At 48.1% G+C, this 66,959-nt stretch overlaps 1 protein-coding gene across 1 annotated transcript; it reads left to right on the top strand.

Annotated features, from left to right (window-relative positions):
• The first annotated feature begins 6,874 nt into the window (after positions 1–6,874).
• Positions 6,875–61,448, top strand: LOC142570936 (uncharacterized). Its single transcript, XM_075679237.1, has 6 exons — positions 6,875–7,083; positions 9,118–9,239; positions 37,186–37,227; positions 37,330–37,546; positions 41,485–41,588; positions 61,246–61,448. The coding sequence occupies exons 4-6, from the start codon at positions 37,350–37,352 to the stop codon at positions 61,359–61,361; spliced, it is 417 nt and encodes a 138-aa protein (XP_075535352.1). The 5' UTR covers positions 6,875–7,083; positions 9,118–9,239; positions 37,186–37,227; positions 37,330–37,349; the 3' UTR covers positions 61,362–61,448.
• Positions 61,449–66,959: the final 5,511 nt, after the last annotated feature.

The raw sequence follows: 66,959 nt of genomic DNA, 5'->3' as shown, positions 1-66,959 counted from the left end.
GGCGGCTCAAGGGGTTCTACCAAATAGTTCACAGGAGATGTTTGACTGACGACACGGTAGGGACCCTGGCACTTGGACACAAGCTTGGGTGAAAGTCCAGGGCTGGTAGCGGGAACCCAAAGCCAGACTAGTGAGTCAGAGGCATAGGGTGCCGGAGAAGTGGGAATATCCCGAAGGTGTCGCTGCTGATCTTCCGAAATTAATGTGCGTGCGAGCTTTCGGCACTCTGCCGCGTGTGCGGCAGCCTCGGACAGGGTAGTAGCCTCCGTTGTGTCAAGACGATACGGAAGGATGGTATCCATTACGCAGGAAGGCTCGCGTCCGTAAAGAAGAGTGAACGGGGAAAATCCTGTAGTGGTTTGTGTGGCGGTATCATAAGCGTTCGTCACGAAGGGTAGAATTCGGTCCCAATTGGTTTAGTCAGATGCGACATACGTGGCTTAAGTGCGGTTAAAGCGCTCAGTCATGCGATTAGTTTGCGGGTGGTATGCAATAGTAATTACGTTGCATTCCTTGAGCAGGGCTTCTATAACATCAGACAGAAAGACGCGGCCTCTGTCGCTCAGCAACTCTCTGGGGGCTCCATGGCGAAGAATGATGTTACGCAGAAGGAACCAGGCAACATCCCGCGCAGATGTTTCGGGCAGAGGCGAAGTTTCGGCGTAGCATGTGAGATGGTCTATCGCCACTATCACTTATTGGTTTCCACCTGAAGTAGTCGGAAGGGGCCCATAAACATAAACTCCGACCCCGTCAAAGGCCCGTCCTGGACAAAGCAATGGTTGCAGTGGAGCAGCTAAGGCATGAGGGATATTCTTGCGGCGTTGGCAAGCGAAGCAGGAGCGGACATATTGGCGGACGAATCGGTACATCCCGCGCCAGTAATAACGAATTCGCAGGCGGGCGCATGTTTTTAGTAATCCTGTATGTGCGTATTGCGGGTCATCGTGAAACGCTGCATATATTCCCGAACGTAGATGCCGAGGTACCACGAGTAACCATTTGCGCGCATCCGAGAGGTAGTTACGGCGGTATAGGAGCCCGTCACGAACAGCAAAGTGGTGTGCTTGGCGACGCGATGTACTGCCAGTAGAAGGCGCTGATGGGTCTGACAGAAAAGCCAGCATAGCAACAATCGATGCATCCTTTTGCTGCTCCGAAATCAAATTCGTGGCTGTGAGTGAGGACTCGCATATTCGTACTTTCTGATGATTGGGCTGGCCTGACACTGGGGAGCGAGACAAGGCATCCGCGTCCGAATGTTTACGGCCAGAGTGGTAGAGCACTCGAATATCACACTCTTGGAGGCGAAGCGCAAATCGAGCGAGGCGACCTGAAGGACGAGATCTTTCAAGGACGGGAGCCAGCAGTGTGCATGGTGGTCCCTGATGACGTCGAACGGTCGGCCGTAGAGTTGAGGAGGAAACTTTGTTATGGCCCGAATTGTAGCCAGGCATCCTTTTTCTGTAGCGGACTAATTTGCTTCCGCTGTCGTGAGTGCGCGGCTAGCGAAGGCAACAACGTATTCGTCGAAGCCAGTTTTTTGTTGCTCAAGAACAGCGCCAATGCCGGTGCCACTGGCATCCGTGTGTATTTCTGTCGGTGCGCTTGGGTCAAAATATCGGAGTATGGGGGTGAGGTTAGAAGACGACGCAGCGTCGTGAAGGCGGCATCGCAAACTGGCCGCCAGGCCAAGTGGTCGTCGTTAGCCGCGAGAAGCTGCGCCAAAGGCGCTATGATGGTGGCGAAGTTGCAGATGAAAGAACGAAAATAGGAGTATAATTCGATGAAGCTGCGGAGTTCTTTGCTGGTCTTTGGTCGTGAGAATTCTGCAACGGCTTGGAGTTTAGTTGGATCTGGGAGCCCACCACCTTTCGAAACAACGTGGCCTAGGACGACTGGCTGCCGTGCGGCGAAGCGATACCTCTTTAAGTTGAGCTGGAGCCCACCATCGGCAAGGCATGAGCACGCGTTTGAGTCGGAACAGGTGAGAAGGAAAGTCTGGGGAAAAGATGACAATGTCACCGAGAAAACAAAGGCATGTCTGCCATTTGAGGCCCTGGAGGATGTTATCCATCATTATTTCAAACGTTGCAGGCGCATTACGGAGGCCAAAGGGCATCACGGTAAATTCATATATGCCGTCAGGCGTAACAAATGCTGTTTTCGGGCGGTCTGCGTCAGCTACCGGGACCTGCCAATAGCCGGATCCTAAGTCTAAGGACGAAAAGAATTCAGCGCCTTGGAGGTAGGCCAGTACGTCGTCGATACGGGGAATATGATAGACATCTTTCCAGGTTATCTTGTTTAGTCGTCGATAGTCCACACAAAAACGGATAGCCCGATCTTTCTTTTTGATCAGCGCTACCGGAGAAGCCCAGGGGCTGTGTGATGGCTGTATCACGCCGCGTCGGAGAATGTCTCCTACGTGCTCATCGATGACACGGCGCTCCGTCGCGGACACACGGTATAGACGTTGGCGTAGAGGCGCGTGGCTGCCGGTGTCGATGTGATGAGCGATTGTGGAGGTACGTCCTAAGGATTGTTTTTAGAGGTCGAAAAAAGTTCGCAATCGGTTAAGGATGTCGACGATCTGCGTGCGCTGACTCGGAGTGAGGTTAGAATCAATAAAGGGAGCAAACGTTCGGTCACAAGCAGGCGCAGGCGCAGAGACAGGGAGAGCAGTGGCGTCAACGTGAAGAGGAGTCGAGTCACAGAGCTCGTGTCGAATTCATCAGCAAAACCGAGGCACTCGCCAGGATGTAAGCTTGATGGACACGAAAACGGATTCGAAACGTAAAGTGCGCTGGAGCCCTGGCGAAAGGGAAGGAGGGCAGAGGGAAGCAAGAAGGGAAGACGGCGTGAAGCAAGTTGAGATGGCGTGAAAAGAACTGTGGAGTCGTAGAAAGCAGCACAGGAAACGGGTACAAGGGCGGAAGAGAAAGGAGGGATATCAGGGTCGGTGGCGACGAAGACTCGAGCAGAAGGTGGAGGCGAACCTTCAGAAGGACTGCCGCAAAATGGAGCCAGCGCAAGTTCTGCACGGGCGCAATCAAAATAGCGTGATGAGATGAGAGGAAGTCCCGTCCTAGAATGATGGCATGAGAGCAGCGGGGAAGAACTACAATGTCAATGTGGCATAAACAGTCTTGTATGGCGACACGGACGGTACATGTTCCTAAGGGCTCAATTGGCTCAGCGCTTGCTCTGCGTAGCGAAATTACAGAAAACGGCGTCGCGCCTTTTCGGAGCGTATGGCGAAGCTGGTCGGCAATCAAGGACACTGCGGCACCCGTGTCGACAAGCGCGTCAACGGCGACACCTTCGGCCAAAACTTCAACGACGTTCGTAGGGAATAAACGAGGGCTTCAGCAGTTAGAAGAGATCGCAGTTCTTGCCTCCGGAACTGCGCCTTTTAGTTTTTTCCACAGCTGGAAGGCGGTGGACGATGGGGGAGAGCGAACGTCGACGGGCAGATGGAGACCGACGAGTCTTGATGCTTCGGGGAAGAAGAGATGAAGGAGCGAAGTGCAGAACTGGTGGCGAATAGCGGGACTGGGAGTCACGAGCTTCCCTTGAAATCTCGCAGTATCGGGAGGATACCAACCCTGCCGGCGGCAGAACCGTGCCACGTGGCCAGCAAAGCCACACGCGAAAGAGATCGGCCGGTTGCCTTGGGTACGCCACGGATTATCAACAGGGGGCCTAGGTAGCGGTGCACAGTTCTGAGTTGGGCGTAGGGGCTGGGGAGGCGCGCAGAAGCCGCTTCTGGGCAAGTATAGTTCGCAGCTGGAGTAGGCGAGGCGTAGAAGCCGCTTGTGGGGGTGTAGTGCGCAACTTGAGGTGGTGGTCTTGGCCTGGAGACAACGGCAGCGTACATGAGCGGAACCGTTGCTGAAGGTGGTGCGTCACTGACTTGTTCATGTATGAGGCGTCGGAGTTCCTGGGACAAAGAGGACTCAGGCGACTGAGTAGCAGGCAGCAGTGACAGTTGGCGCGCGACTTCTTCACGAACGAATTGCTTGATTTGGTCCAGGGTCGAGGAGTGGGCGGAAGCAACACTGGAACTGTCGGTTAAAGCCGAAATGGTGTCGTCGGGCGCGGCAGCTCGGCGCGTAGTAATGCGTTGTTTGCGGAGCTCATTATAGCTCTGGCTCAGTGTAATGACCTCGTCAATCTTTTGAGGATTTTTCGCCAAGAGCATTTGGAAGGCGTCATCCTCTATGCCCTTTATGGCATGCTTGATATTTTCAGAGTCGGGCATGGCGAGATTAATGCGCCGACAAAGGTCAACTACGTCCTCAATTTAGCTGGTGAAATTTTCACCCTTTTGCTGAGCGCAACCACGCAAGCGTTGTTTTGCGCGAAGCTTGCGCACAGCAGGGCGACCGAAGACGTGTTTGAAACAATGGGAAAAGCTTTCCAGATGGAAAGGTTGGATTCATGATTCTGGAACCGGAGATTAGCGACTCCAGAGAGATAGAACATGACGTTAGTCAGTTTAGCTTTGTCATCCCATTTGTTATGCGCGCTCACACAATCGTATGACGAGAGCCAATCCTCCACGTCATGGTCGTCGTTGCCGCTGAAGAACGGAGGATGTCGTGGCGGAGAGCACCGGAGCAGACGACAGGCGATGCCAGGGGAGGACCGGGCTGCGCGGCGTCCTGAGGGATGGCAGATACGGTAGGGAGCGTCTGGCTGCGGAGTTCCAGGTTTGAGAAGGGCCCAGCACGTCCACCAAATGTCAAGCAACGTTATAGTTCAATTGATAAAATGCTTAGATAGCAGAGCAGCGTAGCGAGAGGACAGAGAGCTTCGGAAACACAGGCGCAAGGCTTCCAGCCACTCGTTGCCGTCGTCTTTCTCCAAGCAGTGCCTGCTGCTCGTTCTTCTCCAGTACGAAATAAATAAATAAATAAATAAACAAATAAATAAATAAATAAATAAATGAGCGCGAGATTGCTCGGGGAAAGGTAGTGGCAAAAAGCACAGACAGCAGACTTGTGCTGCTGAAGAATCACAACTCAATGGATAAGCTTGATTCTGGATTTAATCAATGATCTTGAAGAATCAAACTCAAATTCCGTGAAGCTGTTCCTTTTTGAGCAGGTGCAACACTAATTTCAGTTGCTTGTAATGGCACCGCGCACTTTAAGGTGTTGCCCGCATATGACTCGACCGTCTGAAGCCTTTTCCTCATATTATAACGCTTCCGAGCACTCGCTGATATGTTTTTTTTTTACGAAAGCAGCAATTAATCCGCACCCATTTTATTTTCCGGGAACATTGGTCGTTATGTTCTACCATATCCAGTAAAATTTTAGTGTTGGTGGCGCTTATGGCTTCCATCTCATTGGGTTAAATTATGTGCGTATGCCACAGAAAAAGTTTAACACTCACAAGGGCCGGCATACGTAATTAGTTGCTATCACAACATTTTATCTACGCATTCAGAAGTATGCCAACATATTACTCATATCATACTCTTATATTTCACTAAGTATAAACGAAGGACCAAATTTTGTTCACCGAAACCAGTGAGAAAACCTGCTATAAGCCACGTACAATACACAAAAATACAAAAAACAACACGTTTCTGTTATTATTTGATACCCTAGTAATTAGGCCTCAAATGTTAAAGTTCCGCCGCACATTACACCTTATATTCCCGTCATTTCTTCCAAACGTGCGCTTGGTGTCACATAACGTTCTCTCGGCACAGGTGGAAACAACATATAATGTTCCTATAACGTTGTCGAGGAATTGTTCATTTTACTACAAAGACACTATTCTTATATACATTTAATTATTTATCTTCCGGAAAGCTATATTCCTATTTTTGGAGTTTGATTTATGCGACACTTGTACTTTTTCCAGGGCAGTGGGCTACGTTTAGCGTCCTTTGTACAATGCAACCACAAGACGCCAGAGCCCTTGCATTCGTATTTATTACAAAGGCCATAATTAACTACCCAATTTCCAGCTTCTCCTACACATCACCCGCAAGCTGTGAAATATATTAATTAATTATTGACAACATGCCTTGATTTACTTGCTCTATAGCGGCTAGGTAGCGGGCGTTCGCGATGGCCTCCAAAGAAAAGAACGATCGGGAGGCCGCGAGCTATAGGAATGAAGCGCTCCAGGCTTCCGGGCCCGAACCACCCTCTCATGCGCCGCCGGCCAGCTGCCTCGGCTAATGGTGGCTTCACACAACAAAAGTAGACGGCCCGCATCAGCATCCCGCTTGCAGGTTCATCAACGACGTCAAGAAATCGCAATTCGAGCGTTGTATAACACGTGAAAGTAGCAAAAGCAAAACAAGAAAACAGGTTTCAGTAATTATTTGCAAAGCTACGAGATTTCTAGGAACGTTTCTCCACAAATTGCACTTCTAATGTCTTGGCTCATTTGCAATGATGCCCTGCACCGCTGCACGGCTGCATAACATTCTGCAAGGATTGAAAAGAAATAATTTTCTAGAAAAGCTGTACTTACGTTGCAGATGTTTGAAGTTTGTCGTATCTCTCCCACAACAGGCTTCCTAGTTAAACGACATATAAGCGACGTGCGCAGCATAGCTCACTGTACAGACCGGAAACCCAAGCCTAGTATACATGACTCGTTGTAGGCATAAAAACTGTTAAAAGTCCAGTATTCAGTACTTCATGACTTCATGACATAGAATGACATACACCTCATGAGTGATGAATGTATTTCAGCAAACAGTGACACACACGTACGCGCGCACGCGCGCGCGCACGCACGCACGCACGCACGCACGCACGCACGCACTGCTTCGCGCTGTATACTGCTTCGCAATTTGTGGTGAAGTGCACTTCTCCTACTGTGCTTTTCATCCGCAGCTGATGTCCCCTCGAAGGCTACTTTCTGCCTATTGGAGAACGGCACGTTCAACAAAAAAGCTGCATCAGAATTCTGCGCAAATCGCCGTTTGTTATTGCTGACTGCAAAGCTGTTTTATGAGATACATACGATCTACTTTGTTTGGAAAGGACCCTTCGTTGAGGGGTTCTATCCGCGCTTGGTATATTGGGACGCACGCAGCACGAGCAGCCGGTAAGCGTGACTTGTTTCTCTTCGTTTACTGCAGCTACACTGAAGTACGCCGTATAGCTGCAACTTTAATCGGTGCTCGTGCGCGTATTTATCAGAAGAACAGCGTAGTTGAGATACACAGAGTTTAGGCGTTGGGTGTCTCAGGATAGCGTGCCACCTGAGGAGCCGTTACATTATAGTTATGGAGGAACAAGGCAGGATGAGCGTAGTAAGAGCTTTTGGAATGCAATATCATGCAACTACTAATACGTGTAGCTGTACACATATCAGGTATAATTAGAGCACATGCTCTGAACTTTGGTGGAGTGCCAGTGCATTCAAACCACGGCTCCTCCAACAGTTTTTACGTAGCGTTAGCAGGTGCGACGGAAGGACCGGTAAAAATGGTTGATCCAGAAGGCTCCACAGCCTGACACAGCGTCTCAATGTGGTAGCTGCTACGAGGAAAGAATTCTAGCAAGTGAGACGTGATGCGCACGACAAAATCCTCCCGAAGCTAGTTGCACTCCGCGCGAAGAAGACATGATAAAAACATTTATTTAATCGCATCGTCATATTATGTATAATCAGGGACCATGAACTTGCCGTGAGTAAGCTTTGAATGGGGAGGATGCGAGCAACTAGGCGAGGCACGAGAAAACTATGCGTCAAGTGTGGACTAATAGCTAGTGCATTTATGCTGCTTTGTTGGGAGACAGAGGTTGGATCCCATCATCGGACACATGAATTTTTCATTATTAAAGAGGCCGTCGACACAAAAGCCTAACTACCTCACCGCCTACTGTAAAATGCCTCTGACGAGCATGACACTGCTTGGCATTACAAATCCAAGCCAAGGGAATAAAAAAAAAGTATTGTTTCAAATTTAAAGAAGGAGGTGCACACTCTGCATTTTTGAAAAGTTCTCAGACGTGCGGCTAATTCGTGAAATAGAAAAAAGGAAAGTTTTTCAAGAGTCCATTGGCTGACGAGTTTTTCCCGTAACATTTATGTTTCTGAATTTTTTCGCCAACACCAAATCATCGCCATTGGACATTGGGATACACAAGTTGGTTAGTTCAGAAACGCTAGTGGTCCACTTTGTTGCTGAGATTGAGTTTCTGAGGTCTAAAATAAGACGTGGATGTTGTGTATCGGAACAGCACTACTGGAATGTTAGGATGCCGTATGTAGTACACTTCTGGAGTTTTGAAGCACCGCTGCTTGCGTTTCGGTGCAACATTGAAGTCCAACTCCGACCACCGCGAAACCCTTATTCTAGGATTGGTCAGCTACAAAACTCATTCTGATAACTGTGATGGTGACATAATTTAAGAGCCGCAGCAATCAGGGACAACTTTAACCGATGAAGGTGATGAGGAGTGGCGGGAAGAATTGTTCCAGATGCAGGGGTGCGGAATATTATCGTTTTTTTTGTCGCGTAAGCGAGTGATTTTTAAATTAAAAGTGCTGGTAATTGCCGTACGGCTGAAGTCGATATCACCGGTTCTATTCATATTCATGTCGGCAGCTTTCATAGTGTGTTGACAGGCAAACAGTCTTTCTGCATAATATTCATTATTTACTGCAGCCTGCAATTGGCAGTCAGGTGAGCTTTTTCGAAAGCTTACAGGCGGCATGAGAAGCAACAGCTACCGTTTCTTATTGTATATGGCGTGGCCATGCACCTGAAACATTCTCAAGTAGGAAACAGCAACAGCCTTATCTAGCTGACGTAAAAGCAGGTCGGCACCGTCAGGGGTGCCCGCCACTTTCGCTAACAAGGGCACATGCTTAAAAAACACGATATCATCAAGAGAAATCCGGAGCTTCTTATGAATGAATGAATGAATGAATGAATGAATGAATGAATGAATGAATGAATGAATGAATGAATGAATGAATGATCACAAATACATATGGCGGCCTTTGAGCACGAAGTCTGGTCCTATTAAAAGAATATAGTCTTGAAATACAAATAATACTTTTGTGCTTAAAGCTATGAGTAAGTTGTTTGTCTCGGTTCACCAACGCAATATTTTTTTTTTGTTTCAGGCAAGATAGCATCGACGAGTGCCTCGCAGTCGAATTAGAATCTGACACTCCACAGTTCTACTTTCCCTTTCCACAGTACAATAGGATTCCACGTAACTGCTCTGAAGAACTCGGCTACGTATGTAAGTTGGCTCAAGGGCGTGAGTGGCTAAAGCTCCTAGGCCCACAAAGCGAATTTTAAGATTATGCGGCATCCAGTGCTACTCCTGACCGTTTAGCGTTCGTTTTACGTATTTGAACTGCCATGTACCAGCCTGTTACATGTATGTGCTGTAACGGCGACATCCGTTTGACCAAGTTCCATGTGTAGTATCTGGCAGGTGAGCTTTAGCGCTGATAAATCAATCCTGATACGTGTCACCAGAAATCAAGATACATCGAAATTCTCGTACACAGTAAATAACTTTCCACTGACGGCAGTAAATAAACACGGATACCTTATTTGATAGTATGAAATGGCCTCAGATGACACTCTCACGGGAATTACGTGATAACTACTGCACTAAAACGGCTGTTCTATCTCAGAACACGCATTTGAGCAGCTACATTAGACGTAGAATTTTTAGTTTATAATATAGAAATTTTAGCTTATAATATACTCCGAAAGCCTGTCTTTTAATGCCTTAAAGTTGCCTGATTCCCGTATACTAAGACATTAACTACCAGACAGAGGGAATTCAACGGAAAACAATAAGTTTCATCTTTAACAAGTACAGCATTACTGATTCACCACCAGAACTAATTCACTCAGCAGGACTGCTTAAGCTGCAGTACCGCACAAAACTCGCAGGAGAAAAAAACGATCTGCTGACTATCGAATACTATGTTTAACATAGACAGCACCACGTAGTACCTGCGTAAGTCATTAACAAGACGCATTCGTCATAAAGGTCCTCAAACAGTAGGAGTATCACTTTAGCATTGTTTGGCTTGCGTTTAGGATTGGCACTTAGACAATGGAATAAATTACCTGCATACTTAACTAGCACTTTGTCATTAGTAAATTTCTTACGGTTGTATGAGGTGCACTTGTACGCACAGCAATGAATTTTCTTTTTTTCGCTTTGTTAACAGCAATGCAAATAACTTTCACTGTCGTGTAAATTTTTGTAGCCTACCCGTATTTGTCTTCGTGTTCTTTTCTTCCTAATTGTATTTTTTGTGTTTGAAGCTGAATACGTTGTAGTGCGTGTGTTGATCACGTATGTGCCCTTCCTGCAATAGTCCCTATAGGGATCGGCCGTAACTTGCAAATATATATTACCAGATATATTTAAGGCAAGGTAAGTACACTAAAAAAAAAAAGGTGTGGTCCTTGCAAAATCTTTTCTCAGCATTACAATTGCTGGGAATTTTAGCGTAGAGGACAGAATAGAGATGCCGCGACATGTAAACTTGAAGAACGAAGCAAGATCCCTTTTCTTCTTGAGTGCGTTTTGTCTCTTGCACTCATAGTAAAAGTAAGAACGCACTCGTGATCGTCCTTCTCAGAACCTCAGCAGTCGCGTCATTCACCCATCATTGTGTCTGATTCCATCGATGGGTGCGGAATTGCATGGAACGTCGACAGCTACTTGGTCAACTCTTGCCCGGTATTGGCAAAATCTGTTTGGAGTCTCGCGCTGCTGGTCGCACGCTGACCAAGGCTTACGTAACGTGTTTTCCGTCTAGCTTGCCTGCGTGCACTGCACTACTAACCTCTTGGAACTCCAAATGAAGTCTCAGGTTTCCATCTGGCTCCTTGAGATGCCTTTGCCCGGGATGATCACGGCCTGACCTTTCTTTTAAGGCATACTCCCATTCCTCTTGCTTTAACCGAAGTAGATTATCTGCCTGAAAATGTGCGACTGGTATCGTACAAGTGAAATTGATGATGCGTGGTTTGTGTTTTTGTAGAAAATCGCTAATGATTTATGACTGCCATCGTAAAAACACGCGTGTGTTCACTGCGCGGTTCGCGTATAGTCCCGGCAGTTACACTGCAGGTACCGGAATTCATCATATTTTGACTCCATTGTTGTCTTTAGCACACGCCGCTTGGAGATGCTTAATTTGTCCGGTCATGGTTGTTGACAGCTGAGGCGGTAGTTGTGTGACTCAATTTCGCGTCAAGAAATAGCCGGGTAACTTAAGACAGGAACATTCTAATTTCCTAGTGCAAAAGATCGGAGTGTCGACTGTGTTGGTGTAGCTTACTGCTGGCATTGAGTAATTTACGTGTACCTCTATAAGTGATGCTGTTGTGCTTAGATTGTTGTATTTGCTTGCACCTATCCCACAAAATTCTTAAGTTGACAACAGCTGTACTTCCTTGAGGTGTCGTTAGCCGTGCTTCTTGTATGCTGGGCAATGACCGCTCGCACGAATATGAGCGTAGCAACGTTTCTTCAATAACAGCGGGCTCAATGTTGCAGATCACTCCTCAGCAGTGTTAGCTGCATATGGTTTCACATGCCGTGAACGTAATTGCTCCAACGCTCATTGGTATATGTCGATCTTCGAGAGAAGGAGGCACAAACTTAGAAATATGTATATATACGTATATATATATGTATATATATATATATATATATATATATATATATATATATATATATATATATATATATATATATATATATTATTGATTCGGAGGTTTTACGTGCCAGTATGCACCAACTTGGATTTCCAAATGTCTGCTGCGGGGTTTAGCAGCATTTTGAATGGACGCTGGATAATTGGTTTGGAAATATATTGTCTCATTCAGTAACACAGTTGTTTATCATGGAAATATGTTGCCGACCTACACGCATAGGGTGGGGATTAGAACCGCCGTGTGACGAGGCGGTTTCGCAGTCCCTGTTTTTTAAACTAGAGGGCGCGGGAAAGTGTCGCGGCGTAGGCCCATCACCGGGTTAGGTCTCCTATAGCTTGACTGCTCTTTTTTTTTTGCTGACTGATTCCTTTCGTCTAGCATGTCTTCATCGATTAGCTCAAAGGGGGGCCGCGTGTGTAGTTTAATATGTCGTTGCTGGTGGTTGTCTGAATGTTAGTAGGCATAGCAATGGTTGCTGAATGAAAGGAGTCTGTGTCGTCCTTCACTCCTAATATTTTGACTTCTCAGGAAGTATATTTTTGGCACTGGATTTCTACCACTCTTGGTGTGTTCTTTGCAGCACAAGGAAGTGGATGGGATAGAGACGCCGCGATTGGGTGCTGGGTTGAACCAACCGGTCCGGTCTTTGTCATGGCAATAATGGTGCAAGTCGGAGCTTGTCCACGCAGCGTGTGGCTTAACATTCCTCGCTTTCGCTGTGGACGATGTTTTGCTTGTCGTCTGGTTCTTCATGATTTTCAAAACAATGGTTGGGGTACGAATGTTGCTTGGTTTGCTCATGGTGATTTTAAGCACTGAGGCACTGTTGAAAAGACTACATTGAGGTGTTGATGTTTAGTGGCGTCGAAACGCTTGTGAGTGTCTGCGTCAGTGCACAATCGTTGTGCTGATGCTCTTGACTGCATCGGCGCTGGTAAATTTGTAGCCGTTCGCTGTAACAGGTTTGCTGGCGTCTGCATCTGCACAATTGCCTGTACCACGGCCCCGCTCGAACGCAGCCACCTGCTGCGTTGCTGCTTCCTTCGAGCATGGCGTTGCGTGTATGTGCATCGAAACGTTTTTTTAGTGCGGTAGCATAGATACGGATGCGAGAGGCTCGTTTGTCTGTCAGGACGATGGCATTGTAACGACTCGCGTTACTTGCCCGCCTTTTGAGGGCAGGAACGTCACCAGATTCCCCCCCCCCCCACCTCAGTGCGTTTGGCTGCAAAAGCCGCGAAGCCGCGTGGTCGTGTGGCTAGTTTTCGTTCACTGAGTTCTGTCGGGACGCAGGGCTGTGTTCTGGTTTACGCTGCTGGCATGATCGTCATGAGCATGCACTGTAGGGTTTCTGCTGGCCTATCACACCGTGGTCGCACACTGGTGTATGCAGAACGGACAGTAAATCTTTAAATTATCCGCTAATAAACGACGACGACTTTCTATCGGTCTCGTCTCATGCATGGTTGAGATGCGACACCGATAACGCCGCTGCCGTAGTTTGTCATCGTGCCAGTATTGTGATACGTGTTCTTTGGTCTTCGCTCGTATCCAGCTTTTCGGACACGAGCGTTTAGTTCGCGTGTGCGGCACCACGTGGCGTACTGACCTTAAACTTTTCAAACGTCCCGCGGGGACGCGTGATGATGTCAACAAAAAAAAAATGTAAATATTAAAAGCTACCCCTGTGCATTGAACTTCTACACAATGTTTGTCCCGGCGGCGTTATCAGTGTTCCTGACGAAGCGTAACCGCTCATCGCCTGGAAATATGTTACCCTAAGAATGTTTATTCGCGACGAGCGATGGTCGATTCTTCGCTTTTGATAGGTTCTTGCTACGGAGTAAACAAGCTGTTGGAAAAATTGTCGGAAGCACCCCGCGGCAGCCTTTCTACACTCGGCCCGTATTCTTAACGTCCGAACATCGCACAGCTTCTACGAGAGACGCCTTCGTGGAAAGCTTTTGATTTCGACTTATCGATTTCGTTAAGGTGCCCCTAATTTTTCCCTAGCGACTTTGCTATCCGCAATCATGGGCTGCCGGAGCAGCTGCAAATCGAGACGTGCATAACTATTTACATGGATACATGGATAATTTGGTTTTGCACCTTAAGGCAAAAGGTGCACGACACAAGAATTGTACCAACTGTCTCTGTGTGGTCGTCCGTTAACATGCTATGGCCGAAGTTGCTCGCAATATTAGATCCCATTTACTGGCCACCGGGCCAGGTACACCTTTGGGTTCGACATATGCAGTACTTGCAGTTAGTTGTGAAAATACGGTTCTGTCACGGTTATCCACGTGTGTCAAAGGAGACCGTTATTTAAGATGATTGTTCAGGAATATACGCGGGATTTGTCTGGTCTCTATATTGTCTAGCATGTTTCCTTTCCGCCTATATAGTATAGCTGCCATGTAGACTAGCAGATATCGCACACCAAAATGGCTACCCACTTACTCAAAGACCTCGCGCACAACTCCTGACACTTGTATTCAAGACTTGTGCGACTCCCAAAGACATCCTTAAGGAATGGTAAATAATAAATTATGGGGTTTTACGTGCCAAAACCACGATATAATTGGGAGGCACGCGGTAGTGGGGGATTCCGTTATAATTGAGACCAGGTGGGGTTCTTTAATGTGCAGCTAAATTGAAGTAGACGGGTGTTTTCGCATTTCGCCCCCATCGAAATACGGCCGCCGTGGCTAGGTTTCCATCTCGGGAGCTGGTGCTTAGCAGCCCAACTCTATATCCACTAAGCAACTACGGCGGGCAAGGCATGTTGGCAGTTCGAGAAAGGAGACCGGCCGCACGCGAGACAATTTGTTTGCATTCTGATGGCGCTAGATTGGGTACGAGCCGTCGAAGAATGACCGTATAGTGCATTGTATTTAATGTGATGGAGTCCGCGTCTAAACTTTTATACCCAAATTGCCCTGTAACGAATGACGACCAGGCATCTCGCTTATATGTGCAGTCGCCTCACAGCTGCCGGGCGCTGGCGTCGGCCACAGGACCTACTTGGCCTCTGTACAACGCTTGCCGAAATTCTCGCCTTATTTCATACCATCGGCTTTGGGCAGAACTCCTTCAAAACCAATTTATTGGTCCGGAATTTCGGCTACCAACTTTATGTGTTTTTAAAATCTTTAAGTCATCTTTTGTATTTAAGCTAGTAATGTTCTGAGATTTCCAGCGGGTTCACCTTTCCCCAAATGCCTGCAGTTTTGTCGGCCTGTGTTCACATTTTGGGGAATTTTAGCACACTTTGAAAACATAGCGCGGCCCCCTGACCAGGCTGCTCAAAATGTCAGTTCATGTTCATGAGGTCTTGTGCGAGCTGCAAGCTTCTCTCTTCTCGCCATTCATCAACTTCCCGATTTCCCTGTCACTTATATCCCATTTTTACGACGACGATCCCACGGTCGTTGGCAATGATGTAATGGCCATGGGATTGAAGCCGTTTAAATCGATTACACCGTGGACATGACAGCCGCTTTTGCTCACTGCCAATGAATATATTGTAATAATGAGCGCCAATCTTAAGCATATAAGCTGACAGCCTCAAAAATTATGCTTATCCCACGCACTGTGGGAATTAATGTAAGCGAAGCTTTTTTGTTGTTTGCTTTTATGAATCATAATTAGCGGTGATACTGGCTGCGAATGTATAATTTCTTCAGCGTTTAGTGCAATATGAGAGTAGCGAGTTGATGGCAAATGTTACCTTTCGTGCAACACTGCTGCTTGTCTGGGTAGTACCCAACGTACAGCGAGACTTGTTTGCTTGAGGCGTTGTTGTGCGCCATTGTTCATAACCTATGAGAGGGTTGAGCATTGTCATTGCTTCTCATGGCACATCGCATCGCGGCAGAAGTGCTGGCAGAACTACGAGGCTCTGCGTGCTAAAACCATAATAGGATTATGAGGTATGCCTTAGGGGCTGACTGCCGATTAATTTTCACACCATGGTGTTCTTTAACGCGCACTTAAATCTAAGTGCACGACTGCTTTTGTATTTCGCTCCCGTCGAAATCGAGCTCCCACGGTAGGCATCCAAACCGCTACGCCGAGCGTTGCCATTTCTGCAAAGCTTCCGCGGCGGGCACAGAAGCGTTGATTTCACGTGCGGCCGCTTCTTTAGTGTTGCATACACCCTACGGTGATTTAATGCGGCTTTTCATCTGCACAACCTGTGTCAATAGTGCGCTTGACGAATTTGCATGGTGTTTTTGAGAAATAGCAGAAACGAACAGTACCGTACCTTCGATTTGGCCTGCAAACTGTTGTCGTATCTATTGTAGTAGCGTTTACTTATCTTCGTTTCCATAACGTAACTTTTTCCCTGTCATGACCTTCTCTCCTGTACGAGAACTGTGAGCGAAGAGTGGCAAGGCTGTTATTCACTCGTTTCGCGATTGAGCCGGTTGTACCGATTCTTTGCCTCATCTCCTTGCTCCCTCCCTACCATTCAATGTACCTCTCGTCAGGACTTGCACGTTAGTAGAGCGTTAAGTCCTGCAGTTTCTGGAATGTTATCCCTCGGGGTCACAGATAATTACAGCTGTAAAGAGGCTAAGGTAACGACGCCCAGGGAGCTCCAGAGAGCACTGTGCACATGTGACGCGATGGAAAGGTCCAAACGAGTTTCTCGCGTCACCATTCCTCTCTTCCCTGTTCCTTCCAAGTATATGCACCCTCTCTCTCCCCCACACGGCGTGCAAGACAGCAGCAGCAGCAGTGGAAAAGTCGAAGGAAGAGGCAAGGAAAGCTTCGCTTAAAAAAGTCTTTATTTGTTGGCGTAATATCGCGTGTCGTCGTGGCTTCATCGCGTCCTTTGCGGGGTTAAATCACTGCGAGATGCAACTGTCCGTTTTCCACACTAGGATTTCCGCCTTCAGGAGTAACTTTTATCCTGCTGCCAAGACGTGAATGCTCCAGCCAGTTTATTACAGACCTACAAGACCTTTTATTTCAGTATACTAATAATTTGCGTCATACACAGGTATACTGCGGAGGCACTTCCTTTTTTACTGCACTGTATTAATAAATGGACTTGTTTCCTAATGATATTCTCTTATTGTATTCTTGTGTCATTGCGATACGTAGTCTACACAGAGTACTCAGGCACCCTCTAACGCTTTCACTTTTTGCATGATTACGGATGCCATTGTAATGCAAATAAACATACGTTGAACTCCTTCTCAGAGATAAACGCTGAATGAAACGCTGACGTCATCCTGAACATAATAAGGGCCGTAATACTCGATTTTCTGATGCCCCTATTCGCAAGCATTTTTTTTTCAGGATGTGATCTTGTACCGTAGAAATGTCCCTCAAACGTCTCTGCTGTGCTCGTTTTTATCCTCAAGCACCCAACGCAAACTGTCATCACCGTAACTCCATGCATATACTACTGCATATACTACTGAGCTTCAAAAGGCCGTCCATCTAAACTGATTGTCTTCTTCAATCTCTTCATACACCACACGAATTCTCTCACTAATATAATTTTCAACTCACTCAGACCTATTCCTCTCTATCTTTTCGCAAAGTGTATGTCTGTCGCTGTGGTTACCAAATACGCCCAAGTGTATGCTTCCACTCACGCCTTTCTGGCGACCTGAGCAACTGAAGTCGCAGGCTTTCTTCAACACGGCGCTGACGTTCAATGTGGCTATCCTCACCTCAACCACTTTTCGCGGACTTCGAGTCAACGCTTTCTCTTCAGTGTCATCTCTTATACTACTCGCTCGTGCTACACACAACACAAACATGCAACGGCCATAATGAAGCATCAATTACACGCTAGTTGACATGATGTTGATGTACATTTGCTCTAATTACCGGGATAGCAGCGCTACCCTGTTTTGGCTAACATTATCGGTCTACACCCTCGCTCAACAACAGCGCTCGTTATTTATCACTTTTTTTTTGTCTATAGGAGCATATCGTATTTCCTCGAAATATACTTTCGGCTTTTGATGCGATTTCGCCCGTCAGCTTATTCTGTAACGCGGACGGTGACCGTTGTCGCAAGCCGCCGCCTCATTCTGAGCTTCGTCATCACCAGAGGGCGGAGAAAAGTGTTTTTACAAAAAAGCCACGTGATTCGGGCCCCTCTAACTGCAGCGTTCTACGTTTGGGAGCTGGGTACGATAACCACTACGCTACCGCCTTCACCCGCCACCTTCGATCTATCGGCCTTCCCACTTCTCGTTTTCGTCGCTGACGCAGAAAAAAAAAATGAAAAGTGCTTGAGCCGCTAGGCAACACATGACTAACTTTGGCAGGCTACTCTCATCGGAGTGCATGTAGACTTACGGCTGCGTGCAGATCATCGCCTTAGCTTCATTGTCAAGTTGCTTTCTCTGAGCTTTTCCAGTTAAAACTGAAACGCCGGGAAAAAATGAGACATACCGTTGTATTTTTGGTTGTTTTCTAGGTTTAAATCAAGAACGCTCATTCCAACTTTAAAGCAGCAACAGCTTCATCATTAGTGACTTGAACACTCCTTTAAAAATAGCGATTTTTTAAAGAAATGGCATAAGGATTCTATATTTCGAGGTCATGTCTCTGCCAATACGGGCCAGCACCACGTACCGACGAAAAGGCATCACACTGCCGATGCATGCGGCATGTTACTAAATGATGAAAACGGAAAATATGACTGTTTTTCAGTTCTCGCAATTTATTAAATACATGGCACCTGCCACCATGACACACTTATCTAATGCAGCGACGCACAACGTTGGACTGATATTTATTTATCATATACTTCCTAAATACTTCCTAAATACTTCTTAAAGATGTTTAATTTTCGTTTTCATCGCGGAACCGCAAGTGCAGGGAATGCTGCGCGTACAGCGCGGCCGCGTATATGTTGGAGCCGCGCTCCTTTTCCTATAGCAATATGGCCGCCGGCGGCTTGGACTGGCACTCCAGTAGCTTAAGTATATAACCTCCTTGCATAGAAACGACAGCATGGTTGCTAATAGATGGTTGGCTCGGATATGTTTGGCACGAGGCCGAAGACGAGGCCCTGTCTTCAGCATGGTTGCTAATAGATTGTTGGCTCGGATATGTTTGGCACGAGGCCGAAGACGAGGCCCTGTCTTCTAACGCGCTCTTAGAGAGTTATGGCTCAGGAAGCCAGCTGGCACAGCTGGCCAGCATAGACGCCACTGAGCATGTTGTACCGCGCATGCGCACTGGCGTCTACGCTAGGCCACTGGGCACGCTGGCCTGCTGGCTCACTGAGCTGTAACACTCTTTTGTCTTGAAGGGACCCGCACCGTAACATACCACAAAGGTGCTTGCGTTGAGCGTATGTAAGACGAGAAACGCTGTTCTAAACTGTCTGTTTTCTAACTTGTGCAGTAAACCGATGTTTATAGCATTCCCGCAAACGCAAAGGTGACGAGTATGGCAACCGCAACCGCAAGAGTCACGGTGTGGTCGTAAGTTGTCCCGACAGCGCATGCACCTGTAGTTCACAGAGCCTGTCACTAAGGAATACGCGGCGAGGTATGGCCGATGAATAAGCAAATGGCAAGATTGGTATTTGGTAAACGTTAATTACCAAGAACGGCGGGTGCATATACTACCGCGAAGGATGGATGCTGGGCGGTGACTCCAATCATTTGCTCGCTGCGACATACATATACACTTAAGTTACACTGGTTTCAGAAATTCCCGCTTATATTCTCTCAAATCTTAACTGCGACTTCGCCTGCCACCTGGACTCTATTTTTTTCCTCTTTTTTGTACGTCGCTCCTTTCCCAATGTACGGAGACGTGCTTCCATCGACGTTCGGTTGTCCTTTTTCTTATTGAATTCATTCACTCATTTATTTATTCCTAAATTGCCGCAGAAGATAGCGTCTCTTCATCTCCATAATGATCCTCTGTCTGACCTGGAATCTGCCATAGCAAAACAATGCTGCTATGTTGCATATGGCTGGGCGTCGCATACACAGTTTTCTAGAAACGTGCAGCAGCGCGCATGTAATTTTCGGAGGCTTACGAGGCAGTATTGAGCACCTTCTCTGCCACTTCCACACTCAGCACTCTGCTGCCACAAACACTCATCCTAATACATATTACTTTTTATTCTAATTTACATGTCCACGCTTCTCCATCTGTTGCAAAGTACTGAATGATATATCCAATGCTTTCTCCCAGGCAGCTGTTTTACTGCGATAGCGTTAAGGGCCCCGTGTCTAAGAAAGTCTCGTGTCGGCTTCGGCGGCGTAGTCAGTGAAAAAAACTTTCGTACATACTTAGGCATATGTATATGCCATGCCTCGCTAGATGACATGCAGCATATGCGGGTTATGTTGCCACGACATTCTATCACTGAAGATGCCCATGCCTTGTCCTACAGTCTTGATACAGTTATTCCACGGTGTTTTGAAATTGGGAGCCCACAAACAAACGCCATAAAACAAAATACAAACAGCGCATACCTTTTAGCATAAATCTTTGAAAACTGAAATTTTGAAAGTGCGAAAGAAGGTCCGAAACCTGAAAATGATGTTAATTTCGTGGCGCGGCTGCGCACTGACTCTGGGATCGGCCCACGCAAGGGTCCGCGTTTCTACCAGAACGCTGGTCTTCGTGCATAACATTCGCCGCCAGCTTTTCCCGGTAAACATTCCAGTTACATAACCTGCAGTTGCCGGGAAGCGTGAGAAGCAGTCAGGGATTTATAAATGTTATCGCGTTCCACTCTTATAGGCAGAGCTTAAGCGTCCCCCGACTCTTTATTCCTAATGAGGCCAGGAAATCGAGCCTGATGCCAGCAAGGCCCATACATGTAATCGGGAGCGCACGCTATGTTCTCGAACACCTTCTATGATGTACCGTAGCGCTGAAGTGATTCTTGTACAATGTAGAAGACTCCATCGTAAAGGCAGAAGTGCACGGCTTGGAACGTGTGTTTAAGCTCATGAACTTCATTTGCGCCAAGAAAATCTTTGCATGCTTTCACGCTTGTTTCATTGGAAGCCTACTGCCCTAACAATATGCCGGCTGTTTTTAACTGCACAAAAGAAAGATATTTACCAACATAAGTCTTGGTCAGATAATTTTACCATTCCAGTGTTCATATAGGTAATCTATAGATACGAAGTAAATTGAGACGTTCTGTGCGTAATTAACTAAGCCACGTTAATTATATTTTCAAACATTGATTTTAAATGTGTAAAGAAATGTGCAGTTGCATTGTTGGCAGATGTACCTGCCGTGGTTGCTCAGTGGCTATCGTGTCGCGGGGTCGAATCCCGGCCACCGCGGCCGCATTTCGATGGGGGCGAAATGCGAAAACTCCCGTGTACTTAGATTTAGGTGCGCGTTAAAGAACCCCAGGTGGTCGAAATTTCTGGGGTCCTCCATTTCGGCGTGCCTCATAATCAAAGTGGTTTTGGCTCGTAAAACCGCATAATTTAATTTTTTTAAATGGCAGATGCGTTGATGATAGGGTTAGAAGGCACTTCAATAAAGTTAACAAGGCTTCGCCGGATGGCTTCATTGCAATTCACTGTCATAAGAGCATAGCATTCCGGGATTCGAAGATGCAGTTATTGTAGGGAAAAGCAAATGCGAATTCACTGGTTTCATCATTGAAAGTGCTCATATTCAAGAGTTTGGCAATGCTTGTGTTAGCCAGTAGTCATTGTCACTAATCAAAAAAAAAAAAGAGTTGGAATTCCTGCGCATGTGTTAAAAGTAATAGTTTGTTCATAGTCTCCGAGTTTGTTGTACTATCATATGGTATCCTTGTAGCAAGCATGTGACGCCCCCTGAGGCATAATGTTCGTTCGCCGCCAGGCTCGGTGGCCTGCTAAGCTTACCAGGCAACATTGGTCACCGCACTGCAATCAACACCGACGAGCACAGCTGCTTGGCGGTCGTTCATTGTTCAGCACCACCACGCTGCGGAGCTTCCAAGGTCGATCCAAATAGGTCGCGAAGCTTCGGGCGAAAAGCGGTTCAGTACAGATTGTCACCGACGTCAGCAAGGTGGGTTATGGGAGCAGCGATTGAAGCGCGACTGTTTGGAGGGAACAAACATTGGGAGAGAAGAAAGCGTTTTTTTTTTAATTCAAGTGTGACACAGTTAGATTCATTTAACGAAAATAAAATGCCTGGTCAATTTTATATGTTCGTGACGAGTTAAGAAAATAAAAGTTTATTCCATTTTATTATTATTATTATTAAATGCATTTATTTTCCGCGCCCATCGTTAGAGGGGGCGTTGACGCCACTATCACTCGTAATGAAATGCACGTCAGGAAATGGGCAGAAAGGCGCACTCGTAAAGTTCACCTGTTGAAATACGCACCCCTCACAGTTTGTGCTTTCTTGCTTGTCGAAGTTTGTCTGAATTTGGTGACGCGGGTAACTTCATCGCTTCTTAATCTGTTCCGTCAAAAGTAGTGAGTTACGACTTCCCGATGATTGTTCAGTTGTTTTCGTTCGACTGCGCTGGCCGACAAGCTTGGCGTCCGACGATAGGATCAGCACTCGACACCTAAAGCTTCTTTGATTCTGTCGAAACCTCAGCAGTCATGGAGGCATTACGGAATCAGGGTGTAGACGAGCCGTATGTAAAAATACTGAAAGATATCTATAGCGGCTCCACAGCCACCGTAGTCCTCCATAAAGAAAGCTACAAAATCCCAATAAAGAAAGGCGTCAGGCAGGGAGATGCGATCTCTCCCATGCTATTCACAGCGTGTTTACATGAGCTATTCAGAGACCTGGATTGGGAAGAATTGAGGATAAAAGTTAATGGAGAATACCTTAGTAACTTGCGATTCGCTGATGATATTGCCTTGCTTAGTAACTCTGGGGACCAATTGCAATGCATGCTCACTGACCTGGAGAGGCCAAGCAGAAGAGTGGGTCTAAAAATTAATCTGCAGAAAACTAAAGTAATGTTTAACACTCTCGGAAGCGAACAGGAATTTACAATAGGTAGCGAGGCACTGGAAGTGGTAAGAGAATACATCTACTTAGGGCAGCTAGTGACGGCGGATCCGGATCATGAGACGGAAATAATTAGAATAATAAAAATGGGCTGGGGTGCGTTTGGCAGGCATTCTCAGATCATGAACAGCAGGTTGCCATTATCCCTCAAGAGGAAAGTGTATCATAGCTGTGTCTTACCAGTGCTCACCTACGGGGCAGAAACCTGGAGGCTTACGAAAATGGTTCTACTTAAATTGAGGACGACGCAACGAGCTATGGAAAGAAGAATGATGGGTGTAACGTTAAGGGATAAGAAAAGAGCAGATTGGGTGAGGGAACAAACGCGAGTTAATGAGATCTTAGTTGAAATCAAGAAAAAGAAATGGGCATGGGCAGGACATGTAATGAGGAGGGAGGATAACCGATGGTCATTAAGGGTTACGCACTGGATTCCAAGGGAAGGGAAGCGTAGCAGGGTGCGGCAGAAAGTTAGGTGGGCGGATGAGATTAAGAAGTTTGCAGGGACGACATGGCCACAATTAGTACATGACCGGGGTTGTTCTAGAAGTATGGGGGAGGCCTTTGCCCTGCAGTGAGCGTAACCAGGCTGATGCTGCTGCTGCTGATGATGATGATCTAAAGCTTTCGTCGGCCTCCAAAGAAAGTATGTTCTGTGCAGGGGTGCGATTTCGACAACCGTACGGCTGGCTTTTCCTGCATCGCTTTCCGCGCTGAAAGCTCGAAACGTCCATCAAGTCGAATGGCAGGGCACTTAAATGTATAGTTCCAAAAGCTGGCCAACAAAACAAATTTCGCGCCTTCGAACACAAAATGACGTTACTTCTGCTTTTAACGGACATAGCGTCAGATTATTTTTTCTTCCGCGGGAAGTGTTCCCACCACATACAAATGGCGCTAAGCCCCATGAACCGCCGATGGACCGCCATGTTATGAACGTATGGGTTCCTATGGAAGCATCGCTACCAGGTATATTTACCTTGGCGCTTCCGTCTAACGGAGGGTGCCTCGAGCCCTCCCTTGTTCACGAACCCGGGTGGATCGTGACACTGGCGACGAGTACCCACGAATCGTCCCACGCCGTCGCGAGCGACGAAACACTGCCCTCCGTTGCTGCCGCCATGTCGCTGTACGGAAGGCTCGAGCCGTTGCAGGGATCTCAGATGGGTCCGCCTGGCAAATTTACGAGGAGCAAGTCCACGTGTTCTTCTGGGCAAAGGACATACCCGAGGCCAAACAGCGGGACATTTTCTTGGCCAGCTGTAGCACCCGCGTCTTGAGCCTCTTGCTCTAACTTCTCAAGCCAGCCACGCCGCACGTTAAGACTCTGGGTGAGCTGCTCGCCATACTGCGCTCGCATTTCAATCCTGCACTGTCCACACTAATGGAGCGTTTCCGCTTCAACAAGCGTAGCCGCCGGGGAGGAGAGACCCTCGGGCAGTTCGTTGCTGCGCTACGAGGGTTAGCGAGTGCCTGCGTTTTCGGAGACCAGCTGGACTCGCTGCTGCGGGGCCGTTTCGTCTGTGGCATCAACAACCCCGCCATGCATACCTGACTCCTGGAACTTCCCGACCCCTCGCTGGATGATGCCGTGAAGGCAGCGATGGCAATGGAAGCTGCCGCCAAATACGCCGCCGCGATTTTCCGTGCGATTGGCTCACCTTCGGCGGAAGCAGTGGTCGGCGAGTTGGCGACAAAGGGCAGTACCTGCGGCCGCTGTGGTGGTGCCCACTCCCCCTCACAGTGCCATTTCTCCCAAGCACCATGCTTTACGTGCGGGAAAACAGGGCACCTGGCACATGTATACCGAAGGGGGAGGACGAACAGCAAACAGCAGCAGCAGCCTGATTCAAGCCCAGGTACCACACAAGCCCGCGGCCAGAGTAGGCTTCGCAAGGGTATGCGGCGGGGGCGTGCGGCAGCAGGCTCAAGTTCTTGCGCGGCCAGGTTCCACGTCGTGGCCGAGAACCCGCCGATTTTCGACATGTGGCACACAGGCCTTGTACCGCCGTCTGTGCCGTCGAACATGCTGACCGTCGAAATCTGCGGACACCCATTTCCATGGAGCTGGACACAGGCGCCAATGTGTCAGTAATGGCCGGGAAACTCTTCAAGCGTACTTCCCCGGCGTGTCTGCCGGCGTGCTGCTGCGCAGCTACTCCGGGCAACTCTCCCAGGTCCAGGGTCAGGCACAGGTCAGCGTTCGCTTTGGCGACAGGGAGGCAACCCTTCCGCTTTACTTAACGAAGGGGTCGTCGCCGATGCTGCTGGGCCGAAACTGGATTCATGCACTGGACGTTTGTCTGCCAGAGTACCAGGAAGCCAGCCTGCATGTGGTGAAAGACGTCCCCAGCCTCCTGACAGAGTTCAAGTCCCGGTTCCAGCCAAGGGTGGGCACATTCGCCGGCACAACGGCTACCATCTATGTACCTGAGGGAGCCCAGTCACGTTTTTTCAAGCCTCGCCCACTGCCGTTGGCCCTGAAGGACGGGTCACCCAGGAGCTGTAATGGTTACAGCGAGAAGGCTTCCTGGTACCTGTCAAGACATCAGAATGGGGCGCTCTCATCGTACCAGTCCTCAAGCGAGATGGCAGTGTCGGGATATGCGGGTATTTCAAGGTTACCATCAACCCGTCGCTACCGTCGTGAAGTACCCGCTGCTCCGGATAGAAGATCTCTGGTCAGCATTGTCCGGTGGACAGAAGTTTACCAAGCTCGACCTCAGAGATGCTTACCAGCAGCTGGTGCTCCAGGATGCCCCCCGGAAGTACGTTACAATATCGACAACTTTGGGGCGTTTTCAGTACACGCGCTTACCGTTTGGCGTGGCGTCGGCCCCAGCCATATTCCAGAGGGAGATGGACAACCTCTTCAGGGGCATGAGGCACGTGGCGGTGTACATGGACGACATCCTGGTTACTGGCAGCGACGACGGGGACCACGTGCAGAACCTGCACAACGTCCTGGCACTATTGCCGGACGCCGGCTTCAAGCTCAAGCTGGAAAAGTGCGTTTTCCTAGCCCCCAGCGTTGAGTGCTTGGGACATGTAATTTCCCAGGCAGGCGTAGCCCCGGCTGCCCACAAAGTTGATGGTGTGCTCTAGGCACCTAACCTCCGGAACAAGGAGCTTCAGAGCTACCTCGCCCTCACCAACTTCTACAGGAGTTTTCTGCCGAACCTGTCGGAGCATCTACAGCCGCTCCGTCTTCTGCTTCGAGATGGTCAGCCAAGGGTCTGAAAGAAGGAGCAGGACCGGGCCTTCCATCGTAGCAAGGAGCCAATCACCAAGGATCCAGTGCTGGAGCACTTCGATCCTGCTAAGCCTGTCGTCCTTACGGTAGATGCGTCGCCGTACCGCGTGGGAGCCGTCCTGGCACACCGGGACAAAGACGGCCAGGAACACCCTGTGTCGTTTGCTTCTCGACGGCTTCAGGCTGCACATCAACGTTACAGCGAGCTGAACAAAGAAGGTTTGGCCCCCATGTTCGCGGTGTCGAACGCTTTCAGCAGTATCTGTGGGGCCGGAAGTTGGAGGTGGTCATGGACCACAAGCCGCTGTTGGGGCTGCTGGGGCCTGACAAGGCAGTTCCTGTGGAGGCATCACCTCGAGTGGTACGCTGGGCCTTGAGGCTGGCAGCTTACAGTTACCAGCTGGTTTACCGTCCGGGAAAGGGACGTGGGACCTGCTGATGCCGTGAGCCGCATGCCGCTACCATAGGTGCTTCATGCTGTTACAGAACCTGCTGAAGTGTTCATATTGGAACACGCGTACTTGGAGCTGCTCTCCTGATCTGCGGTATCTCCAGATACCAGCCGTGACCCAGTCCTGTCTCAGGTGGTCAAGGCGGTGTCCCGTGGAGAGCAATAGGTGCAGCAGGCCTATAGCCACAAGGCCGCTGAGCTGAGCTTGAAGCAGGGCTACCTACTGTGGGTTTCTAGGGTGGTGACTCCACAAAGTCTCCGGTCCAGGGCCCTGCAGTGGCTGCAGGCGGGTCATCCTGGCGTAGAAAAGACTAAGATGGTGGCACGGTCCCATGTTTGGTGGCCTGACCTGGACTAGGACATCGCTCACTTGGTGAGAGCTGCGAAATCTGCCAGCAGCATCAGCAAGCCTCGCGTAATGTGGAAATCACCCCCTGGCCGTTCCCACAGAGACCCTGGTCCCGCCTACATGTGGCTTTTTGGGGACCCTTTAGGGGCCTTTACTTCCTAGTGGTGGATGTTCTGCCTGTCACCACTCCATCAGCAGGCACGACCATTCCAGCGCTACGACAGGTCTTTGCCGCCCAATGGTTGCCAGATGTCATCGTGTCCGACAATGGTCCTGCTTTCGCCAGCACGGTACCTGGCCTGGCTGACGAAGAACGGTATCCACCGGATGATGGTTCCGCCGTACCACCCTGCTTCAAATGGTGCAGCCGAGCGGGTGGTGCAAACCATCGAAAACAAGCTTAAGAAGAGCGAGACTGGGGATTTCCGGACGCAGATTGGCCGGATACTGTTTCAGTACCGGCCCACTCCCCAAAATGTCACTGGCCGTGCCCCCTGCGAGCCCCTGCTGGGTCGCATGGTCAAGACACCATTGGACGTCTTGAATCCGTACCTCAGATCCACAGTGCTCTTGAAGCAGCTGAAGCAGAAGCTGGCTGCTGACAAAGGGTGCCGTCCCGGGCCTTTGCCAGAGTTGGGAGCTCCAGTTTTCGCTAGGGACTTCCGTCTTGGCCCACGCTTGTCTGCCGGACAGGTGGTGTCTCCTGCCAGCGCCTCTTCGCTGCTCGTCCGCATGCCCGACGGGGTCATGTGGCGCAGACACGCCAACCATGTCTGACCTCGCCTCGGGACCTGGCCAGCACCCTCGAGGGCCACTTCTGAGTTTCATCCTGCTGGAGTACTAGCGGCAGCACCAGTCGCTTCCAGTGGAGCACCACTCACCTCGGAGGCGGCAACCGTTGCCACTGGTGCGGCACCCGTTGGACCGGTGTCGAGCCCGCCACCACTGACAAGGCCGACCACTACGGACCCTGCGGATGGAGCGAGGCTGGCTCAGACAGCACCTGGCGTTGCCACACCCGACCCATCAACACCGGTGCCCAGGCGGAGTACTCGACGGCGGAGGCCACGGGCCGTTACTCGCCTGGGTAGCAGGCACTGTCGGCTTGGCTGGGATGGTGGCAGAGCCTTCTGCTCAGAACATGGACGTTTGTTTCTTTTATTTAACAAACTGGGGGAAGGGGCTGTAGCAAGCATGTGACGCCCCCTGAGCCATAATGTTCGTTCGCCGCCAGGATCGGTGGCCTGCCAAGCTCGGCAGGCAACATTGGTCACCGCACTGCAATAAACAACGACGAGCACAGCTGCTCGGCGGTCAGTCATCGTTCAGCACCACCACGCTGCGGAGCGTCCGTCTAAGGGAGGGTGCCTCGAGGCCGCCCTTGTTCACGAACCCAGGTGAATCGTGACAATCCTGTTATATTGTCAGTAGATACGTGCTTAAAATCAAGAAAATGCGAGGGTATAAAAGTGACGTCCGTCCCGGAATAAAAATTGTTGGAAGTTAGCGCCGGTGTGTGTGTCTGTTTTTTTTCTCTTCTTCGTGCTGGTGTTTTTTGCGCCACAAGAAAAACTTCAAAATGTTACACCAACAAGCCTAAATATCTATATTGATGTGCTTTAACGCACCACCAATGTTCCGACTAATTGCCATAAATGCATATGTTGTTACAAAAGACTACCCTCTTGGCGCAGACAGTTGAAACTTCTTGATACTCGGCTATTATATAGAAACAAAATTGTTTAAAATTTTGCCCATTCAGTTACGCATGTGCATTGCCGCGAAGTTCCACACGATTGTCAAGGTGCAATGTCCAGAATTCCTGAGTATATCCATGGTACAAGGCCCTATAGTATATATATTTTTAACGTTACACAGACATGCGCATGCTTGTTATGTTGTCCAATGAATAAAATATGATAACAAAGGCGATGACTTAACAAATAAGCAACCCATTCCCACTTTCTGGTAAGTAGAAATAGAAAATATATTTGACGAGCCCTCCTGCAAAAACCAAAACTGAAACAAAATTTTGAGTTTTGTATTTTAGCTAACTAATCGAAGACTGTCGAACTCAGTCCTACGTGGTGTTAAAAGAAAAGAAGAAAAAACGGTATCACGGCAGCGCACCACTGCCGCTATGATGCGGAACGATAGCTGCGGGCGATTAAACGACTCGGCCACGGCTTAGAACGTTCGCGCAAGTGATACGCTTGGGTTTTTATAGATACCACATGAAATTGCATGACTGAAAAATTGCTTTTGGGAGCAGTGTTATGCCATGTGTAGAGAGTCCAGATAGGCATCAATCGAAAGCTGAGTCTCCGTACTACATACGCCGCAGCGACATTTATGGTAGTCGCCGTAGTTGTATCACAGCTACCGTATTTTTCTCAAAAATCGTGCACATATTTTCGTCATTTCTATAGGCTTTCATTTCTGAATCTTTAACAGCTCTGGGAACAAGATTCTTGCTTTCCACAGCGCGATCACAGCATTTGAATCCTGTGAAATGTCTTCCAGAACCTGCCTATCACCTGCGTTTTTTCAGTAATCTACCTGCAGCTTTTGTTATTCGCAAAAAACCCGCTCGTTCCGTTGAAAACGCGCCAGCTTCGTGCCGGGGCCGCATGGGGCGCTTGTTGGTACGCGTCCAGAAAAGCTGGATATGGGATCACTATGCGGACTGGTTCTCCGTGAAAGCTCACTAATGTGGACTCACTCGTATACGTCTACTCTCCCTTTTATCACCGGTTTCAGCTCGTTCCGATTCCCAATAAAGAAAACTGTAGCTGCATCTGAAGTCGCGGTGTCCTTCCCCCTAGTCCTAAAATAACCCTTCGTTTGGTTATCCGTTTCCGATGCCACCACTTGAGTGGTTTTCCCTTTTTCCTGCCCGTACCTGTCGGTTCCGTCACTGCGTTCCGGCGTGGAGGCCTCGGCCTTCCAGCCCTTTGCTCTCTTCGTAGCCAGCTCTGTCCTCGCTGGCTGCTTCGAAGCGTCCACTAATGTTTGCCGAAATGGCTGTCCCCTGGTTCTTTGCTACATGGGTCACCTTCTCTTTTACAACTTTCATCTGGTTCTGCTCGTGCTTCGTTTCTTTAGCTAGCCTTTTTTTTTTCGCCTGTTCTCTCTTGTGCTCAGCGCTAACAAAGCCTTTATACAAAATCCACCAATTTACCTCGGCTATCGACTTCGATAGCTTTCCTTATAACTGGGTCTTATTTATTTATTTATTTATTTATTTATTTATTTATTTTTTTATTTATTTATTTATTTATACAGTACTGTTAGCCTCCAGATGAGGCCGTAAGCAGGGGTGGGTGAGATAAAAAAAACAGAAAAATGTGTTCACGTATAAAAGAAATCAAGACAGAACAAGTCAAGACACAACAAGCGTGTTACACAAAACAACAAGAAGTTAAGAAATGTATTCATGATAACACCTGCTACAACGTTCTGCCAAAAAAAAAATGATAAGTAAAGCACACACACAGTGTTTGAAGCACTGCCGATTACAACTGATTGCAAAAATGATTGCAACTGAATTGCTTGCACAAATGTATATGTATTTGGGCGTCCGACAATGCTGACTGGTAGTTGGTTCCATTCACGAATTCTCTTTAGTACGGCAGAAATATTCCTTTAATTTTTTATTATGATGCCGTCGGTTGGCTCGTCTGGACACTGGCTCTATATAGGTGTGTCTGTGTACACTGACCTTATCGCGGAATAGCAAGTGCATGTACTTTAATCAGTCACGTTGGCGCCTCTTCTGTAAGCAATCTAAACCTGCTTTCTTTTACCAGAGCACTCGCAGAAGTATGCCAACAATATGAGTGGTATACGGTACAAACATAACCGCTGTCTTTTGGACAAATTCTATTTTATGCTGCCTCGACTGTACGGATCCCAAACAATTGATCCATATTCTTTTACAGGGCGAACTTAAGTTTTATATGCTATTAATTTAACCTCGTGTGGGCACTGTCGCAAGGTTTTTTTTTTTATTAACCAAGTCACGGCATCCAATATGTGGTCATTCCACCCGAGATCCGATGTTATGATTACCCCCAGATATTTGTAGCTGGTTGCCATTGCAAGAGGGCTGCCACCTATGCAGTATAAGAAACTTAAGGGCTGGCGCTTCCATCTTATGATCATCCCAACTGATCTTTTCTTATGGTTATAGTTATTTGCCAATCTGAGCACCACGTTGCAATTTTCTTTAAAGAATTGAAAGTACAGCCTTGTCACTGGAACTGTGAATCCCGTGATAGATCATACAATCGTCAGCTTATAGATTAATTTTGATGATTAGGTTGAGAAATACGTCATTAATAAAGATTAAAAACAACAGAGGGCCGAAAACAGATCCTCGTGGGATGCCCAACTTAACAGGTGCATGAGCCAGAGCGCTATTCGTCAATTCTCACACACTGGCTTCGATATAAGGTTCGATCAATGCAAGGAGCGAATTACATTTTAACAGTCGTTTTTGTTTTAAAAGAAGCTTAGGGTGTGAGACGCGATCGAAGGCTTTTTTCGAAATTTGGAAATATAATGGGGGGGTCGATTTGGCTTTGAATGTCAGTTGCTGCTGAGAAATTGATAATTTGCTCTAAAAGTGCCATCACAGTAGAAAATCCTTTTCGGAACCCACGTTGGCTGTTGTCGATTATGTTATTATTTTCTATAAATGTCGAAATATGAGTGAAAATAATATGCTCAAGGATCTTAGAACACGTACAAAACAATGTTATTGGCCTACAAGGCGAAAGTGATGAGTCTTCTGCTTTATGTATGGGTACAATTTTTCTGCAGTTCCAATAAAAGAGAGCGTCTGCTTTTGATAAGGAAAGGTTAAACATAATATGTAAGCATTTACCGCACCATTCGACATACCTGACGAGGAAGGCATTAGGTATACCGGCAGCACCTGCATATTTTTTTGCCAATGTTGAGCAGAAGAGACAGAAGGGGGGCCTTGTTCAGATAAACAGACCTTGTTAATTGGCTGCCGATGGGCCAGTGGGTTGAAATGTGCCGTTCTACTATCATCATTTGTGGGTACAAAACAAAAGAAATTGATTAAAGGCGGCTGCGACTTGCGGTTCTGACGTTATCGTTTCGGCATTATACATAACTTGTACGTTGTTTTCTTTTTAGAAGATAAATGCCGACAGAACTTTTCTGGGGCCGTGAGCAAAAGGTTCTTTAAGGTAACTTCGAAATAGTAGTCCTTGTTTCTCTTAATACAGTCCTTTACCTGCGTACGTAACAATGAAAGCTTAGTTTTGTTAGCCGCCGAAGGGGACAACTGGGTTCCTTTTCTTAACGTTTTTTTATTTGAGTTCTGCTGAATGACTACTGGCGTCATCCAAGGACTAGTATTTCGTATTCGTTTCGTCATAGTTGGTACGAAATCTTCCACGCACTTCAACACAACTCTCTTGAAGAAACACTATAATACTTCAATAGAGCAATCGGTGGCATCACTTCAAGCAACAAAATCAGAAAACGAGCAGTTCAACAAATCTAGAACGGCAATGTCATTGACGCGTGTGAAATTCGGGACAACGCGCACGTCCTTGTATTTGCTAGCAGCAGAGCCACATCTGAGATTTAACGATATCACCTTGTGGTTTGATATGCCGTCATAGACATGCGTAACCGGATTTGGGCAAAGTAGACTGCTACTCACGAGGAAAATATCTAAAATTGATTTGGTGTCTTTTTGAATGCGGGTAGGTCCCTTCGCCACTTAAGTGAAGTGGTGGAAAAAGTTTAAATCTAGAAACGGTTCAACAGCACTATTTAGGCGTCGAGGGAATTCGCTTTCCCACTTGGCAGCAGGAATATGAAAATCACCAGCAAGCACTGTGTTACAAAAGGGAATGCTAATAGAGCATAAAAATTCGTTCAATGCCTCTGAAAAAGGCCAGTCGTTGTTTGGTGGGTGGAAGGGGAAAACTCGGTTAGAAATAGCTTAATCAGAAAACACTCATTACCAGGAATGTCTGGAAGTCTAATTACATGCAGTGATGCTCGGAAAATAATTGCTACGCCACCACTCCAGGAATTCCTGCCTTTGCGGATCATTCTGTAGCCTGCCGGTAATATTTCATCGCTGTTGAGATCAGTGTGCAGCCAGCTTTCTGTTAAGCACACTATATGTGGCTAATGTGTGAACAAGATATTTTCCAGGTAAACTATTTTATTAACGATGTTCCGCGCGTTTAGTTGAAGGCACACAAATTGGTCATTCCCGGGGGGTGTAGTTCACGGACTGCCTTTGTCTTGCTGGCGAAGTGGAACCCGGATGTTTCGTTCCTCATCCCATTCGAACATGTCATTGTCTATCTTAAGCTTATCGTATATGAGCTGGACTTTTTGGTCGTTCTTTTTGTTCGCAGCGGCGCTGTCCCAGATGTGCTTTCTTTTCTTTCTTGTGTTTACGGAAAAATTGTCGGAAATAGATACATAAATTTTCTCGCGGTGATCGCAGAATTTTACGATTACCGTTACAACTTTGTCAATAGAGAGTTTTAGAATAGGGGCCCCAATAATTTGGGGACCCAAAGAGCTTTGCGGGTGTTAGCGTTGGGGCACGTAGGAGTGAAGAGATTTAGAATAGGGTTTTACGTTTGCGGATAGCGTCTTGCGCTGACAGCGCCACTACGGCGTCAAAGAAAAGCTATTAGAAATAATTAAAATATATATACCATTTTATGATAGAAATAGTAATTTTGACTTCCGTGTATACGCGTTTAATTACAATTTAGAGGTTATTCTGTAAGCAGCAAACAATTAGTTGCGCTTAATTTTGAGCAAACCAACTTTACTAGCCTTCACCAGCCAAGCTTAGCCATGTTAGACCTACGAGCCATTAAATCCACAATCGAATTCAAAATCAGCGGCGTCTAATGAGTCAACCTTCATAACACACGCTAGTTGAGAGAAAGCGATAACCGCAGTGACTTCTCCTAGCTTGCGAACATCACGCGTTACCGCGAATCGAACCCAGTTTGGCGCTAGGTTAGAGGTGTCGCTTCGATGGGTGCCGCCATGTTTGCCGACGCAAAGCTTGTGGGGCCGCTATTTGGGTTCCCTCTAAATCGGTGAAATAGCGTTCCCAACGCAAAACCCAAAGGCAGTTTGCGTCTTGCGCATGCGCAGTGACTTCGACGCTATTTCTTTGGGGCCCCAAAACGTTTGGGGCCTCTATTCTAAAACTCTCTATTATGTTTCCATCCAATTCTGTGTAGGCGTTCAACCGACCTGTCATGTGCACCCAGCGTTCCTGTAAGGACGCCTTTGAGGACACATTCCTCGAGACCTTCGTGTGTCTCATTTTCTTTCTCCTCGACACCAAACACTACAAGATAATTACGGCGACTGCAGTCCTCTAAATCCGGAAGTTCAAGTTCTAAGCTCTGAACCTTCTTCTCGAAGCTGCGCGCTATAGAACATGCTCCAGGAATAGCTGAAGCCGGGTCTTCAAACATATTAAATCGGGATTTAGTGTCGTCTAGCCTGGTTTTTATCTCTTTCTGCCCCTCGAAAAGTTCACCAAGAAGTTTCTCAGTTGATGGACCCGGGTTAGGCTCGACATGAGCACTGAGCATGAGTAACGACGAAACGAAGCAGGAAACAACAGTACAAAGTGTACACGTAAACTTAGGCCTGGTGAGCTTGAACAAGTAGGGATTGCAGGACTTAAAGGTAGAGGTATAGGTTTAGTAACCGGTACAAGAAACGTGAACGGTTTTGTCACTGTGCTGACTGAAAGCCAGCTGACGTGCCCACTGAGGAACCGCGATGGTGACAGGCAATTTGAAGCTCCAGTTTGATGACGTTGACGAGCTGGTCCGTGATGCCGCCCATATATATTCGTTGTAGGTTACCTCGCGTGAAGGATTGGCTTAAAATGTCGAAGCGTCGATGATGAAGCATGTCGTGTCCTAGTCCGCGCTGACCCTCACTACCAGGTGGAGAAAAAAGAACAGGAAATATGAACGGGTTTGAGACTGTGCTGATTAAAGGCCAGCTGACGTAACCACATTTAACGGGTATTTCGCACTCCGTACGAGGTAGGCTAGGGTCCTCTTCCCATCCTTTGTGGCGCTTTTGCATCTATCGTATCAATGGCGTTGCTTTTGGAGTGGAAGGTTGGGGGGACGCCAATGCCATGGCAATACGAAGTCGCAGAGGACCAACGAATCGAGAGCAACCTACACCACTTGCGACGCGGCTGTTGTACCTCGACGCTTTAATAGCATAGGCCGCGCGCTGAAGAGAATGACGCAGGCCATGAGGATGAAATTATGCAGATGAAGGGTGAAGGTAATGCTTAGTTTATTAACGCGACAGCGTTAAGGAGCTCGTGTCGCAGAAAAGCCGGTGTCGTCGGCATCGGGGTCGGCGTCGGTGGCGTTGGCCGTGAGCGATAAATCCCAGCAGGCACTTCATGAATAAAAAACAACTTGCAAGATGGGCTGGGTGGGAATCGAACCAGGGCCTCCGGAGTGTGAGACGGAGACGTTACCACTGAGCCACGTGTTTTTTTTCTTTATTGCCTGTCATTGACCCGGATAAAAAATACACATTCACAAATAATCAAAAGGCACACTCACAAAATGTTAAAAACGACCGCAGAACTTGTGCGGCTGCGCTTGTGCTAAAATTCCTTTATCGCCCATAATAATTCCACACGTGGCAACCACTCTGGGATGCACTCCAGCAACTTTTGCTCCTCTACAAAGTTCCGTATGCTTTCTTTGAAATACTGGCGAGCCACTCTTGCATCGAGATCGCTGTGCCTTACCGCCATTCTACATTTCCAAATGCTATGCAGGGCAATAAGCATGATCACATCGAATGGGGTACCATCATCACTTTCTATTGGCAAGTAGCGAATCCCATACGCATCTAGGGGGAAATCTTTTTTGATTGTGCGCTGGAGCACATCCCAGAGGAAAACGGCATCCCAATAATGCAGAAAAACATGTTCAATTGTCTCCTCCTGCTTGCAAATTGTACAATGAGTGCCCCAAGGAACAAAGAAACCTCTTTCAGCCAGCCACGGTTTGACAGTCAGCGTTCCGGACTGCAAAACTGAGCCACCAGTTCGATGCTTCAAAGAGGTACAAAAGCGCCTCTAGTGAACGCGGTGTTGCCTTAGAAACGAGCTGTTTCTAAGCCTCAGGCGTGCGTCGCTTGCTCAGGCGCACATTTCGTTGTCGCGCCGAACGCTGCGTTGCTCGACGCTCACCGCGTCCGATGCGGGGCGATGCGGGGCGCGTAGTTGCTGCGCCGTAGCCCATTGTCTTTCACCCCTTGGCGGGTCGACGGGAACGCTGTCGCGTTCCACTCTTGAAGGCGAAGCTTAAGCGTCCTCCAATTTTTTTGTGGACGCTTTAATTTTTCTCGCTCAGGCCGTACAGTCGAGAGATCCCTGCTAAAAGGGAATAATCTGTTCACGGGATTTACCACGTGTTGTTAGATTTGATTGTGTTACCTTTCGTTGCATTAAAATACCTTATATTCAACGGGTTAGGTTAAGTTATGTAGAGTTAAGTGAAATGTGGTTCGCTTCGTGCAAGCGGTCTTGTTAGAAGAGGCCGGATAGGATTACTGTAGATTAACTTTCATTCTGAAGGCCCGACTAATTACATAGCGGGATATAGCCGTTTTTGATCTGATGAGAGTGCATAAGTGAACCTCGCGTTCTACTACTCTCATTTCCTGAGACACACTTAGTACTCGGTGTTTTGTCTTTCTTGTTACATTACTGAATAAAATTCCACAAGTTCAGATTTTAGAGAAGTCCCACGTTAAGTATGACAGTGAACCGAATTAAGGGCCGTTTTAAACAGCACCCCAAAACGTCGATTTGTTTTCTGGGTTATGTGCCTCACTAGTGATGAACATATATAGATTTGCAAGGAGTTTAGCGAACTGCTTCTAAAAATACTCAGATTGAAAGAAAACAGTGGTGTTTCGTCTCCTTACTTCCTGTGAAATAATCTATAATCAGTGATCAACCAGCTATGGCCTCACCGCACAGCATTCAGTAGACGGACCGACCTAACAGTCACGGTTCCAGGGGGCAGTAGCCTGGAACAGCCGCCAGTAACTTAACTGAGCGCGTTGACAACCATCCGGGTGCCTTTGTGTGTTTGTGAGAGTTCGGGCAAAGAACGGGACTTCGACCTCGCGAGGGTTTGTTGGAGGGAGCGCGAAGAAAAGTCATCTATTCTTCCCCTCCATGCCCTGCCTATCCCCTATCCGCTATTGGGTTGTATTTCTCAAAATGGGCCCACTGATGAAAATACCCATGCGATTATAGATTGATTGACCTGCCAGCTGTATAAGCAACATTGCTTGTACCGTGAAATGTCGCAGCAACTTGTTCTGCCTTCTTTAAAATTTTTTTGTTTCAGGCAAGAAAAGCCATCCACGGAAGACTCATGGTTTTACTTGCGGCAAGTATACACATAACTAAATTAGTACCTCTTTGCGCTATTCTATTAAATATACTATATTTGTGGTAATCCTTGTATTTTCCAACTTCTCTGGGTCAACAGAAAATGCAAGCTTGCCTAATATGGGTCGTCGCCCAGCTTGCAGAACGAACCTGGAAAAACCCTACCCAGTAGCCGCCAGGGTATGCGACGCACTTGGCATGGACCTTCTGCCGGGTACTGTAGAGAATAAGTTTATAACGAACATTATTAAGTACTACGAAGACTACACGCACCGTGGGAGAGAGAGACTTTACTGGCTCGACGTTCCTCCACCAAGGTGTGCATACCGGGCTTTCTTACTTTTATTTCATTATGTAAAAACGCAGTCGCATTACAGGCAGAAATCGCAATGTTTGTAGATATATGCGTTAGGACAAATGCGGGCCGATCCCGAAGGCAGTGAAGTGTAAAACTTTGGGCGGATCTCGATGACAGTGCAGTTCAGCACCGCGTTTCAAAGGTCTAACTGTCGCGAGAGAATAATACGAGAAACGGCCACGTCACGCCCGCACAAGAAGTTTCAAATAGAGATTTTGGCACGGGAAGAGCGAAAATAGGCACTTGACCAACGTTCCTGAAATTAACGAGAGTGACTTTGCCACGAGATAAGCATGCGTGCTATCATGACCTAGTGGTGAGTGCGTTGGGCTTCTGTGCTAGAAGAGAGAGGTCCGATCCCACTTTCAGTCGCACATTTCGTAATAGCCCTATGGCAGACTTCACCTATTTTGAAAGCGGATCGAAGAAAACTGGATGTATGTTGAGCGTACCACGAAGCTGTCAAAGTGGGCTTAATAATACGCAGTAGAGAAACGCCGCTTTAATACAAGAGAATATGCAAGGTTGCCAATAACGCACGCGCGCAGATGTCGAGACGTCACAATAAGTACACAACCTTACGGGCCTTGTTTTACATGTTCTTGCGTAAGTACGGCGTCCTGCTAATATTATTAAATAATGTAGACGTCACCACCGTTAATGTGGATGTCCAATAATGCCGCAGAACGCGTTGAATAATTTGCAGGAATAAAAGGGGTTTTGGTTATTCGAATGCCCGAGCTGCGGAACGTTGCCTTTCGTTTCTTTTCATTTTGTGACTACTTTAACGCCAAGAGTGCAAACGTGCATGAAACTAGGACTGCACTATATTCTACTTGATCGTCACGACACTCCATACCACGTCACTCCTTGTCTCTCACGGATGTTCTCAGTGAGGTTACTTCAATTGGTGCCGTTACTTAAACTTATGTAAATTAAACCGTAAATGTATTTCGCACAATCTTAATACGCCTCCGCGCCACGCACTGTCGTATATCTCCAATGAATGTTAAGCATGTGGCAAGGTGGCTGTTTGTGTGGACCAGGTGCCTCGTGCTCCAGCTCGCGCGTTGGGCTTAGCTCGATCTCTGTGATCCGCCGCCCAAGTCTCAACATGGCGGACACGGCTAGCGTGCCGAAGCCAATTTCCTGCGCAAAGCGTACTTGTCCTCCAGGCGTCGAGACACCGCGCAAGGACATGCCACCAGGACGCGCTTGCCTGCCGAGAGACGGCCTCCTAGGCGCCCTCTCCACCCGAAATCTCTTGCGCCGAGCGCTTGATCGCAGGGGTAGAATCTCATAGGTCGCAATGACTTTGTCACGTGGAGCCTTTGCTCTCGCGAGTTCTCGTTCTCGGACTTGGTTGACCGCTACCCGGTTAGCCCTAGCGCAGCGCACGCACATACTCGATCGTCCTTGCGCTGTGAACTTGAATGTAAGCGCCGTGGCTGTCGCACTGTGGTGTATCTTCTGTTAACAAACCTGCGTTGGTGATCTGATTCCGGAGCCTTCTCTGCGCCGTGTCGGAGAATGGATGAACCCTGCCGTATTGCGTTTGTGCGTTGCGCAGTGGAGGAACGTCGTGCACTTTTCTAACCGTCGCTTATAGGATCGGCCTTGTGCACAACCATTTTCACAAAGTGAAAGCGATGCTGAATGTGTAGCCGTTGCAAAGAGATAACGCATTTATTCGAAGCGATCATCAGTCGCCCAGCAAGGGACGTCGCTGGAACAAACCCTTCTACGAAGTGACGTGACTTCGTTTTTTTTTTTCGAAAGGTCGTTTACAGCGAGATGCCTTGCTAGACTTTTCTTGGTGCCTTCAAATGTCAATCTTCCAGAGAAACTGTGTTTTCTTTTAGGTATCCTCGAGAATATTTTAAAATTTCGAAGTTTAGGCTTCTGTGTTTTGATCAAACATTAGCGGTGAATGCATCCGATGACGTACTTCAATTTTATGTTAAAAGGGCCGTGAACTAGCCCTCGGGCTTGGTAAAATAACATATTTCGAGGAAAGCATACGCTGCTGTGAACATCTCCAAGTTTGCTGTCGTACGCGGTGCGTGAAGCTCGCAAGTCCCCCCCCTCACCCCTCCTCCTGGGATCGCGAAATCATCGTTCTCTCAAACGCTCCATTTTGAACAGACGGCCGGATCCTCACTGTTTTCTGGATGCTTTGTTTCGTCATCGGATGCTTTATTTCGTCATTCTCTTGTGCGGCTGCTATTGGCCGATAGCTGACATCAAGCTGCGGTCGGCTACATGGCGTAGATAGCGCGGCGTCCGCAAGGTGCCTCCACGGGTCCACTGGCTAAGGGCACTGCGAGTCGCTGAGTGGAACCGCGTTTGACTCATGTTTAACGCGTCGTAGGCACCAAAGTCGGAAGTCTTGGCATCTACGTTAAGATCTAATATAAAATTCGAACTGCGCGCCATGGCGACATTTAGAAGACGGAGAGTTATCGGCACACCCCAGTGCACCGTAGTTTTCGCAGTGCAAGTCATTGAAGGAGAAACGCGGGAGCACTGCGGTGGCCGTTCTTGACTTTATGCGGCAAAGTATTTCTTAAATAGCATATTTTCACTTCGAATAGATTTCTCCACTTCGATAAAAGTCGTTGAGGGCCCCTTCAAATACCGTTCGGGCAGGCGACTGACTTATGAGGTACCGCGTGAGGTAGATATTTATTATTTATTTATTTATTTATTTATTTCAACATACTGTCAACCCCATGGGGGTTATTACAGGAGTGGGTAAAAGTTTTGACACATATGTACATATGCAGACCTGGCTTAAGAAAATACAGGATAGGTGGGAACACATACAGAGAAGCAAATAATATCAATAAGTAAAAGATATCAATAAGTAGAAGTATAAGTAAATAATCAGCGTAATGGTGGAGTATCATCTGAAATGAGGCATACCGTACTAGGTGAGTAGCCGCAAAAACCCGTGTTCAATGTCAGCCTGCTATAAGCCAGCTTTGTTTTGTTACTTTCGCACCTGGTACTTTGAGTAGACATACCTAACTGACCCCTACTTGCCATGCGCCGGCGCGGCACTCCAAGGGACGGTGGTTTTGACAACAGGGCAGCTAACGAAATACGACAAACGAGCAGGAACCGCCAGCTTGCATACCAGAGGAACAGAATGAGCCCATTCATTGCACTCTGTTCCGCCATTTCCCGCAGTCCCTGATAAATGATGGCTGCCACTTATGTCAAAGCGCTGCAGATTCACTTCTGTAGGCTCCAGTCAATTATCTTGTCGAATCGGAGAATCACCATGCCATACATTTACAGCACTGATCCACTTGAATGCCACAATAAAGTACAGTAGGGCACTTTACAAGCGGTGCGAGAGAAATAGTGTAGCTTAATCGGCCCTACTTTGGCATAGTTCAGGAATTTAAAGCTCGTCACATATTATTCGATGGACACCAAAAAAGTGGCACTTGCTTCGCTTTCGGGCGCATGCGGATCTTGCCTAGAATTTTTCCTGAGCAGTTGCGTCGAATCCCGCGTGGTTAAGGGAGGGTATGGCATTAGTAGTTGTAAATGTTTTCGTTGATGTAGAAATCAATTGCGATGTGCTCCAGGGAGCGCCCAATACACTTAGAATAAATCTGTTCTCGCAAACAATTTCTCTGGTAGCTCCGCTAATCATTTTACTTGCAACCAGCGTTATTCAGGCACATGAATTTCGAGTGCGGGTTCATCGAATTATTTCACTACTTGTCGTTCAGCTGATTTATACCACCACATTCACATAACACTTCAATGCATATATTTCAATGCGTACATGTGGAAATTACAACAAATTTTCCTATGTGTAGCCACTTGGACTTCTGGAGATGTGAATCGCCAAAAATTCATTGTCTTTTTTTTTTTCGTCAGTGGCAACAGCTCCGTGTGCTCTGCAGCCCTTTACCGCGACGACGGCATCGCGACCGCGGTGTCTGGACTGCAGTGCAACACATCTCTACATTCGCTATGCGTTTGTAAGTACCTGCCTGTCCATTCTTTCTCACTTCGCAGCCTAACGTCTCGTTTTCCTAGCGGAAAAATAAAGTTCAGAACAGTGACCGAGTTCTGGAAGCTTATGTTCCGGGAATCATTGAACTGACTACAAGAGTGACAGTGTCTCGTTTATACGCCGCCTGTGAGCTGTCAATTACGTCAGCTGAGTGCATCAGCCAAAGCCACGTCAGCTTCCGCGAGGTGCCACGCGGTGGCGCTTGTCAGGCACCAGAATTACTGTCTACGACCATTGATTACTGTCTGATGACAGAAGGAATATATGATAAGTTGAGAGAAATGATCATTGACGAGGAAGGGTATAGGCGCCGTGCACGCCGACGGACGCGCCACTGGTGGCGGCCTTGCGCAGAACACGCGGGAGAGGCGCCTGGCGCGCGCCGTAGTTTGTTGTTTCGTTGATCGTGCTTCTCTGTCTTATTCCCGTTTTCAGAGCAAGATAGGGAACACCATTCACCCGTATGGGGTGGCCAAAGCTTCAGGGAATGTCGGAAGAATTGTTGCAGGGTGGGGGGCTCAAATACCGGTGAGAACGTGCCGGCGATACGGTTCTACTCTTTCCCGGCGAAGCCTCATCAGCGGGAGCAACGGTAGCAAAAATGGATCGTCGCTTGGAAGGAAAATTTATTGTTCTCATCCTTTCCTTTGTCTCGTCGGTGTTTTTTCGACTCGATCATAGTTAGACGCGTGAGCAACGAAGTTCGTCTGCAGTGCAGCATGAGGTTTAAAGGCATTTCGCTAAAGTTCGGAATGCTGTTTGCCGCTTAAATTGTTTTCCGCTTCTTTACCGCGTTGCGCTAGCTACGCAGTACGACTGCACGAGCGCATTGCGTTGTATGTTAAAGCTACTGAAGTTTGCAAGAACTGAAATTGTTGGTTTCATGTGGCGCGGTAAATCCTCGCACCAGCTGTCGCGCACTTCTTGTTTTTACATCTATCTTATGCGTGGCTTCGCACATGTTTAACTGTTGCTAGTTGCTCCATGCATAACTCTTGACGATTCTTTTGAGCTGCGAAGTTTTCACCCTGCCTTGTTTGTAAAGGGTATAAATCACGCTGTGTCTTATCGGAATGATACCAAGGAAGTGCTTCTTTAACAGCTTTATTCTTTTCGCCCGAGGGCACCTTAGATATTGTTTGCATTTTTGGAAATGTGTTTAGAAAATAGGTAGTTCAGGGCGAGAATTGCTAATAGCTGCTGCATATGGCATTTTGTTCCATTTCTCGCTGAAAAGTTCGCGTACCGTTTGGGAAGTCATCACACCTCGATGCTGCCTGAGCAAACTTAACACGCCGAGTGATTTGTTTGTTTCACAACGTAGTCCCTTCTTGCATGTGAGTTTTGTACTCAACTGAATTCTTCCTTATACTTACCCTGCAGACGACTAAACCGGGCCTTGCTGCCAGCGCTCATCTACTTTGACTGGTGCTGCTCTGCCTTTAAATATATCATGTTGCACCTCTTTCTAGCAATATAAAAAAGTACTGAAAAGCTAGTCAGTCTTTAGCTTTGTACGTTTACAAGCAGCTCCCTTGGGGAATTTAAAATTGCACAAACTGCAGCGGGAATGGTAGTTCATCCGCGTATGCAGCAGAATTGCATCGGCGGTACAGCCCTAACACGCGCTTTTATTAACCCATGTGTTTGGTGACTTCGTTGGCTAGTGTACGCATTTCGATTGGCAATTACTCTTCTTGAGGCGACTTCGACTGCAGTTATTCGGCGATGTCACATGTATTCATCGGTAGAAAAATCACAACGGCATATGCAGAGATGGCACCGTGCGGATTTGTTTGATATAAGTCTGCACTAACGACAGGTGCTTATTATTCAGGCACAGAAGCAACATTGTGGCATGGGTAGAATAAACAAAACGATCGAGAGATCGCGTTACTCAACAAAATTTATCGGCTAGTAACATGAGCTCCACGTCATGTAAATGGGGTTCATGGCGTTTGTCTGCGGGACACACCTTGCACGTATGTGGACCATGTTGTCCCAAACACCGGTAACATCGTGTTCATACCCGCTCGCACAGAGGTCAGCATCTTCCCTACAGCTGTCACCGCAGAAGAAGCAGCCTGGCACCCGAACAAAGGAGAAATCGCAGCCGCGAACTTCAGCCGTCCTTGCTGCAAAGGGTTGTCGTCTGCTACTGCTCCCGCGTGTACTGTTGGAAGCGTCCGCTAGGTGGCTTTCAGTGGCGCCTCTATAGGCGGTGCACGAGGCGTATTGCAGCATAGGGAGGGACCGTAAACGCATCATTTTGAAAATGGGATATGTAGTTGGGAAAGAGACCAAGGAGTGCAAAATGGACAGTCCAAATTCGAACGCTGAGCAAATAACAAATATAGCCATAAGAGTCGAGGAAGTACTTGGGAAATGGCCAAGTTAAGAGTGGGAATGTAGTGAGCTTCTAAGTGTAATAATGACAGAAATACTGAAAGAGAAACAATATGGTTCGTTGGAAAACAAAAGCTGGAGGGACAGGGCGATCTGAGATGATATCGCCGAACGACAGAAGGCATCCCGAGAGCACAGGCAGGGAAAGAAAGTGGAGTTGCAGCAGAATGAAGTAGCCAGTAAATGGGAAATATACCGGCAGAAAAAGTCTATGGTTCAAATACTGGTGCAAGCAAAGATAAAAGAAGAAAGTGAACCCTGGTTGTCAGAAATACGTGAGAAAAAGAAGGCCGCACCTAGAATATTTTGGAACCACATAAAATTATTAGGGAGGTAGTATGGAGCAATACAACCACATATCCTAGACGAAGTTGCAAACAAACTGGAAGCAGACGCCGCATAATTTAGATACGAAAAATAACAGCCGAATCTTTCAAAGACAATGAAAAGCTTGTAGTTGTGGAAAAAATAACCATGAATGAGGACCAAATGGAAAGGAGCTGGAGCTGACGCAATTTCAACTGGAAGAAAGCCGATGAGAAAATTTCGAAGCGCACAGCCACAGGGCTAGACGAGGTTCCCGTAAGGTTGATTAATGAACTAGGATGAAAATTAAGGAAGCTCTGCTGAAAGCAGTGGGAAAAAACTTTCAAGGATAGACGAATGCCAGACAGTTGCCGACAAAGTAGAATGAGCTTTAGTTGTATAGGTAAGGGGAGGAAAGATAGAATTTACTTGTATAGACCGTTGACCATTAGATCGGTAATATACAGGCTAGCAAAGCACGCAATCAAATTTGGGCTGCAAGCAGAGGCAGCGAATAATGGCATTTTGGGAGAACTTCGGAATGGCTTCACAATAGGTAGTTTCGATGATAACTTATTTGTTCTTACTCAGTCTATTGTAATATCAAGAGTAGAAAGCAGACCATTATATGTGGCCTTTTAAACATTAGAGGAGAATATGACAACGTAGACCGCAACATTTTGTAGGATATTCTTAAGAGAAGGCTTAGGTGACGGCTGCATACAGATTTTGGGAGATATTTACCTCGAAAATACCGTTTGCGTTAAATGGGAAGGGATGAGGAGCGAGGAGAAAGTTGATATAAACAAGGGACTGACGCAGGGGTGCCCATTTACACCACTGACTGTTTATGGTGTACATTGTGAGGATGGAGAGGGCGCTGGAAGGAAGTAATATCGGGTTTATTCTCTCATACAATCAGGCGGGTACCGTAGTAGAGCAGCAGCTTCCAGGTTTATTTTATGCAGAGGAAATAGTGTTGCTAGCTCACAAACAACGCGATTTGCAACGTCTGGTTAATATCTGTGGAGAGGTAAGCGAGAATTTAGTTTTGAAATTTAGTGATAGAAAATCAGGTGTTATGGTATGCATTGAAAACAGTGAGCAGACAGTGTCAATAGAGAGCTAGGAAATACTTTGGGTAAAATATAAATACTGTCGCGAAGCACTTTGGCCATTAAGCGTTCACGACTAGAACGATAGAGCAGTGAGAGATAGTACAGCTGATCGAGGACCGAAACAATGTTTGTCTCTCCTGTCGTTGTTCTCTCTCCCATAACCACAGCCCCACTGCTCTTTATTTTACAATACAGTTATGTTCCCCGCGGTAAAGGAAGCCATCGTGGCGACCTACGGGTAGGACAACACAGGTGGATCATAGCACGGCTTTAGACGCTGGACGTTCACAATTTCGCATCCTCGACGGCGATGATGTAAAGGTAGCTTGAGGGGTTCCACAATATAGTTGACTGAAGACCTTTGGTTGATCGCGCGGTATGGGCCCATGTACTTCGACGCGAGTTTCGGTGACAGTCCAGGGGTAGGCGCTGGAACCCAAAGCCACACTAGCGAGCTAGGAGCATAGGATACAGGAACATGGAAAGTTTCTCGATGGTGCTTCTGTCATTGCTGGTCTTCTGACGTAAATATACGGGATAGCTTGTGACACTCTTCAGCGTGTGCAGCTTCGGGTAACGTAGTGGTTTCCGTGGTGTCAGGGTGGCGCGGAAGGATTGTATCCATTATGGAAAAAGGTTCGCGTCCATGCAGGAGAGAGAAGGGCGAAAATCCCGTGGTAGTCTGCGTGGCGGTATTGTAAGAGTAGGTCAGAAATGGTAGAACATGGTCCCACTTGCTTTGGTCGGATGCAACGTACATGGTCAGCATGTCACCAAGAGTGCCGATTAAAGCGCTTGGTCATGCCATTAGTCTGCGGATGATATGCAGTAGTGGTGCGATGAACGATGCGGCATTTGAGGAGAGCCTCCATGACGCCGGAGAAGAACACGCGGTCTCCGTCACTGAGTAATTCCCTAGAAGCTCCGTGGCTAAGGATGATGTGGCGCAGGAGAAACCAGGCGACGTCACGTGCTGAAGCGCTGGGGAAAAGGCGCAGGGGACAAAGGGGGAGCTTCCGCATAGCGCGTAAGACGGTCGATGGCCATGATTACCCAGCGAGAACCATCTGATGTGGTAGGCAGAGGTGCATAAATATCGATGCCTACTCGATCAAAATCACGTGCTGGCCAAGGCAACGGCTGCAATGGGGCGGTTGAACGACGAGGGGGCTCTTTGTGGCGTTGGAAAACGAGACAGGAGCGGACATAATGACGGATGAATCGATATATCCCTCGCCAGAAGTAACGAAGGCGTAGACGCACGTATGTCTTCAGTACACCTGCAGGCGCGCGCTGGGGGTCGTCGGGGAACGCTGCACAAATATCCGAAGGCAGATAATGAGGGATTACAAGCAACAATTTGGGGCCGTCCGGGAGGTAGTTACGACGGTACAAGAGCCCGTCGCGAATGGAGAAGTGATGTGTTTGGGAACTTAATGCGCGATTGGTAGTGGGTGTCGATGGGGTGGACAAGAAACTCAGCATGGACACGATCTATGGGTCTTTCTTCTGCTCCAGAAGAATGTCCGTGGCAGCAAGGGAAGACTCAAACAATGAGGCCTTCGGGGAGATAAGCTCGTCTGTTAGTGGCGAATGAGACAAGGCACCCGCATCCAAGTGTTTTTGGCCAGAATGGTACAGCACTCGGATGTTGTACTCCTGCAGTCGAAGGGCCCATCGAACAAGACGACCAGATGGTTCGTTTAAATACGACAGCCAGCACAGCGAATGGTGATCAGTTGTCACGAAAAAATGGGTGGCCATAGAGATACGGACGCAATTTGGTTATGGCCCAAATTATACACTGTTTTCTGGTACAGAATAGTTCGATTCAGGTTTAGTGAGTGCACGACTGGCGGAGGCGACGACGTACTCATCGAAGCCAACCTTTGTTTGAGCGAGAATGGCTCCAAGGCGGATGCCACTGGCATCCGTATGTATTTCAGTTGTAGCGCTTGGGTCTAAATGGCGCAGGATTGGTGGTGACGTCAAGCGATGACGCCACTTTGTGAATGCGGCATCGCAATCCAGTGACCAGGTTGAAACGTTGTGGCCACCACGACGAAACTGCGTTAAAGTGCTGTAATAGTGGTGAAATTGCGGATGAAACGGCGGAAGTATGACGCTAACCCAATGAAGCTGTGCAATTCCTTCGAAGTCGTTTGTTGCGGAAGCTGGCCAACAGCTTGCAATTTCGCCGGATCAGGGAGTACATATTCTTTCGACGCTACATGGCCGAGGATGTCCAGCTGCCGGGCAGCGAAGCGACACTTCAATTTAAGCTGGAGGCCAGCATCGGCGGTGCACATGAGGACGCGTTCAAGTCGAAGTAAGTGGGAAGGAAAGTCCGGTGAAAAGATGATGATGTCGTCCAGATACCACAGGCATATCTGCCATTTGAGGCCGCGCAAGATATTGTCGATCATTCTTTCAAATGAGGCAGGGACGTTACACAGGCCGAAAGGCATCACGGTAAATTCAAATAAACCGTCAGGTTTGATGAAGGCCGTTTTTGGACGGACTGTCTCAGCCACTGGCACTTGCCACTACGGAGGTCGTAAGTGTTAAGATGACAATTCGGCACCTTGGAGGCATTCTACGGCGTCATCAGTACGAGGTAGTGGATAAACGTCCTTGCGGGTGATCCTATTGAGTCGCCGGTGGTCCACGCTAAAGCTAATTGTGCCATCTTTCTTTTTTGACCAGCACTATACCAGAAGCCCATGGACTGTGCGAAGGCTGTATGACGCCGCGTTGGAGTATGTCTCCAACTTGCTCAGCGATGACGCTTGTTAAGAACCGCCTGCTGAGGTGCAAGTCTTGCCAGCCAGGTGCGAGAGCGGCGTCGACTTTTCCTGGAAAGCCACCGCCACCTTCTAGCCACACGGCGTCACTAAGTCTACTGTGTGCGGTGAACAATACGCCATGTCCTCGACCCTTCATCGCGGGATTGCCGAGATGAGCTCGACGAACCAGGCTCTGTGACTGAACATGCTACCACCGACCCGGTCTGCCGTGAGCAAGGGATGTCCCGAGGGAACGTCTTTGGAGGCCCCGTCCCACACACCGTTCCTGATGTAAGCCCCGAGTTCTGCGAAGTCCGTCTGCCCCTCGGTGGGCTCCGTGAAACCGGTGCGGAAGCCCTCCCGCTGAAAGGTGGCTCGTCTACTGATCGAACGTTTCCCTCACCTAGGGATCGAGGGAGGACAGAGTCTTTATAAACCGCTGTTGTGCGGCTGCTCAGTGTACTTTCTCTCGCGGTCATGGTAGACTGATGAGCTGCAACATCCTTATGTAGACACTGTAAATAAAACCATATTCCTCGTTCTCGATGAGAAGCAGTCCTTCCATTCAACAACGTCCTCAGCGTGGATAAATTGGACGATGGCATGGGCAGCTACCATCTATTTCATGCCCGACTCCAATCTTGACAACTGGTTACGAACGGTGGGATTGACCTCCCAATCCTCACAGGCTACGCTCCGTGGCGGATACACGATACGGACTGTGGCGTAAAGGCGCATGGTTGCCGGTGTCGATGTGATGGACCGCAGTGGAAGTGCGGCCTAAGCGAGATTGTTGCAGGTCGAATGACGTATGAAAGCGGTCAAAGAGATCAACGATCTGGGCGTTCTGACCTGGAGTGAGGTTGGGATCAATACACCGGGAAAATGTTGGGTTATACGGCAGCGTGGGAAGAGAAACTTGAAGGACCAGAGTGTCAACCGGAGGAGAAGCCAGGTCATCAGGCACATCCTAAAGGAAGCTTGGTTCGATTTCGTCAGCGTAACCAAGACACTGATCGTGTAACAGGCTAACTGGGCAAGGAAACAGGTTCCATACGTAAAGTGGGCTGGAACCTTGACAAATGGCAAGAAGTTCAAAAGGAAGCAAGAAGAGATGACGGCGAGCAACAAGCTTATACGGCGCGAAAAGAACTGCGGAATCAGAAAATCCAACGCAAGAAACGGGCATAAGTGCGGCAGAGTATGGAGAAATCTCGGTGTCGGAGGGGACGAACACACGACCGGAAGCGTCATCAGTGTCTTGAAAAACGCTGTGGCCGAATGGCGTCAGCGCGAGTTCAGCACGGGCACAATTTATAACGGCATGATGAGAGGACAGAAAGTCCCATCTTAATATCATGACATGGGAGCAGCGAGGCAGAACAACAAACTCAACATGGTATGAAGTGCCGCTGATAACACGCACGGTACACTTCCCTAAGGATTCAATCGGCGCAGCGCTTGCTGTACTTAATGAAATGACAGAATATGGCATCGCGACTTTTCTAAGGTTGACTGATATTGCTGCTCCCGTGTCTACAAACGCATGAACGGCAATGACTTCTGCATGAATTTCAAGGACGTTCACAGGGAATAAATAATGTCTTGAGGAGTTCGTTGCAATCGCAGTTCTTGCCTTCGGAACTGCGGTCCTTAGTTTCCTCTCGGATACCTTCAGGGCGACGGATAAGCGGCGACAGAGAACGCCAACGGGGAGACAGAGACCGATGGGTATTGAAGGTTCGGGAAGCCGGAGGCGAGGCTTCGAAGGGCGGAGCGGCAGAAACGGAAAGGGACGGAGAGTCGAAACCGTTGCTTTGTGCCCTCGGAGAATCCGAAGGATACCATCCACGCCGCAGCAAAGCCGTGCTATATCCCCAGGTGGGCCGCACCAATAACAGATAGGCCAGTTGTCCTGGGTGCGCCATGGATTCAGAACAGCGAGCGGAGACAGATGGAAATATTGGCGAGGTGGCGCACGGGCTGCTGTGGCCGCCAGTAGCCAGTAGAGCAAGTCGCTAACGTCGTACCACTTGCTCATCAACCGCCTTCTCCACCTGTTCTGCTTACGTACGTTGTCGTTGTCACGAATCAAGGCCTTCATCTGCAGCTATTCAATCCATACTTACCAGCACATTTCCCTCACCTCCGCAAGCGGCTACAAAGTGCATATGTTGTAGCCGCTTGCGGAGGTGAGGGAAATGTGCTGGTAAGTCTGGATTGAATAACTGCAGACGGATGCCTTGGATTCGCTTCCACGGCAACGTACGTAAGGGGAACAGGCATAGGAGGCGGTTGATGAGCAAGTGGTATGACGTTATGCGACTTGTTCTTGTATCACCTGACGGAGATCGGGAGACTAGGTCGACTCTGACGCTGGACTGCCTGGCAGAAGAGAGAGAGAGTTGGCGTGCCATTTCTTCTCGTACAAATTGCTTGATTTGTTAGAAGATTGCTGAACTGCAAGGAGTAGCACTGACACCATCACCCAAAGCTGAAAGCGCGACGTCCGGAGCGAACGTCCGGAACGTCCGTAGAAAGCCGTTGTTTGCGTAGCTCCTCATAGGTCTGGCAAAACGTAATGAGGTCGTTAACCGTCTGAGGATTCTTTGCCAAGAGGATTTGGAAGGCGTCATCTTGTATGCCTTTCAAGATGTTCTTGACGCTGTCATCTTCGGTCATATCTGGGTTGATACGGCGGCAAATGTCAACTACATCTTCAATGTAGCTGGTAAAGGTTTCGCCCTTTTGTTGGGCACGGCAGCGAGAATGTTATCCAGCCCGATGTTTGCGCACAGCAGGGCGACCGAATACTTCTTGAAGTGTCGTTCGGGATGCTGTCCAGGTGGAAAAGCCAGCCTCATGGTTTCGGAACCAAAGATGGGCGACCACGGAAAGTTAGAATGGTACGTAACCAAGCTTGTCAATTTCAGCTCATTTGTTGTGGGCACTCACTCGGTTGTACGATGAAAGCCAGTCGTCTACGTCATGACCGTCAGTCCCATTGAATATGGGAGGATCCCGTTCGCGTGGTGCACCAGGACACATGACCGGAGCGGCGCCGGGGGTGGATCGGTAGGACTAGTCTCCTCAAGCATAGGAGATGTGACAGGGATCATCCGGCTTTAGAGTTGCAGGTGTCAAAAGGTCCAGCACCTTCCACCAAATGTCGCAAAACACTTTGGGCAGTAAGCGTTCGCGACTAGAACGATAGAGCAGCGAGAGGTAGTACAGCCGATCGAGCACCGAAACAAGGTTTGTCTCTGTCGTCGTCGTTCTCTCTCCCATATTCACAACCCAACTGCTTCTTTTTTACAGTACGATACCTTGCTGTGTGAATGAACTAACGCAATAGATATATGGAAACACGGAAAAAAACAATAACAGTTAAGGTGAAGAGAAATGCAGCCATAATGATGCACAGAGCGCTATGGAGATACCATAGGTACGAGGTGCTCCGGGGTATGTGGAAAGGTGTAATGGTTCCAGGACTTACTTTTGGAAATGCGGTTGTTTGCTTGAACTCAGGAGTACAAGCAGAACTCGATGGGAACGAAATGTCAGTGAGACGCCTCGCATTAGGCGCTCGCGGAAAGACTACAAATGAAGGAGTCCAGGGTGATATGGGCTGGACTAGATTTGAAGTGAGGGACGCTGACAGTAAAATTGATTATGAAGAACGATTGAGGAACATGGAAGAAAGTAAACGGACTGGGAGAGTGTTCAGGTATCTATACAGAAAAAAAAAACATTGATTCACAGTGGAGGAAAAGAACTAGGAAGCTTACCAGCAAGTACGCGGCATGTAGGGTGAGCAACACAGAAACAAAGAATGTCAAGCGGAAAATCAGAGAGGCTAAAATAATCTCATGAGTGGCAGCAATGGAAAAGAAACTGCCATGAGTTTCTACTTAAAAGAAAAAAACGAAACCAGGAAAAAAAACGCAATTCATCTGCCCAGCGGTTGATTTGCCACCCTTGGCCTCCTTGAAGCGCTTGGGTTCAGCGAGAGCAGAAGAAAAGTAAATATGTCCTCAACAGAGATTAGCAAGAGGCGATTGGAAGGTTGGTGGAACAAAAGTAGGGAAAGGTAAAAAAACGGAGACGTACAAAAGGAATGTTCACATTAGGGGGTCATGAAATTTGGTTGCGGGAGTTCATCGTGGTTATTTTTCTTTTTCTTTTTCAAGCTAGGTAGTACAATAGGCAGTATAATAGCAAGAGCTTGGTGGCGCAACCCATCGCCCCGTTCCAGAGGGGACGCTCAGAACATCCATCCATAGAGGACACGTCGGTGACATCATCGTCATCATCATCCCATCTTTATGTTCGCTGCAGGACGCAGGTCTCTCCCTGCGATCTGTAAAAACGTCGCCCTTGAGTTCGCTTATTCCAACTTGCGACTGCAAATTTACCGATTTCATCACCGCACCTAGTTTGCTGCCGTTTTCGACTGCGCTTCCCTTCCCTCGGCACCAATTCTGTTACTCTAACGGAACCACGGTTGTCTACCCTGCGCTATACGTGGCCTCTTAATGTCAGCTAGAATTTCGGTTATCCCTATTTTCTCGCGGATCCAGACCGTCGTCTTCGTGTCTCTTAACGTTACGCGTATCATTTTCACCCCATCGCTGTTTGGCCGGTCCTTAACTTGTTCTCTAGCTTCGTTATTAACCCCACAAATCTGGAGCACTATATCATACCAAAGAAAATTATAACATCTTTACATTTATTTCTTGCCATTGTACACATTGCACTGGTACGAAGAAAACGGTAAAATGGTAATTTAGCAAAAATTATTCAGTACTGTAGTTACTCAAATAATAATTTATTTGATGAACTATCCACAATTGAGAATTCCCGCCAGCATATCGCAAACACTAGTAAGGGTGCTGCTTTCGGTTTCCAGCGCTTCAATCAGAATTTTCAGTCAACAAATTAAGCGTATCAAATATAATATGTTCGGCTTTGCGGGGCTAACCTCCAAGTTTCGTCCCCATATGTTAGCACGGGTAGAATTCAACGATTGCACAATTTTCTTTTTAGCGAGTAATTGACTTAGATGAACGTGCTCCTTTAGAGACTCTAGAGGCTGACTGGCAATCCTGAATGCTTGTTGACTTGCCAGGCTGTTGACCGTTATCATTATTTTCTGCATGGCAATGTTCAACCTTACTCTTACACTTTCTTGTTCAAGTTCCTCATTCATTCGTTGTAATCCATCCCCTGTGCTTCTGAACAGCGCACTTTCATCTGCAAACCAAAGGTTGCTGAAATAGTGGCCGTTGATCCTGATTCCTAAGCGTTCCCAGTGTAACAGTTTGAATACTTCTTCTAGGCATGCAGTGAATATCATTGGAGAGATTGCCTCCTTGCACTAAAACAGTCGAGCTTACTTTTGTTGCACGAGAAATACAGTAGCCACGTACACATCCATAATGACGGATCGACCACATCCACCAATTCTGGCGGTGCTGTGTTTATACCGACAAGAGGAGTAACATTGCAATTTAAGACGCCACATGTCACGACGTCCATGGCTGCAGAACTCACAGCTCTGCGCAGGGTGCTTAAATTCATTGACACCGAAAGTCCTGCTACATGGGTCGTGTTTTCGGACTCGAGACCGGGTTTACACAGCATGCAGTCAATTCTCAGACGTAAAGCTCATGAACAGCTAACATACGAAATCTTCAAACTTCATCACGACGTCAAACAGAAAGGGCATGAAATAATTTTCCAGTGGCTACCTGGCCATTGCTGGATAAGTGGAAATTATCATGGAGATAAGGTTGCCCGAGAGTCACATCAAGGACAACACATCGTTTTCATTCCTCTTTCCAGGACAGACGGTGCAAGGCAGCTTCGTCACCTGGCACGCAAGCTCTCTTTAACATAGTGGAACACCCCAATTATAGGGCACACCAGGTTGTACGAACTGAACCCTTGGCTACAACTGCGGCCTCCACCCGGGGTTCGCCGTCGTGAGGCATCGGTTCTATACCAGCTGTGGTTGGGAGTGGCTTGCACGAAGGCATACACTATACACTACTTTTATTGGAATGACCGACAGTGATGCATGTGACGTCGGCAGCGTGCAAGAGAACATCGAACATTTAGTGTGCCATTGTCATCAATTTAGCTCGGAAAGACAAACATTATTCATCGTATTGCGACGACTGGACCATCGGCCGTTGTCTGTGCAGGTCCTACTTGAAGACCGCCCTCATGGCTAGTCGGCCCACAAAGCTATGAAGGCAGTTTTGTCTTTGTTGAGGGCGACTGGCCCATGTGAACGTCTTTGACTCGCTCAGGCCCTCCGCGTACTTGCGCGAGCTCACCGCGGCTTCCCCCCCTCACCTCCCTCTCTCTATCTTATCTTTCCTTTCCCTATTTCCCGTCCCTCCGAGTAGGGTATATGTAGCCAACCAGACGCATTTCTCTTTATTTCCTCCTCCTCCCTCTCCTCCTCCTCCTCCTCTGGGCGAATGGCTAGCGCATCAGGCAGCTGTGATCGGGGATGAGGTTCCGAAAGCAGGCATCGAAATAGCCTGAGTCGCGGAGTATATCTGGCAATGTATGCATAGTTTCGGATTTTCCATGAACCTCTTTCACGCCGACAATGGTCACTGTACATGCGGGACTTCGTAGGCATCGTTGTTCGAAGAAATTATTTGACGCCGACTTGGAGCACTGGGTATCTGCCACTCGGTCGATGCTCGTCTTCAATGAACCTCTTTGATGCCAACTTGAGTCACTGTTGTACTCAGCATGCTGTTGTCCTCATTGATGATGCGACGTTCCGCCTGCAAGCACGGGCTGTAAACGCTGTTTTCCGTTGAAACTTTGCCTGTGGCGTCCCTGGCAGACACATAACTCAAAAAATGGATGGATGAACTAGGAGGAAAGGCTGGCATCGCTAATGATTGTAAAGCGGGTTCCTGTAAGCGCCAAATGCACGGGTTCTTTAGCATCATATGCCTGCGAACATGCGGGCTGTTTAAATTGTTCATTGGGTCTGTCCGTGCCTCGCCCTATAGATTCGTGGACCTAAAGAGCATTGTGGATGAGCAATTGGCTCCAAAGCCGCCCATTATCAGCAAGCTGGCCAAATTCAACTGAGATCACATCATGACGGCGACCTCCTGTCCAAATACGTTGTATTGGGCTTCGCAAGCTGTCTGAGATTTGCTACTTTTGAGCCAATATACACGAAGCGCTACGGGATGACTTTGTCAGAGTGCACTCAGAGGAATTCGCTTAGTTAGTGCTTTTTACCAATAACGATAAGCCGACGCTCGGAAAAGCAGTCGTCCGCGCTTTGACAATCGAAGCACTCACGGAAGGATGCTGCCGAAACTCCAGCCGTGGAGCCAGCACTTACACAATTGCGGATATTGCAAACAGGGGACGAAGATGCGCCCACTGATCTGTTCAAGGTTTAAACAACAGCTGGTAACACGCCACCTGCTTGCTTGCTTGCATGTTGTCCTAACCCCACTCGTCCTTTATGCCCTCCCCATATTAAGCATAGCCAAATAAGTACGCAAGAAAGCGACATTTCAAACCGTCTCTCATAGCGGGAAAAAACGTCTCGAGGCAAGAGAAACATGAGGCGCAAAATTTAAAAACACGGGAAAGCGCAAAGGCTTGTGACAGCAGACCCGACTACCACCACTTCAGCTCAGGTGGCTTCAAGAAACTAGCCAACTAGCCCGTACCCAAACCCGGCTTCAAGAAGCCGGGATTCAAATCTTGTTACAAATGGTGCACTGGCAAAAATGAATCACGACACCGGAACTGCAGTATGAATCGTCCCTTGCAAGTAGTTCTGCCGGCAGCTTCCATCGGCCAGCTGCAGACAGATAGAAGTCACCCTGCACATCTACGCGGGCGCGCGCCTTGGGCTCGCGGTTTCACGGTCGTGAATTTACAGCATGGTGGAGAGGCGGCCGAAGTACTACACTCCCTTGTCAAACAAGAACGATAGGTCACTGCTGGGGTGAGAGGAAATTAGTTGCACACAGTGCTTCTAGATTGGCACACGATTTGGGGCTCTGAGTGAACTCAAGGTTCCATTCGCCTCCTCAAGCGGTATATAAATTAAAGGCCCGATGCGTCACCAGCGAAGTAGGTTCTGTTACGAGCTTGGTACAGTTACGGGTGAACGGTACTAGCTGTTATTGAAGCTGGACCAGCGAGCCTGCTTCTCAAAAGAAAGAGATATGCAACTTTTTAGAGGTGGCTGTAGAAGGCGAGATATCAAAATTATTTTAACAAAAGGAATCCTTTCACGCGCGTGATAAATAGGGTAGCATACTCCTACGTGGTGACTATAGATGTAAAGAAACTATTAACCCCTCGCTTGACATCAGATGTCATTCATCGCCTTAGCTAGGTAATCTTTTGGAAGCACTCCCACATCCCGGAGTACACATCCCGGAGGAGCCGAAAAATATTTAACCTTGAACGCACAGAGTTGGACTGCTTGCCGTCAACAAGCTAGCGTTAGGAATTACGTGAGCGTCAGGTCACAAAAATATTGGATGCAGTGCTGAAGGTCTTGTCCGAAGTGTGGTGTTACTTGGATGACATTTTATTCACGAAAAAAAAAAGAAACACTGAGAATCATTTATTAAACTTCAAGCGCACTTGGAACGTATGGTAGCGATTTTTTTAGTTATTAGCGCAGAAGCTTGAGAGAAAACCTACAGAAGTTGAGACATGTATACGCGCACGTGTGTTCCATCTTCTGTTTGTTTTGTCTGAAGTTCTTACACAAAGTACTAGAAAAGATGTCGCCCCAACAAGCTGTAACCTCAACCCTTGCAAAGTATGCTATAGATTGGTGTCAGAGTGAAATAAGGAAAACGTGCGTTTTTGTGAAGTCGAGCTATGTGTCTGAGGCATAAGAGCATTGCAAATGTCGGCTTCACCGCACAATATTGATACAGTTATAACGACTGCAAGTACGACAACAAAGTAGCAGCTACATTGTTTTCTGGGCGTTTTCATATATTGCGGAAAGTAATCGTTGCTCAGCTTTTCACAAGCTTCTGCGGAAGCGCGCTCCTTGGTGCTGAGACTACCACTCCAGAGCAGCATTCGAGCGAATAAAAAAGAAGGTATCTTCACCTCCCTACTCAGCCCACTAAAACGAATATACACCATTAATGCTGTTTTGCGACGTATACAAGTACCGAGTAAGTGCAGTTCTCACGTTTTTGATGACGGCAGCTATAGGTCCGTTAGCTATTCTTCGCGCTGTTGGATCTCTTTGAACGAAGGTTCATCTCTAGCGCTGCCACCAGTTGTTGGATCTGGCGGACAATCCCAATTGCTGTCCCCCAGATTTTCGACCTTGCCGTTGAGTGCGGGAGTTGTCCGAAGTTGAGGAGGACTTTGAGATGAAAAACTGGAGGTTTAGTTACATTATTTACAGTGAGAGTACAAAGAAATTAACAGTCATAAAAGTCATTACGGGCCGGCAGCAACTCGGACGCTGCGGCCCGTGGCAAGAAGCTCGAACGCGATGAATGAACGAATGCTCCTTTGCTTCTACCGGTCTCTGGTTTTTAACCCTTTCGGTGTCTCGAAGTGACGTCACGTTCGGCCAATCGGCGAGCCCGCTTAGGTGTCGTCATTTTCGGCCAATGGTAGGCGCCCGTGCGAGTGTACGTCACATTCAGCTCAGAGGGTCACTCCTTGGGCTCTAATTGTCCGAGGGATAACTTCTCGGCGGTATTGCCTTCCTGGTCTGCAACTGCCGTCACAAAGGCGGACGGGGGGATTGCTGCCAGGGCTTCACGTTGCACTACAGCCGTCTTGCCTCGCGGCTTGCAAGCGCACAGCGGGGGCAGGCGGTTTGTTCTCGAGCGACCTTTCAGAGCTGCAAAGCAGCTTTGCTGGGGACCCACGTTACCTGGAACAGTTCCAGGCTCCCGCTACACTTTCGGGAAGAGTCAACCAGTGAATAGCTCCACATGCGGCGCACGAGGTGGGGGACGACAACTTGTCTGGACGAGCTGCGCCTCGGGAACGTGGTAGATGTGCTTCTGCGTTCACTACTTAGGTGTGGCGCGATTCGATGTGGTCTTAGTGAACTCGAATGAGGCTCACGAAAAGGTCCCGTATCCACCAGCGCACTTTGTTGAAGATTATAGGGAATACAGGGAACCAGAAAAATCGAAGGAGGTGTTTGCAACGATTTTTGGTATAGGAAAATTTCATTGCGACATTTGCAGCAAAATATTCACTCCAAACATGAGTTGTACGCCTATAAGCAAATTTTGGGACCTACAACTGGGATTCCTTCATTTGCAGGTGCGCTTTGACAGCACTGGACAGTGAAGCTGACAGCATGTATTCATGACCTCGTATTTAAGGTCTGCAGTTATAACATAAAAGCAGATAGTTGCTCCCAGCTGTCGCTGCCATGTGTCAAAGAATAAATTACAGAGAACGTAGAGACTTGCCATTTTTTACAACTGTATTGCCTGTCCGTATCGAGGAAAGAAACGGCGCTCGCCATGGAACATGACCATGTTCTTTTACAAGCACTAGTTTATAAGTGCCGGATCTCTAGTGTGTCGTTCGTGACAGGTTTTGAGGTTATTTCACCATGTGCAGTGAAATAACGGTGGATCAGGGATGCATCCCACTAGGAACTGGAGGGGTCTTACGGGGGAAACTGCATGGTGTGGTGGTAATGCATAGACGACTTAGACGAAGGTTACCTGCGAACTGTACACATTGTACGCTGCGAAGGTATTGTCAGGCAGTCGGCTAGCCATCGATTGACGAGAACCCTGAAGGTGTGACTACATAACGTGTAAATGTTTCAGAAGAACGCATTGTTCCTCTCAAAGCACCATTGCACCCGTTGTACTGTCTTCGCGCCAGGGGCCACGCCGGAACCTAGAATTTGGTCGGCACATACAAGGCTGGCAGTACCTGTGAATGAATAAATTTTCCGGGTGATTTCTGACGTTCAGTGTTTCTGACAGTGGTTGACGGCCACTCCAAGTGGCCAGAAGTGTTTGTGATGTGCTCTACTTTTGCGGCGACCAATATTCAATGTTTCCGAGATGTTGTTCACGCTTTGGTGCCCCGAGAAAATTGTGTCGGTAAACAGTCTACGTCGCAGTAAAAGAGGTGGACTTTTGGCACGCCCAGAATGCGCAGTACTAACGACCGCAGGCAGGCGGATACGTCTCGTGCAGAATCCGAAAAGAATTTCTTGCAGAAAGAACGCACAAACCATCCACTACAGGTAAAGCTTCGGACAAATTTCTTGTTGCCTGTGGAAACACTTTCCCTGAGACCACACATGAGGCAGCACCAAACTTGCTGTCAGGGCGACGTTTGCTTATACCTTTCTCGATGTACTGAAGCGTGCGGTGAGGGAGTGTGGCCGGCATGCAGTTTAGACAGAGAGTGAGTAAACATAGGCACGTGCGCGAAATGAGTGTCGGTGATGAGGTTTTCGCACGCAATTACAATGGACAGCTCAAACTGTTACCAGCAGCTGTTAGTCTATTCCGAACCAGTGTGTTTTAGGGAGAGAACCCCTGCTCCAGCCGGACGTCAGGAGTGTGGGTGCCAGAAGTTACGCCAGAGCACGAATTTTTCGACCGGAAACGCGTTCGTAAACGCGGTTCAGTACTTCTACGGTTACATTTCGCTTATACAATCAAGCGACACCGAGTCTGAGCCCACGCGCGTTCGTCACCACCGGCGGGCGTTTCCGCTTTACCACACAGATCGCATGTAGACAGGATCGACACTATCCTCTTCGTGATCGTCGACCATGTGATATATTCTAAGCGGAATCGTAGAGCGTGCCATTTGCATGATAAAGATGGATGAAGCATTGCCTGAGAGCACGTATTGCAACCAGACCACACGTATCTCACATGTGCGAGCAAGTGCTCGAGATGTCGCGGTCGGCGCTCTCTAGTGCTAAGTCCTGATTGGAGCTTGCGTCGGTATGTGCCGGGCAATAATCCCAGTTACACGGCTGCAATACTGCCTGCTTCGCCTACGGCAGACACTCTTCACTTTCTCTCAGTAAATGGCTCTGAACGACAATACTTATTTTCCTTCATATTCTGCGATTTCGCCGCAATTTTTTTTCTTTTGCTGTCGATCATAGAAAAATATATTTTGATTTTTTGCATGCAATATTGTCCTTAAATCAAATTAGGTTCGCAAAACAAGAACATTGTTGAAAATACGGGAAAATAGCGTTCGAAGTTATTTTAATGTTTATTGAAATGTATGTCTGTATTTCGAGAAATGTTGAAATCATAGAAAAAGGAAACTGGGTTACAACGCGTACAAGCACAGATAATAACGTTCTTGCTGGGTTGCTGTGCCCATGCCATACCGCGGTGCATAGGCTGGTCGAAGGGTAACGGAAGGGAAACTTCAAGAAGTATCTAAATAATTCTTTCACTGGCCGCCGACAAACGGCGATGAATTCCATCTTGCTTGCCTTGGAGGAGCGACGGCAGCAGCGGCCGCTAGCGGCGCTCATCGGTGCAGCAGTGTTGTGGCACGCCTGGTAACTGCTGGGACAGCCTTCCCTCCGGTGCACCAGTTGCATCGTGTCCAAGTAGTGGGGCCACATCTCTGATAAAGTTGAGCGCAACGCTCAACGTTGCCATAGCTTTCGATGCTTCGCCTTTGGCGTAATGTGGCATATTTTACTGTTTTTAAAGGTTGGTGAAGTGCTTTAATTATTCTAGTATCAGTTGCTACGCAACCATGTATCGTACTATGAGCTATTGCTTGAACTGCCTCGTTTACACAATCCTGCCGAATTTGTGAACCACAATATCCTTGAATATTATACCAACGAAGTTGGCAATAGTGCATGTTCTTTTAACACACAAAAAAGGCCACGCACATGTACAATGAATTAAATACATTATGCGAGCCGATGCTTTCTTCGTTCGTAATGTTATAGCTTTCTATAACAGACAATTTCTCTTTTGTTTTCCAGTCACCAACATTGAAAGACATTCTGCAGTGGCGCCTAGCACCAGCGAAACTGCCATGGATATTGCCAGTGACAAAACTGATATTGGCAACGGTACTGTCAGTGATGTTGCCAGCTAAATCACTGATCTTACCAGTACTGGTGGCAGTCACACAAATGCGAGCGACAGAAATGCCAGTGCCGCAAATAAATTCTTGTAACATATGGGAGCCAAACGATGGGTGGTCTCTGACTGCTTGATGGATCTTCAATGTCTCAATGCTGCTACTCCTAATTCAGTATTTTATGCGAAGCATATTACTAGAGCTCAACCCTGCTCTTTAGGCGCGGCGGTGTCGCCTTCAAGGCTGACCACGTGACACCGTGACGTCACGACAGAGGAGAAACGGGGCTCCAACTCGCGCCGTCGCTCGCGGCGTCGCGGCGGTATATAAGCAGCTGCGCTTGTTTCTAGGTGGCTTTGGCTCAACTCTTGCAAGATGGACTGGGTGGGAGTCGAACCAGGGTCTCCGGAGTGTGAGACGGAGACGCTACCACTGAGCCACGAGTACGATGCTTCAAAGCGGTACAAAAGCGCCTCTAGTGAATGCGGTGTTGCCTTAGAAACGAGCTGTTTCTAAGGCTCAGGCGTGCGTCGCTTGCTCAGGCGCACCTTTCGTTGCCGCGCCGAACGCTGCGTTGCTCGACGCTCACCGCGTCCAATGCGGGGCGCGTAGTCGCTGCTCCGTAGCCCATTGTCTTACACCCCTTGGCGGGTCGACGGGAACGCTGTCGCGTTCCACTCTTGAAGAGGAAGCAGAGTAACGCATGAGTTGTTTCTTCGTCTAGCCGAACCAAATATAGCCAAGCAACAGCAGTTCACCAGGCTAAACAGTGGTTCAAAAACTAAAATAAAGGCTAGTATGCTTCGCATCCTGGGCTTAACCTTACCTAAGCCACAGCCATTTTTTTCATGAGTTCTGGTTGTTTGCAATAGAATTCACAGAGCGTCAGTAACACAAAGTGGAGCCAGTAGCTGAGAGAGATCCATACGTACAATGTTGACTTTCGTGTTGTGTGCGCTATTTGTTTCAAAATGCGGTGATTGTGAACAGATGAATGGATTTAGTGTATGGATGGGTGTATTTTCGGAGCATGTCATTTAAAACAGATCGTTATGTTCCCAATCCTGCTGTGGACGCGGTCCGCGATTGCGCGGAGAGACGAACCGGATGTACGGACGAACGAACGTGTGGACAGATAGATATCATGCCATGTATGTCATTGATTCTTCATCATGACACAGAGGTAACGATATGCATGTCATGTCATGGCATGCCTGTAGTGTCATTTACGCCATTCTAGCCATTCATGTCATGACGTGCTTAATATGTCATTCATTTCATATAATGCTTGCATGTCATGACATGCGTATTCTGATATATCCAGTTAAAATAGCGCATGTCATGTCATGCCATGCATATTCTGATATATGACCATCTAAGGAAACGATTGTGATGGTATGTCGTTTATGTGATGACTTGCATGTCACGCATATGCAGATATGAATCCAGGTAAAGAAACGACCACGACGCCATGACACCGTAAGAGGTTAGACAGACAGACAGACAGACAGACAGACAGACAGACCGATGGATCATAGATAGATAGATAGATAGATAGATAGATAGATAGATAGATAGATAGATAGATAGATAGATAGACAGACAGACAGACAGACAGATAGATAGATAGATAGATAGATAGATAGATAGATAGATAGATAGATAGATAGATAGATAGATAGATAGATAGATAGATAGATTCAAAGTGCTTAAAGAAGAAAAATGAGGCTTTGAAATAAAACCTGTACGATAACTAAGGGCAGTGCTTTGCTACTGGAGGGCCGAGCTTGCTGACTTTAGATCTTTATCGTGCCCTCGATGCAACGCGCACGGGTGTTCTTGCATGTCACCCCCACTTAAATGCGGCAGCGGCTACCGGCATGAGATGCCGCCATCTCTTGCTTAGCAGCGAATGGTACAAACCAGTCTCGGTGATCGGCATATAATAGTGGGAACTGAGATAAAAAATTCACGCAGAAACACCTCCGGGAGTTGCCGTAAGCATTGTGCCACTTGCTCGTCTCCACGAAGCCCGGTGTCATCATCAATGTTATGAAACTTAATCCGACCAGTATAAACGACAACGCTGCGGCTATCCGAACTGCATCGGATGGCGGCATAGGGAGAATTTCTGACTCATGCAAACTATTGCAGGTGGCGGTGCGAAGTGCGCTGACGACATTCCGATCGTTACAAGCCGTTATCGCTCTTTAGCATCATATCCATTCGCGTCGAACCATCATCAACCGTGATCAACCGCACTCAGCCGGCGGCTGCGTATCGCGCCGCCGCACGGACCCTATCTTGAAAGTGATCTGCGATAGGGGCAGCGTGCGCCGGGTGCTGATAGCTTCGTGCGCGCCGTGTACTCGCCGCTGTCACCTTACGTGAGGGAAAGACGCATAGAGGTACGGACAGGTTTCCTCGTTGGGTAGGCTTAGAAATGCTTACGCATTTAAAAAGTGACAGTTTCGCTGGAAAGGGGAATGATTGAGATAGCAAATTACTTGTGTATAAATTGCAGCGCTACATAGTTGAACCACAGGGACGAGAGAGAGAGAGAGAGAGAGAACATTTATTCGGACCGTCGAGGTGGTTGCTCTTGAGGTCGAGTGGGTGGTGTCCTCATTCCAGGATTCCACTGGCCATGGCTGCTCGACGTACTTGATGGACGAGAGCTTCTTGTCCCGCCAGGGTATCGCCGGTCAGCTGTACCTCCCACCGCTCAAATGACGTGCTAGGAGTCTTTCAGTGTTGAGGTTTGCCCTCGCACCCCCACGATATGTGAAAGAGTGTAGTGCGTGTGTCGTCGCACTAGGGGCAGATGCCGCGATATGTATGTGGGAACATTTTACTGTATCTGTGTAGGTTTGGAAATGTGTTGGTCTGTATAAGTCGGAGAGCTACGGCATCTTCAGTACTGAGCTTTTTGTGAGGCGGAGGATACATCCTGCGGTTGGTCTTCCCCCGCTCGGTTGATTAGGGCTCGAGCAAGGGCGTTCGCCCTTTCATTCCCCTGCAGACCCGCGTGACCCGGCGTCCACGTGATTTGATGGTATTCTTGCAGCCTAGGGCCTAGAATCTGAGCCGCCAGCAGCGGTGTTCGTCCGTTCGTAAAGTTACTGCAGGCCTGTTGCGAGTCGGTAACGACATGGACTTCCCTGCCTACCCTGTCTTCTTGCTTTATTACCAGCGCCGCGGCTATGGTCTCAGCCGCAGCTGGGGTCTCTGCCCTTACGGAGGCCGCGAGGGTCAAGGAGGTGTCTCTCCCGTTCACGGCGGCTACCGCGAAGAGGCCCCCTACAGGGTACGCCGCCACGTCCACATACGTTACGTACGGGTCACCCTTGATTTGTCGGCGTTGTCTGTCGACGCGAGCCTTGCGTCGTCCTTCATGGAGTTTATGACTCATGTGCTTCGGTATCGGGTTCGCCTTGATCTTGCCTCTGACCTCAGGCGGGAGTGATCGTTGCCCATCGAGGGCACGGAGCTCGGTTGCCGTTCCGGTCCGGTGGAGGATGGCTCTGCCCACCGCCGTGTTCTGTAGTCTGGTCTTTTGCGAAGCCATAACCGCGTCCAACAGCTCAGCGAAGGTGTTGTGGATCCCGAGGGCCGCTAACTTCTCGTTTGATGTGGTGACAGGGAGACCCAGGGCCATTTTGTACGCGCCTCTGATGATGGCATCGACTTGTTCTTGGTCGCGTTTGTTTAGCGAGTGATAGTGATACGGCATGCTATGCGTTATTCTGCTGATCACCAGAGCTTGGATGAGGCGAATCGTGTCCTCTTCTCGCATGCCCTTGCGGCTTCTTGTAATTCCTTTTATAATCCGCGAGATCTGGTTGGTGGCAGACCTTAGGGTTTGGATGGTGTGGGAGGCTTTCAGGTTGCTCTGGATCCAAAAACCCAGAATACTAGTCTTATTGCCTTCCGTTATCTTCTGGCCCTCAAGATAGAGGTCGATAGGGCCGGGGGACTTGTGGATTCCTCCTCCGTGCACCCGGATCACCTCGGACTTTTCGGGCGCACAACGCATCCCGCTCGCTGCCGCAAATCTCTCCACGGCCGTCGCGGCCTCTTGAAGGGTCGCCTCTTTTCGCGCTAGGGAGCCCTTGGTGGCCCAGAGCGTGATGTCGTCTGCGTACAGGGTGTAACCTAAGTCGGGGATCTTCCGAAGCTTTTTGGTCAGCGCTAGCATCGCCACATTGAAGAGAATCCGGGAGATTATCGCACCTTGCGATGTTCCTTTGTTCGGCACGTCGATCGTATCCGATCGAGTCCTACCTATTCCGATGGTTGCTGTCCGGCCCGTCAGGAACGATGTAACGTAATTAAAGATGCGCTCCTCGCAGCTGATACCCAGGGACGAGAATAGCACACACGAAGCGCATCAATCAACTGTTTATCAAAATAAATAGGGGGTGTATACCGACTAGCCCAAACGCAAAGTTTAATAAATCGCAAATTAGAAGACAGCTATACGAATAGGTGCAGATCCTTGCGATCTAATGTTCGCGTGGAGCACGAAAGGAAAGGCTACCGACGCGTAAGCTGCGAAGCTAATGCTCGAGCCTACGCCGACTCCCTTCTTTATTTACTTCGATGTCCTAGCTGAGAACGTTCGTTAGAATCGTAGCACATGCGGGCGTAACAGTAGTTTTATCGGCCGTATAAACTGGTAAACATTCGCTTACTAACTAAAGTAACAAGAATGGTGTCACACTCGCGCAGGTAAACATGAACATATCTCACCCGAGAAGCGCGGACACTCACTGTCAAAACGCTGGAGTGAGGAAGTGCGGCCGCAGAAGCGAGTGAATTGACATTCCTGCAACCTTTCGGTTCAACGCGAACGACGAGAAGAAAGCGCACACGAAAGTATGACACTTTGGCACCCCTCGATACTGTACTCATCGCACATCACTTTCAAGATAGGCACCGCGCCGTCGCGTGGCTGACTCTCTCCGCATCGCATATCGCTTTGAAGATAGGACCTGTGGGGCTGTGCTCGACCGTGCCATAAGCAACCGCTGACAGAGTAGAACAGCCCCACCTCCCTACCCCCACTCGTCCAGTGGGAGAAGAGGGTGTATTTCCTGCCATCTTTCCTCCCTTGCCCGTGCGATATCAGGCCACTGTAATCGGCACACCCTCGCCCGATTTCACTCGCACCTACAGCACACGGCTGGCAGCCACGGTCCCTTGGACAATTTCTTTCTCTGTGTTTGGACTTTACAACTGAACATGACGCCCATGGTAACGATGGCGGCGAAAATGGGCGTGGAATGCCCATACAATTGCTGTCGCTATAATAAGAATTTTCACAACGAGAGTGGTACGCAGGAGACCCGTGTTTCCCGTGAAAACTAAGCCCACCTTATTAACAACGCCTCCTGACGCGTGTACAGTTTCTTCACTTTAGATTCCTTCTACTTGTCGAAAAAGAAATGCGCCCCCCTTCGCATCACTTTCCCCCCTGTATCAGATCTATCTCGCCTCCGTCGTGAATATTTAGACTGCGCTCACTATACACAGCATACCGGTTCTTCCCCCAGTTATGGTATGAATAGAGAGCCGCATAAGTTCTGGCAAGGAAGGCAGTTGTCCTGTCGA

The sequence above is a fragment of the Dermacentor variabilis genome, chromosome 2 (genome assembly GCF_050947875.1).
Source record: "Dermacentor variabilis isolate Ectoservices chromosome 2, ASM5094787v1, whole genome shotgun sequence".
NCBI classification, from domain to species: Eukaryota; Metazoa; Arthropoda; class Arachnida; order Ixodida; family Ixodidae; genus Dermacentor; species Dermacentor variabilis.
The sequence above is the reverse complement of the archived record's forward strand: the minus strand, read 5'-3'. Positions and strand labels throughout refer to the sequence as shown.

Excerpts from the sequence above, each read along its gene's own strand:
- LOC142570936 (XM_075679237.1), top strand. The coding sequence starts at position 37,350 with ATGGGTCGTCGCCCAGCTTGCAGAACGAACCTGGAAAAACCCTACCCA. Across the intron at positions 37,547-41,484 it reads CTCGACGTTCCTCCACCAAG|TGGCAACAGCTCCGTGTGCT; the intron begins GTGTGCATACCG and ends TTTTTTCGTCAG. Across the intron at positions 41,589-61,245 it reads TCTACATTCGCTATGCGTTT|TCACCAACATTGAAAGACAT; the intron begins GTAAGTACCTGC and ends TTTGTTTTCCAG.